Below are 66,007 nucleotides of genomic sequence, written 5' to 3' on the forward strand. Positions count from 1 at the left end.
TGTTTGCTAAGATTTGTTTTGTGTTCTATCATATAATCCATCATGAAGAATGTTCCATGTGCACTAGAGAAGAATGTGTATTCTGCTTCTGTTGGATACAATGTTCTACAAATGTCTATTAGGCCCAGTTTGTCTAGTACATGGTTCAAGTTCAACATTTTCATGTTGATTTTCTGTCTAGATGATCTATTGCTGAAAGTGGGTATTGAAATTCCCTGCTATTATTGTAGTCTTAGTGGATATTGAAATTCCCTGCTATTATTGTAGTCTTTAGCTATTACATATAAAACTGTTGTGAGTAATCACAGGCAGGTTTTTGTGTGGACATGTTTTCATTTCTCTGGGATATATGTCCAGAAAGTTGATTTCTAGATTGTGTAGGAAGTGTATATTTAGTTATTTTGAGAAACTGCCCAACTATTTGCCCGAGTGGCTGTACCATTTTACAATGCCACCAGCAATGGATGAAAGATTCTGTTTTTCCTCATCCTTGCTGGTATTGCAGGTTGTCACTATATTTCATTTTTACTGTTTTGATAGGCGTGTAAAGACATATTGTGATCTTAATTTGCATTTCCCTATTTGCTAATGAATTTGAAAATATTTTAATGTGCTTATTTGCTATCTGTATATCCTCTGGTATAATATCTCTTCGTGTCTTTTGCCTATTTTCTCATTGAATTTTTTTACTATTTTAATTTTTTAATTGAAATAATTTGACATACATTGTGTGAGTTTAAGGCATACAACATGTTGATTACTACATTTGTACACTGTAATATGATTGCCATTGTAGCATTATCTAGCATCTCTATCACATCACATAGTTATTATTCCTTTTTTGTGGTGGGAATAATTAAGATGTAGTCTCTTAGCGAGTTTGATATCTATAATATAATAATGTTGTCTATAATCACAATACTGTTTATTAGATATCCAGGATTTATTTGTTTATTAGTTGCACTAGTGAGTTTGTATTCTTATTTGGTCCCAATTCTATTATCTCTGACAATTCCTTTTTTTCCCCATCCATCCATTCTGTGCTTTTGATTGCTGAATTCAATCTACTTACACTTACAGTAATTGTTGATATTGTAAGGACTTACTATGGCTGTCTTATTGAATGCTTTCTGGTTGTTTTGTATCTCCATTGTTTATTTTTCTATTGTTTCTGCCTAACTTTGTGATGATCCTTCTGTGGTGGCGTGCTTTGTTTCCCTTAAGAAAAACTTTGATGAATCTACATTAGATTTTTGCTTTGTCATTATCACGAGGCTTACATAAAACATCTCACAGATAAAAACGTCCATTGTATGCTGATAGCAACTTATCTGCACTCACCTAGAAGTCTTCACATTTTTCTCCTCCCCTTTTATGTTTTTGATGTCAACACTTACCTCTTTTTATGCTGTGTATATATATTAACAAATTATAGTAGCTATAGTTATTTTTAATACTATTATCCTTTAACCTGTGTACTACAGTTAAGTGGTTAATTCACCATCTTATTATAGAATTAGAGTTTCCTAAATCTGACTACAGGCATACCTTAGAGATATTGGGGGTTTGGCTCCAGACCACCACAATAAAGCAAATGTCAATAAGGCAAGTCATATTAATTTTTTAGTTTCTCAGTGCATATAAAAGTTATCCTTTAAGATATACTGTGGCCTATTAAGTATGCAACAGCATTATGTCTAAAAAGACAAGGTACATACCTTAATTAAAAATACTTTATTGATAAGAAATGCTAACCATCATTTGAAAATGCAGGGTTGCTACAAACCTTCAATTGGTTAAAAAAAAAAATCCTTGAAGTGCAATAAAATGAAATGTGATAAAAAGAGATACGCGTGTATATATATTTCACCTTTACCAGTGTTGCACACTTTCATATGTTTTTATGTTATTGATTAGTGTCTTTTCATTTCAGCTTGAAGAACTCCCATCAGCATTTCTCGCAAGGCAGATCTAGTGGTAATGAACTCCCTCAGCTTTTGTTTGCCTGAGAAAGTCCTTATTTCTCCTTTATATCTGAAAGATAGCTTTGGTGGATAGAGTATTATTGGCTGGAAAATTTTATCTTTCAACACTTAATTCATTTCACTGACTCCTGGCCTGTAGGGTTTCTGCTGAGAAATTTGCTAATAGCTTAATGGGGATTCCTTTGTAGGTTATACTCTTTTATCCTTGGCTGCCATTAATTTTCTTTATTTATCTTTGATTTTTGGTTGTTTCATTATAATATATTATGGATAAGATCTTTTTCCATTGAGATAATAGGGCTACTTGTTAACTTCATGAACTTTGGATGTCCATGTCTCTCTCCAAGTTTGGGAATTCTCAGACATTTCTTTAAATAAACTTTCTGTTCCCTTTCTCTCTTTTCTCCTTCTGGAATCCATATTATTGTGCATGGTTTGCAGAGATCATTCTCGAAACTTAAATGGCTGTGGAAAATTTCAAGGTAAAGAAGTAGAAGTCAGCTTTGAGGACATCTTCAAGATTAGCATGAGATGGGTTAGAGACGTTCTGACCTTGAAAGCAGGCCAGAATGCCTTCAATTTGTGATTGTGTTGAATCTCAGATGTCTCATATTTTAAGTGGAGTAACATACCTCACTAAGCCTGTAAGTCTGAGAGCTTCACAGGAACCAGATACTGTGGAGTTCTACATATCTTAACCTATTTTAATTTTTAGATTGATTTTTGGAGGTGGGTATATTATTATGCCTGTCTTACCAATTAAAAGAAATTAGGTAGAGATCACATGATGAGTTAAAGCAGTGATGAGCAAACCTAGATGTGACCCTAAATATGTTTCACTCCAGTTTCCCCAGCTTTAATCACGTTATCATAGTTAATTCTTTTGTTTAGGGTGATTGTACATCAATTTGCTTGGCACATTGTGGGTTCTCATACAATGAAGATGCTTTTTCTCCTCCAGACCCTAAGCAGGGAAAGGTTATTTCCCACCTTAGTCTTAGCTTAAACTTAAGCGTGAGATGAAAAAGGAATGGATATAATGCAAGAAGACAGGAGGGTAAAGTTTCACGTCACAGCTCTAAGATTATATTCCTCATCCATAATCACAGTGATCACAGCTCTACTATGTTGTCAAGGTAGTGATCCAGGTGACGACTGAGGAGGAAGCACAGTGAGTTCCACCAGAAGCCTTTAAAACCCCATTTGGCTCTTCAAAGAGATCCTATGATCCTAACCTCTGTCACACTCCTCTCTGCATAGTAGTGAGCTTTCCCCCAGGTGAAACATGGCTTGTCATCACCCACACTCACGCAGAGCAGCCATGGCCCAGTGGGCTTGGCCCTCAGGAAACTTGCCTTTCTGTTCTTCATCCAGGAATCAACAACCTGCTACAGCCACTCCCTATGACATGAGTAATATGTCAGAAATGGTGTCACCCTTGAAAACAATTCCCAGCCCAGAGGCCCACAAATCTGCCCTAGCAGAGATGATCAAACTATAAACTGCATCAGAAACATCTGCAGTTCTGCTTAAAAAAAGCAGAATATACGACACTGGCCACTCGCAAAGTACCCTGAGTGGGAGTAAATGTTTTCTGTCTTCTTCAGGTTCATAAATGTAGGCTCAAAGATGGGAAATCAGTTGTCCATAGTGCAAGACTGAATACATGGTAGGACAATGAACGATCTCATATATGTCTGTATGACATATGTCTCTATGACTGTAAAGCTCATTTTTAAAGCTGATTTTTTTCTCCTATCCTCCTTTGCTGAAATGACCTGCCTCTGTCCTCCCACCTTCCTGTGTGAATTCATGAGTCCTACCCACAATGATAGGCAAGAGTATAAAAGGCAATGATGTCCTAGTAGTGGGGGCAATCCATCCCTCAAAGCTCTTCTACTAGATGTCATATCATAGCTGTGTCTCTTGAAGGAGGCAGAGGCCTGTCTCCTGGTGAAAATGAAATAAATGAAGGTGATACTTCATTCTGATTGCTTTCTCTGACTTGTGTGGGCAGAGTTTACAGGAGAAGTCCTGTGGCTAAACATGAGTGCCCATCCCAGTATTTAGATCACAGTACAGAGCTCTTGATCTTCCTTCTTTTCTTTCTAAGTTGGCAGTGTATATGAACGTAGACTTCCAGGGAGAGAAGAGAATTGGGTAATACCAAAGTATAGTAGCAGAGTGCTCTTAGTAGTCAGCTAAGGCTGTCTCAGTTCTAATACTACAAATCAGTATTTCTTGTCTCTGAAGTTAAGGTCTGCATCCTAAGTTTGTTGTAGGAAATCCAGTAAGAAAATAAATATGAAAGCACTCTGTAGAAATGCGTTTGTATTACTGCTTCAAAAGTACACAGCAAATGCCTTCACTCTGTAGGGAGAGGCTTCAGTCATTCCATATGACAGACCAGTGGTTCTCAAAATGCGGTTCTTTGATCAGCAACATCAGCATCTCCTGGGAACTTAGGAATAATGCTTATTTTCAGGCTCTACTACAAAATCAGAAACTAGAAGTGAGGACCAGAAATCTTTTTTTTTTTATTAAAAAAGCAGACCTGCAGATGTTTCTGATGCAGTTTATAGTTTGATCATCTCTGCCAGGGCAGATTTGTGGGCCTCTGGGCTGGGAATTGTTTTCAAGGGTGACATCATTTCTGTCCATCAGTCCTTAATGGGTGTTTTGGATTAACCCTCACTTGTGCCTCTATCTTATCTGCATCCTTACTCTGGAATTGCTGGTGCTATGGAGATGTGATGCCCTTCCACACATGGTTTAGTGGAGGGACAGTGAAAAGGAAGGGGAGTATAGTGACAAGACTGACCCCAGAATAAGCTCCTTTGCTTTAATGAACCAAGCATCCTAGATCAGGAGACAGAGGCTGGAATGTTTAGGCAGCCATGGATTTTGCTGAAGTTCCTGCTGTAGTTCTTGTTGTAGTTCTTGTTATAGTTCTTGCTGCAGTTCCTCCTGTAGTTCCTCCTGCAGTTTCTTCTGTAGTTGTCCCGGTGGTTGTCTCGGTAGTTGCCATGGTTGAGTATTCAGTACAGAGATTAGACAGAATACAGCACATTTTTTCTTTGCTACACATCCCAGTAGCTGGCTGTACTGATATCTCTCCATTTCTGCACATGCTCCTGCATTTTCCCATTTTGTTTGCACACCTTCTCACATACCAATTACCTGCACAAAGAAATTATATAGATCATTTAAGACAGAGATCACAAAATGATAAAAATAACAATAGTTTTTTGAAGACTGATTATTCAAGTCCCTCACCAGTTGTTTCGCTGTACTTTTCCTAACCATAAAGACCTGATCTGAACATTAAATGAGATTTTATAAATGTGTATACACACAGAAGTTTAAATATATATGTATGAGCCTTTCATAAATCAGAATTCTGCATATAAACACTCTCCAGATGTCTATTTCCCATTATTTCAAATTGGAAAATGTATAACACATTATTACTCATGAATACAAAACCCCTAACCAGTTTCATAAGTTGTAGCCAAAAAACACATAAACATCTAAATAGAAATTTTAAAACTATAGTTTTAAACTATGAAATGCTCAAATCATTGCTGTAAAGCTTCTTATCACTACCCAAACATACATGACTTTTGTTGATGCTTGGTGAGATTATTCAAAATATCTTTACATGTTTCTGAGGTTCTACAAACTATATTTGAAATATAACTCTAGATTTGTCTTATGTATTGTCTTCTTAAATATAAATACAAAATTTTCACATGTATCTATATGTGAAATGTATCTACAAAATTTTGTGAATAAAAAACCAAAACACATTCTACTAGGAATATATTCATTAGGGAGACATTATGTAAGGAGTGCCTATATATTTGCACATATTATATACATATATGAAAAATTCTCTCATCACATGGTATAACACGTAGAAGACCCTGAGGAGGTGTTTAAACTCTTTCTTTCCTTCCTCTGTTAGTTAACTCATTCCTCTATTCAAACAACAAATGTATAATAAATGCCTACCATGTCAAGAATTCTGCAAGATGATGAGAATAAAACAACGAACAGGAAGACAAAGTCTGAGAAGCTTTTACATTGGAGAGGGGAGAAAGAAAATAAACAAGTAAATGAATAAATAAAATAACTACAGTGAAAAATGCAACAAATGAAAAAAATAATGTGACGTAATAGAGAGTAAGTGACAAGAGCAATCGTTTTTAAGCGCTGTTGACGCTACTGCAATCTCTTAACTGCTGCTTAATCTTCCTCTGAGGATTAAATGAGATTTTACATACATAATAGTTGTGTATACACATTTGTATACCTAGATTTATAGATACATGTACAAGCCCCCCATTCCTAAAATCATAATTCTGCGTGGAGTTGTTGAGGAAACTATCCCCCAAGAAATGACATTCAAGCCCAGACAGAAGGATCCAGCTCTGTGAGGATCTAGAGGGCAAGTGTTCAAAGAAGAAGAAATAGCAAATGTGAAGGTCGTGAGCAGGGGAAGAACTTGATACTTCTGAGGAGCAGAAAGATTGCTTGACTGCTTTTGTTTTTGTGATTTTTTCTTACTTTGTCACTGCTTTTTCTTTTGTATCTGCAGTGGCTCTCCATAATGGTCCTTGGCCTTAAATTTCCTCTCCAGCCATTCCCTCCACGATCCCATTTTTCCTCACTATTCTAGACATCTCCATGGAAATAATACTCAGGTGTCTTCCTTTAGCTCTCTTCAGCTGGGATATGTGGATGGAAACCTCTGATCAAGTTTCCTTCCTTTCCATACCAATCTTCTTTGGGCCCTGGTGTTGTGTTGATTCTTCCTTCCAAATGTGCTTTCTAACAGTTGCATTTCTGATGCCTCCAGATCTTGGATTAGACTTAGATACTCTTACAGAATAAATCCTAAATTGCTTGTGTTTGTTTAGAAAGGGAACTGAGGAATTTTCTCAGAGCGGTTTGGTTTAGGAATAGGATATCACGTGAGTATGTGATGTATGTCATCAATGTCCCAGAGACGGAAGGAGAAATCATGCAATCTAAACTCATAGAATTTCAAGGATTCCATAATCTGAAACATCTTCTGAGAAACCCTCATCCTGTTATTAATTTCCTCTTATCCATCATCAGTTTGAACAGTTCTGCAAATTTTAAAGAACATAAAATACTATCTTTAGAAGCAGGCTGTAGAGTTATATCACTTTCTACATGTTAGGAAATTCTATCTCAAAAAATGAGTTTCTCTCTTTGTGTCATGTAAAAAAAATGGGATTGAGTCCAACGTAAAAAACAGAATTTTAAAAACCTAACGGTAAGCATGGGTGAATAAACTCTTCTCAACACGAAGAAACAATATTCTAAGCTAATGGGAGAATGTGAAAGAAGTACTAATAGATTTGACAACATGAAAATGAAAAATTTGTTCCTCAAATCAGTAAAAATTTTTAGAAGTAATCAATGTGTTGTAAAATATTTGCAGGAATTGCAAAATAGAAAGGCTGAAAATACTAATATACTAATAGTAATACTTGTCAACATATGCTGGTTTCCTTGAATGATACCTTTTGACCAAGCAACGGAACTTCTAAAATTTACCTATATAATTAGAGAATCTCACAATGGTACATTAACAAGGTTGTACATTATTTATAGTAGTGACGCATTGGAAAAATAATCCAAATGACACACAATAAAGGACTCTCCAAGTTAATATTGGTACCAAAATATGACAGAATAATAAGCTTCCACTACAAACTGTATTTTCAAGGAATATTTAAAGATCTGTGAAAATTTCCCTGACAAAATATTAAGTTAGAAAGGGCAGGTTATAAACTCATACATCAGTTGGTTACAATTTAAAAAATATAAGCAGTGAAGAAATGGTGGCTAATTTATTTCTCAAATGCTTTCAGTGTTCTTGTCTTAATTTTGTAAATATAAACTATAGAATTAATTAAAAAGGCATGCTTACACAAACAAAGCTGAAATCTGACATAGAACTTCCAGTAGTCTTGAATCTTTTCACCATGTTCACTCAGAATATTTTTCTTCCCTTTCCACCTTACAGTTCTATAGATATTTAGAAATAGCCTTCCCTGCCCTGTTAATCCCATTCAAGAACAACAAAAATTGGGAAATCTTCTTTATAAGACCAAGAAAATTAAGAGACGTATTACAGAGTTGTAGCTTCAGGAGGTAATAGCTGGTCCCATGCACGTGGAGTGAGGCAGGGCTGGACCGAACTGCTCTTACATGGTAGAGGGAAGTCTGGAATGTTCGGACCATCTCTGCCTTTGGAGGCAACTTCACAGTTTTCTCACTACCCACCTTCAGCTCCCATCACAGACACTGTTCTCTTGTGAGAGTCTTGATGTCTCTTTTGTTAGAGGTGTTCTGAAGAAGTAGGGCAAACCTCAGGCCCCCTCCCAGTGAGGGCCCTGCCCCAGTCCCATGGACGTTTGGTAATAGGGGCTCCATATGCAGGACCCTGTTTTAGGCCAAAATTTCTTCTTCCCCAAGATTCAAATGGAATCTATTTTACCTGAGACCAACTGGGCCAGGAGGATAAAGAATGTAAGAGTGAACAGTAGAGACTTCATGGCTCCTGAAAGACAGTAGGCAGTGGGTCCTGTGGAGTCCAGAACTCTCTATTCAGCGTGACTCTGAACACAGGTCTTTATTGTCCTCCCTCGGTGCAGTCGGCTCAGCCAGTGCACTGTGCCAAACATAACTGCAGCCCATTGGCCAGCAGCTGTAACTGAGGCATCACTATTCAAGAGCCCTGTTCTAGGCATGCCTTGGGGGAAAGAGAAAGGCTTAGAAGAGGAGGTGCAAGCGCTCTGAAGTGTATGGCAATTAGGAGACAAAGGCACAGGAAGAATTTATGCTGATCCCCTAAGGATACCCCTGGGTACCCCTGTGTATTTTTTCAGTCTCCTGTGTTGGTTCTATCAGAGTATTTATCTTACTGCATTATGGCAATCTCTTCATCTGTCTCTCCCCCTAAAAATACCATGTGTTTTTGAACATAGACTACATGCCATTTTCTGTTCAGGACATAGAGCAGTACCTAAGCAGTTGTTTGGTGATGGAAAAGTTAACATTTTGTTGATAATCTGGCAATTTAGAAACTATTTTTTAAAGAAATGAATCAGTGCTCAAAGATGTATGTACAAAGATTTCTTTGAATACTGACTTGAGTCCAGCAGTAGAGCATCGTAAAATGAAGTGCATCCCTATGATTTAAGGTTGTGCATCTGTTAACAAGAGTGAGATTTTATCTTTCTAAACATTTCTGGGTGAAAAAGCAACATTGTAGAACAAATGAATAGTAATGATCCTAATTTATGTGAAAAAGTTATATGTGTTGCATGTTAGTAAATGCATTAACTAAAAGAGTGCAGGGCAGTCTGATGCAGACGTTCAAAGAGGAGTTTATTTTGTATTAAAAAAAAATTTTTTTAGTTGCCCAGTGGATTGTGACTGGAAGCTGTAAGGTTCTAGAGATTTTATTCTTTGTTTTGTAGTTTTAGTTTTCCTTTTTTAAAAATTATTGAGATATAATCATTGTACATTGAACTGCATTATTTTAAGTGTACAATTTAATAAGTGTGACAAATTATCCACTCATGAAACCATCATCAGAATCATCATAATGCACACGATCGTCACCCTCCAAAAGTTCATTATGTCCCTTTGTCTCACTCTGTATCTCCACCCTTTTCTCTTTTCCATGATACCCAGGTAACCCAGATCTGCTGTTTGTCCCTATAGCTTTGTTTACATTTTCTAGAATATTATACATGAAGTCATCTTTTTCTACCTGGATTCTTTCATCCAGGGTAATTATTTTGAGTTTCATCCCTGTCGTGTGTATCAATATTTCTTTCCTTTTTATTGTTAATATTCCTCTTTATAGATATATAACTGTTTATCACTTCTTATTGTACATTTGACTGTTTCTAGATAATAGCTATTGCAGATAAAGCTGCTGTTTATCATTTTTTTGTGGACAAATGCTTTTATTTCTTTCTGGTAAACATCTAGGTGTAGAATGACTGAGTCACAGGGTAGGTGTATATTTTACTTGTTAAAAAACTACCACATTGTTTTCCAAATAGCTGTACTGTTTTATGTTCCAACCAGCAATGTATGAGAGTCTCTTTTCCTCCATATCTTCACAACACTTAGCATGTTTAGTTTCTTTTCTTTCTCTCTCTCTCTCTTTTTTAGTTTTAGCCATTTAGTGAGGGTGTAGTGGTATTTCATTGTGATTTTTATGTGCATTTTCCTAGTGATGAAAAATATTGACCAGCTTTTCATGTAATGTTTGCCATCCACATTTCTTCTTTGTCAAATTCTGTTTATATCTTTTCCCCATATTTTGCTTAGGTTTTTTTCTCATTGTTATTAAATTCTAAGTTTCCTTTCTATTTTAATTTTTTTGAGGGGGAAGGTAATTAGGTTTATTTATTAATTTTTTTTAATGGAGGTACTGGAAATAGAACCCAGGACCTTGTGTGTGCTAAGCACACACTCTACCACTGCACTGTTCCGTCCCCTCCTTTCTATTTTAGATAGAAGAACTTTGTTGGATATATAATTTACAAGCATTTTTTCCCAGACTTGTCTTATCATTTTCACAAGACTATATTTTAATGATTATTCTTTATTTTGATGAAATTTAATTTATTAATTTAAAATTTTATAGTTTGAGCCCTTTTTGTATCATAGTTATGAAATTGTTGCTAAACCCAAGGACACATACATTTATATTTTCAGAAAAAAACTCTTAGAAAGAAGCTTTATCTCTTTCATTTAAATCAGTGTTCAGTTTTTGAGTTAATTTTTAAATGGTGTGAAGTAGGAGCCAAGAATCATTTTCCTTCATGTATGGCTATCCAGTTGTCCCAGCACAATTGCTGATAATATTACCCTTTCTCTATTGAATGTGTGGGTCTGTTTCTGCACTCTCTATTCTGAGGTATAAATGTATCATAAACCAGCATCATAAGTTCTTTACTATTACAGCTTTTTTGAACCTAGCACTTCTATGATTTTATTTTTCACATTTAAATATTTAATCCAGTTGGACTTATTTGTATGTATGATGTGAGGTATGAGTCAAAATTTATTGATTTTCGATTAAGTGGTTAGTTTCCCAAACAAATAATCCGTTCACTTAATATATTATCTTAACCATTTATTAGATTCCAATGTATACTTGGTTCTGTTTCTTGACTCTCTCCTCTTATCTCATGGTTCTGTTTTTCTGTTTCTAAACCAATCTCAGCCTATTATTTATGATTTTTTTACATGTACAGCTTTTGAATTTTTAATTTAAACTTGTATTATTTGATTTCCTTATAAACATTTAACACCTTTTTATTTTTTACAAAAATTATTTTATTGTGGTAAGAAAGTATTCTTATATATTAACATAGATCTACTCTCTTAGCAACTCTTTATGTGTGTTTATTGTATTGTTTCAAAAGTGTACAGTATAACATACAGGGGCAATGTTGTACTGCAGATCTTTACAACTTATTCAGCTCGCTTAACTGAAACTTTCCGCCTGTTGATTAGCAACTCCCCATTTACCCTCTCCTCAGCTCTTGACAATGACCATTTCACTCTTTGATTCTATGAATTTGACTCTTTTGGATACCTCATATAAGTGGAATCATGCAGTGTTTGTCTTTTTGTGACTGGCTTATTTCACGTAGCTTAAAATCTTCAAGGTTCATCCATGTTGTCACATATTGTAGGATTTCCTCCTTTTATAAGTATAAATAGGGTTCCATTGTATGTGTATACCACATACATTTGTCCACTGATCTGTTGAAGGACACTTAGGTTGTTTTCAAATTTTGTTGTTGAGCATAGTGTTGAAACAAACATGGGAACACTAACATCTCTCTAAGATCCTGATTTCAGTTCTTTTGGATAAGTAGCTGGATGTGGGGTTGCTGGATCATATGGTAGTTTGGTTTCTGTTTTTTTTGAGGAACAGGCATGCTGTTTTCCACCGTGTCTGCACCACTTGGCATTCCCATCATTTTTGTGCAGGAGTTCTAATTCTGTTGTGCACATCCTTGCCAACACTTGTCTTTGATGATTTTCCGTAGTGGTATTCTCTGATTCCTTGCTCTTCGTATTTTGTATGTTTTTCTACTATAGGTTTTTACTTTGTGGTTATCGTGAGGCTTGGAGTCAAATTTTTGAATATCATACGAGGAGCAAATACCAATAAATATTGAAATCGAATTCTCATTTAATTTATTTAAGGCAAAGACTTATTCAAAGACACTACACCTGAATGCACACAGATATGAATGTGCCTTGCAGAGCTCATTCTTGAGGACTGTATGGCTATGCAAGATGAAAAGCTAACAAGTGTGAAGTCAGCTTTGACGGTATCTTCAGGATTTAGCAGGGGGTGGATCAGACGTATGTGGCCTTGGAGCAGGCAGAACTGCTTCCCAAATGTGGTTGTTCTTGTTCAAGATCCTTTCCTCCATGAACGCAGATCTTAAATATTTCAAATATAGGTAACATGCCAAATATAAGCGATAACCTATACCTCACATGTTTTTAAAACCTAGATTTCTAAGTGTTTCACAGGTGCTAAAGATTGTGCTCAGTGTTCGGTGTGCCTTATTTTACTTAATTTTTTGAATTATTCTAGGAGGTAGGTATGTGATTATATCTCTCTTACTGTTGAAGAAATTGAAGTAGAGACCACATGATAAATAAAAGTAGTAGAGGGAGAACCTAGATATGTTTTGCCCAGTTTCCTCAGTATTCATCATTTTATCATAATTGTTCTATAATGCTTTTGTTTAGGGAGATTGTACATTAATTTGCTTGGCACATTGTGGGCTCTCATACAATGAAGATGCTTTTTCTCCTCCAGACCCTAAGCAGGGAAAGGTTATTTCCCACCTTAGTCTTAGCTTAAACTTAAGCGTGAGATGAAAAAGGAATGGATATAATGCAAGAAGACAGGAGGGTAAAGTTTCACGTCGCAGCTCTAAGATTATATTCCTCATCCATAATCACAGTGATCACAGCTCTACTATGTTGTCAAGGTAGTGATCCAGGTGACTACTGAGGAGGAAGCACAGTGAGTTCCACCAGAAGCCTTTAAAACCCCATTTGGCTCTTCAAAGAGATCCTATGATCCTAACCTCTGTCACACTCCTCTCTGCATAGTAATGAGCTTTCCCCCCAGGTGAAACATGGCTTATCATCACCCACACTCACGCAGAGCAGCCATGGCCCAGTGGGCTTGGCCCTCAGGAAACTTGCCTTTCTGTTCTTCATCCAGGAATCAGCAACCTGCCATAGCCAAGTCCCTATGACATGACTAAATGTGAATATACTACACTGGCCGCTCGCAAAGTACCTTGAGTGGGAGTAAATATTTTCTGTCTTCTTCAAGTTCATAAACGTAGGCTCAAAGATGCGAAATCAGTTGTACCATAGTGCAAGACTGAATACATGGTAGGACAATGAACGATCTCATATATGTCTGTATGACATATGTCTCTATGACTGTAAAGCTCATTTTTAAAGCTGATTTTTTTCTCCTATCCTCCTTTGCTGAAATGACCCGCCTCTGTCCTCCCACCTTCCTGTATGAGTTCATGAGTCCGACCCACAATGATAGGCAAGAGTATAAAAGGCAATGATGTCCTAGTAGTGGGGGCAATCCATCCCTCAAAGCTCTTCTACTAGATGTCATATCACAGCTGTGTCTGTTGAAGGAGGCAGAGGCCTGTCTCCTGGTGAAAATGGAATAAATGAAGGTGATACTTCATTCTGATTACTTTCTCTGACTTGTGTGGGCAGAGTTTACAGGAGAAGTCCTGTGGCTAAGTATGAGTGCCCATCCCAGTATTTAGGTCACAGTACAGAGCTCTTGATCTGCTTTCTTTCCTCTCTAAGTTGGCAGTTTATATGAATGTACATACACATACACACACACACACACACACACACACACACACACACACACACACACACACACACACACACACACAGGAATACTACTCAGTCATAAAAAAGATTTGCCATTTGCCACAATGTGGATGGACTTGGAGGGCATTTTGCTTAGTGAAATAAATCAGACAGAGAAAGACAAATACTGTATGGTATCATTTATGTGTGGAATCTAAAAATCAAAACAAACTAGTGAATATGAATAAAAGAAACTGACTCCCAGATATAGAGAACAAACTAGTGGTTACCAGTGGACAGAGGAAATGGGGAGGGGTAATACAGGGGTAGAGGAGTAAGAGATATAGAGTACTATGTATAAAATAACTAAGCTACAAGAACATATTGTATAGCACAGAGAGTACAGCCAATGTTTTATAGTAAGAGTATAATCTAAAAAAATTTAATTACATTTTATACTGAAACTAATGTAATACTGTAAGTCAACTCTACTTCAATAAAAAAATCAGATTCGAAACATGCAGATGACTGGGTCAAAACTTAGAAAATATAAGAGATAATGAAATTGTAGCCAATTTTTCTATTTCCCAAATACTTGTAGTGTTCCCATCTTAACTTTGTAAGTATAAACTATAGAATTAATTAAAAAGAAGGAATGTGTCCACAGCTAGAGTTGAAATTTGACCTAGGATTTCCAGCAGTTCTGAATCTTTTCCCCATGTCTACTCAGAAGAATTTCCTTCCCTTTTTCACCTTGTGGTCCTACAGGTATTTAGAAATAGCCTTCCCTGTCCTGTTCATCATATCCATAAAACAAATAAACAAAAACCAGAAAAACAAACAAAAACAAAAAAAATGGGGAGGCCACCTTCTCTGTAGGATAAAGAAAGTTGGGGGAAGTAAAATTGAATTGTTGCTTCAGGAAGTTATATTTCCTGCCATACAAAGTAAAGTGCGGCAGGGCTGGACTGGTCTGGCCCCAAGTGAAAGGACAGGAGGAAGTTAGGGATGTCAGGATCTCTGTGTTCAGATTCTCATTATTCCCTTCAGCTCCACTCATAGACACTGCTCTTTTGTGAGAGCCTTGAGATCTCTTTGAAGAGAAGATTTCTGAAGAAGTAGGGCAAACCTCAACCTCCCCTCCTTTGAGAACACTTCCCCCACTCCCATGGACTGTTTGGTTATAGGGACTCCATGTGCAGGACCCTGTTCTAGGCTGATGTTTCTTCTTCCCCAAGATTCTGTTTACCTGTGACCAACTGGACCAGGAGCAAAGTAATGGCGAGAGTGAATAATAGGGATTTCATTGGCGCCTGAAATACAGTAAGTAGTGGGTCCCATGGAGTCCCGAACTTTCTGTTTAGTGTGACTCTAAACACAGGTCTTTATTATCCTCCCTAGCTGAGGTTGGGCTCAACCATTGGACCATAAGTAAAAGGATACTGTGTCAGACAACTTCAGTCCATTGGCCAGCAGCTCTAATTGAAGTACCACTGTTCAGAGGCCTGTAATAAGCCTGCCTTGAAGGAATCTAAAAGATAGTAGAAAGGATGCAAAAATGGTATGGTAATTTGGAGAGGAAGGATGCTTTCACGAGTAGTTTATTCTGAAGCCCCAAGGCTGGGTCCTCCTACCTTTTTTTGTGTGTGTGTCTGTCTCTTCCCCTAACATGAGTTGTCTTTCAGGACACTAACTGCATGATTCTTTTCTTTTTATCAGTTCTGGACACAGAGAAGTATCTCCATAATTCTCTGTTGAATGAACAAATTAATACTTTTTGATAATAGGTATTTTAAGATTTTTTAAAAAAGGAACTAGTGCTCAGAGATACGTTGTACAAAGATGTCTTCATATCCCCATTTGAGTCCATCAATGGAATATCAAATGAAGTGCATCCAAATGATTTAATATTCTGCATCTGTTTAAAAGAATGCAACAGATTTTGTCTTTCTAAACTTATTTTGGGGTGAAAAGCAATGTTGTGGAACAATATGTATAGTAGTGATCCTAAGTTGTGTAAAAAGTTTTATGTCTATGTATGTCAGTAAAGGCTAACTAACTAAGAAGAGTAGAAGGATACCCCATCATTTTAACAATAGTTGTTCCCTCTGAATGGGACTGGTTTCGAGACCCCCGTATAGGTGGGTCCCTGTCTGTGATTGTCAGAAAAAGAACAGGTGAAGGTAGATTTTCTTTCAAGAGTGAGAAAAGAGAAATTTAGAAATTGGAGGTAGAAAAGAAAAGCCTGTCAAGAATGCTCTGAGTATCCCGAGACATTCAGAAATTGAGGGTCAAAAAATTGTTTCCCTGAATTTATCAACATGCATGTCTTAAAAAAATGTTGTAACCAGTATCCCAGTTTGAAGACTACTACTTTATATTATCAGACCTTCTTCTTTTATTGAGATGATTTCATGGCAACAAGTTCTCCAATTTTTATTGAGCATTGACCATGTGCAAGGCACTGATCTAGCATCTTGGGACACAGCCATGAAGAAGATCACAGTGTAAGGACTCTATGTACATTATATGTACATTATGGTAGTGAGGACAGGCCATAGTAAGTAAATAATTAACATAATTCTGAAGGAGACCAGAGAAATCTACAAAACAATTTCAAAGAGTTTAAGTGATAGGAAGAGAATAATACAAAATATCGTGAGGAGTGGTTTCATGGCCAAGGATTGTTTCCCAGGAGATGACATTTGAGGCAAAGATACAGATGAAGAGTACTCTAGGCTGAGGCAGACCAGTGGCCTAGGGATGTCTTTTGGGGAAAAAAAAACCTCTGTGAAGAGTTGACTTGTGACCTGTGTGACGAGGTGTCAGCCATGCAAAGAAATGGAGAAGAGCAATTTAGGCCGAGTACACTAGAAAGAAGGCAATCAGCTTGTCTAGGTTGGCTAAAGACCTTCTTGGTATTAGCACTCCAATTCCCGTGTTCTGAGAAGAGCCTCAGTCCCAGACAAAGTAGGATGGTTTGTCAGCTTAACAGGAGGCCCAAGATCTAGTGGAATAAGAGGTCTACTTAAAGGTCAGTGACTTGATGACCAATATCCAAACTATAGTCAGGGTCACTGGCAGCTCAACCTACACAAAACACAAAGAATTAGAGAAATAAACCTTCTTGATTCTGAGACATTTAGGTGTCTTAGACTGTGGCTCTCAGTAGCACCCCAGCCTTAGTGCAGCATATTAATAATTAATAAACCACATAGTGAATATCTACTTCTCTGAGTTATCAGCGAATAAAGTCACTGACCCATCAGTTGCCATACAAACCACACTGACATTCACAGAGGCACACAAACCATGGATACCTCTACACAACTAGTATTCATGGACAAAATGAAGATCTGGAGAGGCATGCAATGAGACCACCATAGTTGGAAGTTGTGAGTAGACTTTTAAGTGGAAAGCATTGGAAAGATAAGTAGACTTTGTGATGTAACTCTTAATTTAATACAGTTAAATTAATTAACTTAATTAATACTCTCAAGACAAGTCCCATTTGCACCTTTGAATAGTTAATTCAGTGTTTGTGGTGAATGAGGTAGTTTCTAACCATAACTGGCTTTGTTTTGGGTTGTGTATTTTGGGTTAAGAGGTATTAAATATAATTTGACCTCATAATACAAACAGGGATTTAAAGCCAGAGCTTACAATAAGAATTGGTGGGGACAGAGGGAGAGGAAAGGGACGACTTGTTTGGAATTTTTTATGTGCCTTCATAGGTTCTTCCATATATGATAATAGTGCTTCAAGTATTACTAAAATTAAAATCTTTGTCTTAAATATAGAGGCAAGTCCAAACTGAGGTATTTATTTATTTATTTAGGAAAAATACACAGACACACAAATATCACCTGAGACAAAATATTAGTAAATATATATTTGTATATTGAGGATGACAGAAAAAAAGTTTAAGCCCAATATGAAGAATCCCTGTATCTTCTGTACACGTCTCTCTACCCATTTCTAATTGTAAAGTAACTCTCTTGGTTCTTGCTTTGGTAGTAGCTTTATGCCCATCTCCATGCCCCCAAACTCCCAATAGAATTGTCCCCAGTGAAATAACATGAGTAGAATTGGCTCCCTGGATTTTATTCCCAGTGCTTATGTGGATCTCGTGTCTCACGCTCCTCAGAAAATATACGCTGGGGGAGCCGAATAGGAGTTGTCACGTGTTCAGTGGTCTCAGTTACTGGATTCTCAGTTGTTTGAACTGTTACTGCATCATCCATCCCAGAAATGGGAGAAAAAGGAACAACATCCTGAGTACTAAATCTAACAGTTATGCCTTCAGGGAATAAGACATGTAGTGGCCACTGAGTGACTGGATCGTCACTGCTTAGGGGAATGCAGCATGATTGCTTGTTCGTACAAAGAAGTTTGTACCTTTCAAGATGAAAACATTTCTTTCTGCAGTGTCCTATGTTATTCTTCCAGCACCTTTGAACTGTCCAGCCAGCTGCAGGGAATAAGCAAGCAGTCAATTTTTAAACTCTACCAACAGCATGATAAACATTAATTCAAAAATTTGACAACTACTACTACTGCCATCTAAAGTAACATGGTAACAAATACTGCAAGCCATTTGGAGAGACTAAGAAGAAAACTAAAAGTGTATATTAAAAACTATGACATCTGCCATCAAAGAAATTGCCTAGGGTAGAAGAGGGAGAGACAGAGATCGAGAGGAGAAGGAAAGAGGAGGAGGAGAAAGAAAAAGAAACAGAGAGGTTAGACATACTTAAAGTTGATATTTAAGCCAAGGCAAGGCAAGAAGGATTAAAGGAGCCAACTGGGTACACAGGAGGCAAAGATTAATTCAGGAAAGGACCAGCAGATGCTCAGTCCTCGTATTGAGAAACAGCATAGTGTCTTTAAGATACTTGGAGAAGGGTGAAGAGTCTGCAATATAATGTACAAAGAGCCAAGGAGCTTGAGATAAAATGAGCTGGAAGTACCAATGCCATCACCTAGTCGCTTTAGGCCATTATTAAGCGTTTTTATGTATTTCAAAACGTCACTGATTTCCTATGTTTTAGACAGTTAACTGGCATTTCACATGGAGATTAGATAAGGGGAAAGGAAGAACGGGATCCCGGGAAGCACGTGGGAGGCTGTGAGGCTTTGGCCAGGAGAAACATAATGGCGGCTGGAACTGGGGCTGCGAGAGTTGTGGAAAGAAGAGGACAGACTTAAGACATCGATTGCTTGAGTCTAAGATCAGAGGAAGATGGAGAAATCCAAGTGCATTACTACATTTCTGTGTTGAGACGGGAGATTAGTGATACTTGCCATTCATAGAACAGTAATCTGAGGAAAGAGCAATACTTGGAGGAAGGAGGAAGAGTGGCTTGCAAGTATTTGTTTTGGGGTGTGTAACTTACAGGACACCTCAGATGTCAAGAGGCGAGGTGGTATACCTGTAGGAACTCAGTACACAAGTTTGGACTCTAGATGTAAATTGAGGAATCATTGTTTATAGATAGTATTTACAACTACAGTTGTAAAGTACAGTGAGAGTTGGAATAATATGAGATAAAAGGGGGCCATAATTAAATTCGGGTGAGTGTCAATATAGAAGGAAAAGGCTCAGAAGGAACAAGCAGATATGTTGGAGCAAAACAGGAGAATGAGACACTAGAGAGTTAGTTTAATTTTCCCAAAAGCAGACCTTAGGAAAAATTTTCAGTACTGCATAAAAAATGAGTTGAGAGGCATTCCTTATCCCCACCCCCAAAGTCAGTTTGGAAACTCGGAAGATAGGGAAGTAAGACAGCCCAAGAGAGGTGAATTGTGCAGTTATTTACCACTGTGGTTGACTAGAACACGGTTCCATGGGGAAATTCTGGCAGTCAGTGTGTGACTTGGACAAGTGTCTGAGTTATCCTTATTGGGGGTCAGAGGAGCTGGAATATTTATCCACTTTCCTGCCAGCCAGTATGTGATAGATGATCCTAGAGTGAGCTGATAATTCCCTGTTGCTTCTGGATTGCCCTGTACAGGGTTGATTTGCAAGCAGTCAGCCATGCTTGGGGTATACTACCAGGTGCATGTCAGGCTCACGTGCATGCAAATGGCAAATGCCAAAGGGATACAAGGAAGGTTGTATCAGGTACGACTCGATTATGCAAGAGAGGAAAACGTTTCTTAAAGGAACACGTGGATATTTGTAGTCAAATACTGCCAAGAGGCTGAGCAAGATAAGGGCAGAAGCATCCATTGTTTTTAACGTGATGAGTGTCATGGTAATCTTGAGACAGCTTCAGAGTGCTAGAAAGAAAAGTGAAGCCGTTAAAATGTGTATGAGCGAGGAAGTGGAAGTAGCACCTGGAGACAAAAGTCTTAGGAGGTTTAGCTGTGAGGAAGAGCAGAGACACAGAGAAGTTCTTGGAGGACAGGATGGTGTCAAGGGAGGGTTTTCCAGGTTTGTTTGGAAGAATGGGAAAAAAGAGTGGGTTTACAAACAATTAAGAAGAAATAAGTTAGGAAGAGAGAGAGATAACGTAGAAGAGGGAAATAAGACAAAAGAAGGGCACAGTCCTTGAGAAGGTGACGAGGATCAAGATCACCAGTGACATTTGACTGAGATGGAGAAGGCAGGCTTCCTCAGCTTGGTCAAGAGGGAAAGAGAAGATGGGTGCAAAGCCATATTGGGATGAGTGTTGGCTGTGGTAAAAAGAAAAAGTTCTGTTTCAGTTTTTAAAATCTTGCAGACTGGGGTAAAGTCATAGACTAGGGTAAAGTCATAGGCTGGGAAGGAGAGTCACACGGAGGAGTGAAGCAGGAGGACTGAAGAGAAAAGAAAGGTCAGTGCTAAATAGTGGTCTAGGGAAGAGGGAAGAGGCGCTCACACGAGAAGTACAGTAGCATCTCTGAGCAGCGTGATGATTCATTGGTGGGGTGAGGATATGAATCGACAGTGAAACTAGTCTCTTCCCCTGTATGGTCATTTATCAAGCAACCACATGAGCACCTTTCTCAGCAAACTGCCCGCGCCAAGGTGGGTCTATTCTAGGCAGCTAGTCAAAGGCTCTATGTTGGAGGAGGCCCAGTATATATGAGGAAGGGCAAGTAATTCTCAAAACAACCTTTTAAGGTTTAATTTGATAAAGTATGAAAAGCACCTTGTATGGGTTCACACACACATATACACACACACACGCACGCACCTACAAAGAACAATGAGAAATTGGCTCCTATTTCCTCCCGACATGTTGGCTTTATCCCACTTCTCCAGTGATTCAGTCTCTTTTTCTTTTACTGGCTCTAATTTCTTTTGCCCATGATAGAATTTTCCATAGGTTTCAAGTGTAGACATTCCACTTCTTTCATCCTGGACAAACCCAAACATTGCTTCTTCATTCCTCACTTGTACAAAGATTGCCTTTCCCTCCAGGGAGTCCATACTAGAAATCCGAGTACCCCCAGCTTTTCTCTTTCATTTCTAAACTCTTTAGGTCATCTTGTTCTGTCAGTTCTTCTTTAAAATTGGCTTTCACTTGCATTGCTCACTACTCCTTTTCAACTATTCCCTCCAGAGTTAAAATTTCGGGTACAGCCCCTCATTCAACAGAGTTTTGAGCCCCTACCTATGATGCACGCTCTGTTCTAGGCTGTTAGGGTACATTTGTGAACTAAGCAGGCAAAGTCGCGTGGAGCTTACTTCCTAGCAGGAAAAGACAGACAATGAAAACCAAGTAAAGCATCCTGTGTGTGAGAGGATGATAAGGGGTTTGCAGAAATAGGAGAGAATAGATTTAAGTGAAATCTATTTGGAGTATCATGGGAGCAGATGACAGTTTCCCAGCCAGCAATTCACATTGGTCTTGAGAGAAGTTGACAATTAAACAATGACTTGAAGGTGCTAAAATAATTAGCCATGCTGGTATGTGGGGAAAGTGCATTCTGAGCAGAGAAAACAAACAGAATGCTGTGGGTTGAGCAACCTGGCATGCTTGAGTAAGGGCACTGAGGCCAGTGTGACTCTGGGGAAGTGAACAAGGACTAGAGCAGTGGGTGATGAGGTGGGAGAGGCCATAAGGGCCAGGTCATGGAGGGCCCACCTGGTGGGCCACTGTAAAGACCCTGCTTATTGTTCTGAGCGAAGAGGGGGCCATTGCAGAGATCTGAGCAGAAGAGGTACATGGTCTGACTTCCAGTGTGAGAGGATCACACTCTGTGCTGTCGTGATCGTAGACTGCAGGAGGCCAGGGTAGAAGGACAGAGACCTGTGAGGAGGCTATGGCAGTAAGAGGTGAGAGATGATAGTGACTTGAGTCAGAGTGGCAGCAGTGGAGGGGGTGAGGTTGGTTGCTTCTGAATATAATTTGCAGGTAGATGTAATAGACTTCCTGATAGATGGGATGTCACAGCTTAGACTATTAAGGATAATTCCAAGAATATGGCTTAAGCAATGCAATGATGACAACAGGGAATGATCTATAATTAATGCTTTTTTTTAAGAGTGAGAGCAGTCATTTATTTCAAAGTTCCTCAATCTAGAACTTTTATGTTGTTAGGGCATGTGACCTCCAACACCAATATCTCAAAACCAGAAATCTAAAAACTATGAATAATAGTAGTATTATTTCAGGCACGTAAGCCATCTAGCCAAAAAATTATCCCTTGTGTGAATTCTCTCTGAAACAAACCAGGTATGGAATCAGATTGCATCAACTTCAATACAGCTATTGACAGCAATTCACTGATGGGCAGCTTTGCTTGGTAAAAAGTATCTTTACCAAACCATTAGATGCTGCCTCACTTGAAAACACAAAAATACCCTCAAAACATTAAAGAGTTAAATTTCAAAATGGAACCTATAAGTGAAGATCTATAAATCAGCAGGAAAAAACTGACTGCTGTCAAAATAAAAGGGAAAAATAGGCAGAACCACATACTTTGTAGAAAAATTAAAATACACAATACATATATATTTGAAGTTTGACTTCCCCATAGTCAAAGAAATAGAAGCTATTATATATTTAGGTATTTTCCCTCATTTTAAAATTTGCAATGTTCAGAAATTGATGGTACACTGAGTAGACAGGAATAAGGTGCATTTCTAGAATTGTTATGTTGAATGGTTTATGTCTATGAGTGGTTACATAGAATATACTTGTACCTGAAACATACTTATTAGCAAAAAGAATAAGGACATAAAATGCCCAGTTATGAAATTGGATAAAAAATGTACAGGGCACCAATTCCATGAAATTTTATGCAAGTATTAAAAATTTGGTTTTTGGAGAATATTTAACACATGGGAAAATACTCATGATGTAATAGAAACTTTTGAAGGAGGATACACATTTTTTTTCACATGGTGTTCAGGAATCTGAGGGAGAGCAACAGAACAAAACCACATTGTCACTTCTTTATTATTTAAGAACTTCCCACGATTTCAGCAAATAGTTCATGAGCAGGATTGAGTGTAAATAATAATTCTTTACCTCACTTACTAAATCAACATGTCTCCATATGAATCAGGATATAGACTCATAGGCATATTTACATCCATTTCATGGAAGAGAATACCTTTCTAAGAAAGATAAATGTCTCCAAATTTTGAGTCCATTTTCTTAGTGCATAAGGAACTCTTAAAAAATCAGTAAGAAAGTTCAGGAATCCAATGGAATAGATGTTCAAATGCATTCGTAATTAAAATGTGATGAATGCAAACAAAAATGTGACAACATTATCACACATTGGAATGTAATACTGGAAAGAATGTGATTTAAAAATGTAGTGATCAGTGTGTGGGAAGCTGACATTCTCGCACACTAGTGATAAGAATGAAGAGTAGTGTAGCCCATTTGGTGGATTTTTTGACAATTGTGTTTGTGTGTGTGTGTGTGTGTGTGTGAGTGTGTGCGCGTCTGTGTGTAATCATAAGTGGAAAGACATACTCTTTTTGAAACTAAATTTCCTTGCTGAATTATTTCTGATAAAGACTGGTTTTCCAGGGTAGGACCAATTAAATTACAGAAGGAAATTCACCACTCCCCCCATACATTCTATGTATACATTAAAAATAATGAAGTATTTTCAGGTATTCATAAAAAGTCTTTGAGACATATTGCTAGTATATTGTAGAAGAATCCCTATGATTAATTTACATTGGATTTTTAAAAATCTAAGATACACAAATATTTGGATCTGCTAGGTTATACTACCAATTGGTAAGATTACTTGATTGAATGATTCAGAGATTCTGAAGGGAAGACTGAAGAACTGTTATTCCAGGGTGGGAGAGTACTTTTCCTTAAACTAGTATAAACCTATCAATTGTTTGATACTTTGTAATCAACTGCAAGTATTATTTTTCAATAGAAGTAGATAAGTTTCAAAAGTAACATTATTAAAAAGAGGGAGTAAGCTCATTCGTTATTGATCTGTTATCAAAACCTCCCTATTGGTCACTTGTCTTTTTACTCTGTCTTAATTTATCCCCACTTCTAACTCAGACTCGTGTTGTCTCTTTCTAATGACAACTCTGCAGAACCTACAAATAGTATGATGAATTTATTCACCATACCTCAGAACGTAAAAACGAGGGTCTCCCTTGAAAGTACTTTAATGACAAAGGAGAATTCAAGATGGTAGTAAGAGCTGGACTAATAGGACACAACGATAAAATAGGTGCAACAATGAAATCATTAAAATAGAAGCAAAGTGAGGCTGAGTTAACACTGGTTGGTTATAGAAGAGACAGAAAGGGCCACTCAGAAGACTGAAGAAATTATTGCCTTTGGAGAAATGTTGCATAAGACACCCCAGTTTGATAGGTGCCTCTAACAGATTCTTAGAGAGTAGGGACAAGGAGCTGCCATTGTAAGCACACCTCTGCTGCTCTTTATTGGCCCAAGGCTTTTCCTGTGGCTTCTTTTTCCCCCCTCAAGACACCTGGGAGCCCCAGGTCAACAACTCATCTTAGTTCCATCATCCCTTCATTGTAGGGTTCCATTACCTTTGGTCACCAGAGTTAGTAACCCGCATATTGTGAAAGTCAGCATCAGGAGATTCATGGCTTCTGGGAGAGAGGAAGCTCCGTGTCCTGAGAGATGCAGAACTCTTGGCACAGCTAGGACTCGAAGTGGTCACCTTTACAGGCCTATCATGGGTGATGAACCAGAGAGGGGGAGAATGCTATGCCACCCAGAACACAGGACCATTAACTTGCACCATCGAGTGTGCATGACAAAATATTGCTCTGTTCTAGAAACTTTTAAAGAAAACTGAGGCCTTACGAAATGAGTTATAATCCTGAGAATGTGTAGGGTCTGATGGAAAGAAACAACATCCCCCAAAAGTCATCCTTCATCCTGGATGGGGCCAGTTACTTCTCTCTCTTATGCCAGCGTATATACCTTATATACCTTATACATATCAATGATAGCAGAATGCTGTATCAAGAGCCCATTTTTTTTCAGACCAGTAGTTTACAACACCCAGTAGAGTATCCTTCTTTCCATCCGAGTGATTGCCCCAATCCATTTTGTATTAATATTTCTATAAGGTGTGATGTTTATAGTTTGAATAGATTTTTTTTTAACTGTGGATATCTCATTTTTGCAGTAACCATTTGTTTGAAGTACTGCCTTCTTCCATTGAATTGCTTTGGCAGGTTTGCCAAAATGAGTTGGCTGGGGGGAGGGTATAGCTCAAGTGGTAGAGCGCATGCTTAACATGCAAGGTCCTGGATTCAATTCCCAGTACCTCCTCTGAAAATAAATAAACCTAATTACCCCCTGCCAAAATGAAATCATTAAATAATACAATAATAAATAAATAAAGTATTTTTAAAAATTAGTTGGCTGTACTTGGTTCTCTATTATGTTCCGTTGATTATGTACCTGTTCCTCTGCCGGTGCCGCACACTCTTGGTTACCGTAGCTGTATAACGTGTCTTGAGATAGTATAGTGGTTCCTTTATTCTTCTTTCTAGAAATTATTGTAGCTATACCTGTTCCTTTGCCTTCCAGTAAAAATGTTGGAGTAGTCTTGTGTGTATCTACAAAAGATCTTGCTGGGATTATGATAGCAGCTGAGTTAAACCTGTGTTTCAGTTTGGGGAGAAATGACTTCTTTACTATGTTGAGTCTTCCAATCCAGGGACGTGGTGCCTATGCCACTTCATTTAAGTCTTTTTTATATTTCTTTCATCGGCATTTTCTAGTTTTAAGAATACAAGCACTAAAATGTTTTTTCAATTTACACCTAAGTATTTTAATTTATGAGTGATTTTAATGATTTTATACTTTTAATTTCAGTATCCACCTACCCTTACTAGTTAGTAATACAGCAGTACAATTCATTTTTATGTGTTGGTCTTGTATCCTGGAACTTGTTAAATGACTTAGTAGTTTTAGGGAATTTTTATAGATTCCTTGGTCTTTTTTATGTAGACTATTGTGTCAACTGCAAATTTTCTTTCTTCTTTTCCAATCTGTATGCCTTTTCATTCCTCCTCTTATCTTACTGTGCTGGGCAGAATTTTCAGAGTATTTTAATTGAGAATGGTGAGAGTGAATATCCTTGCATTTTTGTGATCTTTGAGGTAAAGCACTCATTCTTTTACCAGTAAGTATGAAATTATCTATAGGTATTTTGTAGATGCTTTTTTATGATTTTGAGAAAGTTTTCTCCCATTCTTAGTGTTCTGAGAGTTTTTGTCATGAATTATACAGAGCTTATTCAGATGCTATTTATGCATCAATTGTTATGATCATGTGATTTTTCTCCTTTACCCTGTTAATTTGATGGGTGATGTTGATGATTTTCAAATATTTAACTACCTTTCATCCTGCAGCAAATCCCACCTGGTCTTGGTTTTAATTCTTTTCACATATTGCCAAATTCCACCTGCTAATAGCTTTTCTAATGGAATTTTTAATTGAAATAATTGTAGATTCACATGTAGTTGTAAGAAATAACTTAGAGTGGTCCTGTGGTACCCTTTGTCTGGTGTCCCCCAATGGGAGCATCTTGCAAACTTACGGCACAATATCAACAACCAGGATGTTGACGTTGATACATTTCACCAATCTTATTCTAGTTCCCCAGTTTTACTTGTAATCATTTGTATGTGCATGTGTGTGTTGTGACTGTGTGTGTGTGTAGTGCTATACAATTTTATCACATGTGTAGGCTCACATATTCACAACCACAGTCAAGATACAGAACAGTTCCATCACTACAAGGATCCCTCCTTTAATTTAATTTGGATCTTGTCAAAATTCAATTAGGCATACCTGTATGGTCCATTTATAGGTTCCCTAATTTGTACCACTGATATGTCTTTTTCCCTCCACTAATATCACACTGCCTTCACTACTCTACCTAAGCCTTGATATTGGATAGAACAATACCTCCTACTTTCTTCTCTGTCAGGATGGTTTTCTTTCTTCCTTTTCAATCTGTATGTTTTTAATTTCTTGCTTTATTGCAACAACAATGATTTCTAGAGGTGTTAAAGTGAAAGCATTTCATCTTTGACCATTAAATATAACGGATTTGTTTCATAGATGCTCTTTATCAAGTTGATGCAATTCCCTTTTCTTCGAACTTTCTGAGAATTTTTATCATGAATTGGTGTTGGATTTTAAATAAATTGCCTTTTATGCAACAGTTGGTATTCTCATATTATTTTTATTATTTCCCTATTGATATGATGGGGTTATAGTGACTGATTTTGGAATATTAAACCAGTTTTGCATACCTGAAATGAATTCCTCCTGGTCCTGGTGTATAATTATTTTCATACATTGTTGGATTCTACTTGCAAATATTTTGCTTAGATATTTACAAATAAATTCATGAGAGCTATTGGTCTGTAGTTTTTTCCTTTCCCGTAATGTCTGTCTCTGGTTTTAGTATTGGGTAATGCTGACATCATAAAATGAGTTAGAAAATGTTCCCTCCTCTTCTACTTTCTGTAGTAAATCATGTAATATTGGCATTAAATCTTCTAAATTATTTGGTAGAATTCTCCTGTGAAACCATTCTGAGTCTGGAGATTTCTTCTTGAAAACTTTTAAATTACCAATTCAGTTTCTTTAATGGTTATAAAACTCTTCAGTTTGTCTGTTTCATCAAGGGTGAGTTGAAGTAGCTTTTGGTCTTCAAAAAACTGTTCTACTTCTTCTAAGTTGTAAATTATGAGTGAAAAGTTTCTTGTAGTGTTCCCTTATTATCTTTTTTAATGGCTATAGGATCATAATGTTATCCATTGCTTCATTACTGATACTGGTGATTTGGAAGTCCCTTCTTTTTATTTTTATCAATTTTGAAATTAGATATAACAATTTTATAGTTTTTTTTTTAAGAACCAGCTTTTGGGTTTTTTTCCCCCTGATCTTTTTTCCTGATTTTTTCCTTTCTTCTCCTTGCTTTGGGTTTAGTTTGCTCTTCTTTTTCTAGCTTGAGGTAGTCTTAGATTATTGAGATGTTTCCTCTTTTGTCACTTTAGATGCAGCCCACATGTTTTGGGCTGTCACACTCTTAGTGGACACCTTCAATTACAGAACCCAGTTTTCTGTATATATCTTCAGATCTCTCCCTCTTTCTCTCTCTCTTTAGTATATTCTTCTTTCATATTTCTTCCACTGACTTAGATCAGCAGTAGTGACACTGGTCACCTGTCAACCGAGCTCGTCTGACCTCCACATCTCTACCCTGCTCTTTTCATGGATGAAGGTCTGAACGCGCAGTTCCTCCCCCAACCCTCTGTGGTGTTCCGCAAAACTCAGGGTATGCCTGCAGGCTGTCAGCACAATTAGATCTTGATGTTCAAAGAAAGGGATCATTAGTTTGGCCCTGCAGAGGGGGCCACCTTTCTTGGAGAACTCAGTGTGCTACTTGAGATCTGCTGAGGACTGAGTGTGCTCTGGGCATTTCCATTATTTGCTCCTTATTACATCATATTGTGTCTGAATGATAGTTTGGGTGCAGCAGTGTGCCCATGTAAACAACTTTTCATAAATTTGCAAACATACAGTGGTGGAATGTGATGCAATTATGACCAATGATATTAAGCAGAATATTTTTGGTAGGATATCTCATAAGATACTTAAAAAAAAAGAAGGGGCAAAGATTCAAGTGGCATGCCCTCATTAGCTTTTGCCCTGCCACTTCCTTCTTCATGAAACACAGTCATAATGCTGGAGGCAATGCAGCCATCTTATAACTGTGAGGCAAGAGCACATAATAGGAATGTGTGAAAACAGAGGAAGACATTGCCTGGTGCCTGATGTCATTCTGAAGCTCTTATAGCATCCCTTGACTTTATGTCATATGAGAAGAATAAGACCCTAATTTGTATAAGACACATTTTTGCATGATTTTGTGTTTCACATTATAACCTATTGTACCTCCTAACTAATAGGTCCTGTATTAGAAATTGAATGTGATTGAAGAATATAGTCCTTTCCTACAGTTACAGAGATGCAATTTTCTTCCTTATTTTTCATTCTCTTTACTCTCTCTAGTTAGATATGAGGGGCAATTAATTAGATTAGGGCACTTTTATTTTGTAGTTACACCATATTGACTGGAGAAAAAGTAGCTTACTAACTCAAGAAGGGTACCATTCCTACTTGGAAAACAAACCAACCAACCAACAAAACCCTATAAAACACAAATTAGATCTCTAGAGTCTATACTGAGTTTATTTCTTGAGGTCATGCATTTGGATTTGAATACACTTATATTTAAAGTTCATGAGACGTGGACTATTTCTACTTTTCTCACTGATCTGTATCTAGCTCCTTCACCAGTACAGGCAGAGAGTAGGTGATCAATGAATATTTGTTGCAAGAAGAAATACATGGATGTATCCATTATTATCTACACAAACACCCACGCGTACACATACACACATCCAAAAAGCTCTACATTAAAGTGAAAACAATGCCTTGGAGGAAGTTAATAATTTCTTTTACCTTGCCTACCTTTTCTGATTTTTCTTCATGGAAAAGAAAAAGGATCTCATTGGAGATGTATTTTTGAGAATAAAATGTTGATGAGATTAGATTGAAAAAAAATTCTGAAGCCCAGGAAGTGTATGTGCTACTGTAGACATTAGGAAGAGAGTTCTATCCACAGAGATGATTCGTACCTAAAGGAGAAGATGCCCTGGGACAGCCAATGAAAAAAATTGACCAGAGTATTTCAGTCGGAGCATTTTGTGATTTAGTTTAGCATGTGACACCTTCTTTATTAGATCCTACAATTGATAGTGAGAAGGATCTGTCTCTAAGAAACAGTTAGTGTTGGACTTTGGATGGTTGATATGCCCTGAAAAATAGGATCCAAGGAACTTCACCAGACAGGTTTTATCTCTGAGTCCCTCTTACTGAAAACATTGCAGGATACAAGACTCAAAAATAGCTCCCACTCTGTCCCTCAAGGACATAATAAATATAATCAGAAGGGTAAGAGGATATAGCATGTCCATGAAATTAAATGGGTGTTTAAAAAAGGAACAGTTGCAGAAATGAATGATGAAAAACATAACTGTTGATATGAAGCTTTAATATTTATATTAATATAGTATGAATGTTGAGTTAGTGAGGTAAAGAATTATTATCTACATTCAATACTGCTCATGAACTATTCGCTGAAATTGTGGAAAGTTCTTAAATAATAAGGAAGTAACGATACTGTTTTGCTCTGTTGCTCTCCCTCGGATTCCTGGACACCATGTGAAAAAAAATGTGTATCCTCCTTTAAAATTTTCTATTACATCATGACTATTTTCCCGTATATTAAATATTCTCCAAAAACTGAATTTTTAATAATTGCATAAAATTTCATGGATTGGGTGCCCTGTACATTTTTTTTATCCAGTTTCGTAATTGGGCATTTTATGTCCTTTTTCTTTTTGCTAATAAGTATATGTATGTTTCATGTACAAGTATATTCTATGTAACTATTCACAGACATAAACCATTCAACATAATAATTCTATAAATGCACCTTATTCCTGTCTGCTTAGTGTATCATCAATTTCTGAACACTGCAAATTTTAAAATGAGGGAAAATACCTAAATATATAATAGCTTCTATTTCTTTGACTATGGGGAAGTTAAACTTCAGATATATATGTATTGTGTATTTTAGTTTTTCTACAAAGTATGTGGTTCTGCCTATTTTTCCCTTTTATTTTGACAGCAGTCGGTTTTTTCCTGCTGATTTATAGATTTTCGCTTATAGGCTCCATTTTGAAATTTAACTCTTTAATGTTTTGAGGTTATTTTTGTTTTCCAGATAATTAGGTCAACAAAGGCTAGGGATAATTTTCAACTTTAGGACCTTATTGGCATTGGCTTCTGAACTAAGACTGTCGGCTAAATGGGAACAACTTCCTCCTTAACTGCAACAAGACAAATTTCTATTGGTGCCTAGATATACCATTCAGGGCTGGGTTTATTACACATCTTAACCACAAGGAGGCTCACAAAGCTTTCCCTTTCACCACACCTTCCACATTGAGGAAGTTGGTTCTGGTGGGGACGAGTAAAGGGAAGCTTTTTTGCTGCAACAATCATTTTCCACTATGAGGAAACGTAATGTCTGAGCTCAGGCATCGTGGGTTCAAAGTCCTACTACTGAGCTAGATCTTTGTGCCGGCTGGGGCAAGTCACTTAATCTCTCTGTAACTTAGTTTCCCCTTCGGGCCAAAGGACATAATACTATTTTCTACTGCGTGGAGCTATTGTTAGGGCAAAATGAGGTATATATGTAAGTGCTTAGGACAAGGCTTTGCACACAGTAAGTTCTCAGTAAATTTTCAAGGTCTTTGTTTGTTTAGTTAGTTAGTTAGTTTTACTATTCCTCCCTCCTCCGCCATTTGATTGGGGCAGGAAGGGTTGCCTCTTGGTCAGAGGGCATGCCAATACTTGAAAAGCCAGGTGTGATTAGGGGTTTGGGTAAGGGATCAATTCCCAGAGTGATACAATGAGACAGAGCCTTGGGCTATACCCTAAACTAAACAGGCAAGAAGACTTCTGGACCACAGTGGCCTATCTCAGCAGAGATAAGAACGTGTGACCAAGGTGGAATTTGTATTAACCTGGAAAACTTCTACATTCAGAGACCTAGAAGCACCTAGTCAGAGGCTTGAGAATTCAGGATCCAGAATCTATAAAACTGTCTTACTGTAAGAACTGATATCCCAGTCATATCCTGGGACAGCCTAGACATGTTAGGCTACAGAGGCCTAGAGAGACAAGAAAGAACAGTAGCTGGAAAGAGCACATATTTTTTAATGGATCATGTGAGGACCCGGCAGATGTCTAAGGATCTAAAAACCATGTAGGCGACCTGAGAGCAATCTCACTGACGCACTACAGTGGCTGCCAAAATTGTCTCATCACAAGTCTTAGATGGATACTTGGTCATACTTGTCGTAGTCCAAAATGTCATCTCTTCTTTCTTGGCAGATTCTATTGGTTTATGCTTTACTACAGGGATGCAGCAAACCTTTCTTGCCCCACATTTTTCTTTCTTCTTCTCATTTGCTTTGCAAGATTTTCTGCATCTGCCAGTTCCATAACCACACTTTCTGGCCCATCCATCTATCAAAATAAAGAGATGATGAAACAAATGTGACAGTGAATGTATGTATTTCATGTATAACTGAAAAATTGTGCTCTACCCTGGAATATGACACAACATTGTAAAATGACTATAACTCAATAAAAAGTGTTTAAAAAAAGATGATGAAACAAATACATGAACGAGTAAAGGCTATTACACTAAAGATGTTGGTAACTGTAGTCATAATGCTTAGAATGAACTGTTGAAATGTAATGGCATTCTTGGGAATATTAAATAAAGTTGTGCATGTAGAATGCTTGCTGCTGGTCTTGACACATATTAGATATGAGCAGTTATCTTCCTGCCTCCAACCAGCTCTAATTTGACTTTATCTTTATGCTTAGCATCTTTCCATCTTCATCATTTTTCACAGTCTCACCAACACCAGTTCCTCCTTGCCCCCAAATCTAGGTGCTTGTCAAGGAATGGGACAGTGCCTTCAATTATCTGGTATTTTCCCCCCTCTTCATTCCTGCACTTGTGATTTGTTGAGCACCTACCATGTGCCAGCCACTGGTCTAGGCTGATGCCCAGAGGATGTCTAGAGCAGTACTTTGAACACTGAAAGATCAGTTTATATTGCCGATCAGCAGGCAGATGTTCTCAGCCCTACATAGGTCAATGGAACACAGAGCGTTCATTGACCCAGCTTCCCAAGCACAGTGGGTTCAGTTGAGAGATCATAGTATGTTGGTTTAAATTACAAACTTGCTCTATTCCCCACCACCAACTCCCTTCTTGGGAAATAATTCCCAATTCTCTTTCTTCCTAGGACATTTGGACTGGAAAAAAATCAGAGTCAAGATGATGGCACTCCCTCCTCTATTCCAACTGCCCTCACCAGAGTTTACAGTAGGCTGAAACCAACTCAGGGTTAGCCCATAATTACCTTCTTTTGCTTTTCAAACAACTGAGTGATGGACAAATGCTTTCAGCTTGAAAAGCTGATCCAAGGGAGGATGCAACTTTCAACAGCACAAACCCGAAAGGAAATCATGAAATTAAAAGTCAAACTTTAGAATTCCTGGGAATCCCAAGTGGAAAACATTTCTGTTAGAAAGTTATTCCACCACTCGGCCAAGAAGTCCGTTATATTTTTAGAGTGCTTTGGCCATGTTCAGTCTGGAATCCAGAATCTTCTGTCCTAGCCTCAGCTCTACACTTTGAGGCTATTTAAAAACCTGTGGCTATCCAACATCAACCTACATTTTCACTATAAATACTAAGACAAGAGCAAGATGCTTTTCTGATTGATTTTAAGGAGCATTCAAAACCAAACGGGAAAGGCAGAGTAATGGGACTGGTTACCGCAGGAGGCGGTGTAGAAGTGGTATCAGTTGGAAGTGAGAGGTGTCTGGGATGAGACCCTGTTGACATTCAGGACAAGGATATTAAGGACACTAGGGGTTTGGGGTTGTTTCTGCATATGGAAGGGGCTTCATACAAGAAACCCTGGCCTCTGCTGATATTTTTCGGGTTCCCTAATGAAAAGCACCACCACGGTCGGGGTGACAGACCACCCTTATCATGGGGCATATTCATGATAAGGCTTTTCACCAGATCTGAGCCATCCCTGTGAGCAGTCCTCACTCCCACACATGGTGGGTCTTCCAATGATTCTACGATTTGGACCCCATTCCTACTCCCTTTTCCCTCCTCTCCATGGTCTGGTTACCTGGGGAAGCCTCAGCCAGGACCACAAGGACAGCTAAGGCCAGGAACAAGAGTTGAATATATCCTGAGAGGGGTGAGGAGTGATCCAGCAGCATACTGAATGTGCTAGGGAGGGTAGGTTTTCACTCTGTGTTTTATTGACCTGGGTAGGGCTGAGTCATGGACAATAAGTCAGAGAAGGGCGGAATGTTCCACCACCCAGGACATCAGGCTACAAGTCAGCAATGTGAATAGACCATCCAGTGTTCAGAATCCTTTTCTAGATTAGACTTCAGCTGGGAAAGTGGAAGGCATTAGGAGAGGACATATGAGTCCTACAAAAGTCTGTGGCATTGCGGAGAGAATGGGCCCACATTCCAAGAAGCCTTTCCCGCTCCTGTCCTTGGGAAGTTTAGCCCCCTTCTCTTAGGTTCTCACAGCCTCTCTGCTTCCTTCTTTCTATCATAATGTCTATCGCGAGAAGCTGGAACTAAGTCTTTTTCTAGTTCATCTCCTCTATCAGACTGACACTGTCAAGAGCAATGTGTAACAGACAGTGAGACCCCTGAAATCAGGGACTGGCTTTGATTTCTGTGTGTCCGGACTGTGCAGTGAACATCTGTTGAAAACAATGAATGAATGAATGAATGAATGAATGAATGAATGAATGGATACATGGATGGTATTCACTTATATCCTCAGAATTGGCATTTGTCAGCTGAGAAAATGCAGGCCCACCGGGTGGAAGAGAAGGGTCTTGCCTAGGGTCACACTGTGGGCAAGAAAGAAAAGACTGAGAGCACTTATAACCCAACTCTTAGTCCAGCTCTTTTTAACTCTGCATTTTTCTCCTTAATTCCTACTCCAAATCTTTTTTTTTTAACATTTTTATTGATTTATAATCATTTTACAATGTTCTGTCAAATTCCAGTGTAGAGCACAATTTTTCAGTTATACATGAACATATATATGTTCATTGCCTACTCCAAATCTTTGATATTAGCTGCTTCTGGGCCTTTCTTGGACTCTAGTCCTGAAGAACAGAGCAGCAAAGAGGGTGTAGAAGGGGCGCTGCCTTGACTCCATCAGGAAGTCTGTCTGTGAGTCCACTGGATTTTCTTTTTGGGGGTCGTTGGTCTGTTTTATGGTTATTTTTCACCTTTTGATGGATCCAGTGTTCTTCTATTACACTGTCTTCTTTGTGCAGTTGGCAGATACTAGAGACAGCCTGATGGGGTTCAGGAGGTCTGTTTTGCCCTTAATATCCAGGTAATGTGTTCTCCAGGAAAGCAGTGAGCTTGAAGCCATCCACTGAACTCTCACTGTCTCTCAGTAACTATGACATAAACTTTACACACATGGTCCCTTCGAATCTTCATAGATCCTTGATCTGTCCCAGGTAGATATGAATTGCTCAGGGTTACACAGTGTGTAGGGTGAGGGGTGGACTCAGATCTGGTTTACCTGTCCCCAGAGCCCATGTTCTTTCTGTCATCCCAGAGGATCAAGGCCTGAGTAATGAAGGAAGAAGAAGCCTGCTTCACCTGAAAAACAGTCATGGCCTGAAGAGAGTTACGGTTGTTATCTTCTGAAGGACATGTTCTGTGCAGGCCTAGAGGGCAGAACTAAAAGTCTTGGGTGGAAATTGCAGGGCAGCAGGTTTAAACTAATTGGAAAAACCTCCGATGATTGGAAACATCTGGAAATAGCTAGACAGTCTGGGAGAAGCCCAGTGTCCAAATGCTGCCAACCGAGTCTGCGTGATCCAGCTCTCAGATTCTGCAGGGACGACTGCTGAGTTGCTGGATGTGGATCTGTTGACAAGGCACAGTGCTGGGCGCTGGGTCTAGGAGGGGAAGAAAGCAGCATCCTGGCACTCCGACTGGGGACAGAGACAACAGACATATAAGGCCAGGTGGGGACAAGTACTATAAAGAAAAATAAAGCAGGATAAGGGATAGAGAATAATATGGTGTATGGTGTGTGTGTATGTGTGCCTGTTTTGAACAGGTTATTCAGGAAGGACTCTCTGAGGAAGTGACGTTGAGTAGAAAACTACAGGGACTGAGGAAGTGGGCCACGTGGCTATCTAGAATCTTCCAGGCAGAGAAGAGCAAGGGTGAAGACTCTGAGGAAGAAGAGTGCTCGGTGTCTTAGGAAGAGCAAAAAGTCAAGTGTGTCTGGAGTAGAGTGAGGGAGGGAGTGAATAAAGGAAACTAAAATCATAGAGGCAGGCAGAGCAATAGTATGGAGCATTGCCAGGGGATTGTTCCTAAAACCCAAATCTGAGCTTTTTGTTTTTCCTTCCAAACCTTTCAAAAGCTGTACGGCGAGTACAGGAATCAGTTCTAAACTCCCTTTACGATAATTCCCTGCTCACCTCCATCGTCTCCCTGTCAGTCACCACCAGTGGACCTCACAAGCAACTTGTGTTCTTGACAATTAATCTGTTTCTTGACCTTTTTTATAGGCTTCGCATTTTGCTGAGAAGCTTCTTGCAAACCAGACTTATGTTTCTCTCTAAGCGACACCTAAGCAGTACTTGTGCCCTGTCTCAGCCTGTGTATTCATTTCTTCCCCGCCCGCAGGGGAATCTTATTTACTTTTAATTTTTTACAAATAAAAATTGTATATATTTGAGATAACAGTGTGATGATTTGATATATGTGTACATAATCAAGTTAATTAACACACCCACTGCCTCATATAGTTGTCTTTTTCTTTTTTAAAAAGGTGAGAACACTTAAGATCTACCTTCTTAGCAAATTTCAGATATACAGTTAAGTGTTAGTGATTATAGTTACCATGTTGCACACCAGGTTCCCAGTGCTTATTCATCTCCTAACTGAAATTTTGTGCCCTTTGACCTGCATGTCTCCATTTCATCTGCCCTCTCCCAAGCCCTAGCAACCACCTTTCTGCTCTCTTCTTCCATGAGTTCAACTAATTTAGATTCACCATGTAAGTGAAATTATACCTTATTTGTTTTCTGTATCTGACTTATTTCACTTAGCATAATGTTCTCCGTGTCCATCTATCAACATATTGTCCAAGCTGGCAGGATTTCCTCCTTTTTAATACTGAACAATACTCCAATGTGTATATGTGTACTTGTAGTATATGTGTACATATGTATATATCACATTTTCTTTATCCATTCATCCATCAACAGACACGTAGATTGTTTCCATATCTTGGCTTATTGTGAATAATGCTGCAGTGATCAAGGGAGTGTACATACCTCTTCAAGATAATGTTTTCAAAAACCGTTTTCATTTCCTTCAGGTATTAACCCAGAATTGTGTTTGCCATCTTAACAGGTTGGGTATCTCACTGTGGTTTTGACTTAGATTTCCCTGACAATTAGTGATGTTGAGTGCTTCTTCACATGCTTGTGGACCCTTTAGCTGTCTTCTTTGGGAAAATGTCAGTTCAGCCCCCTTGCCCTTTTTTTAATAGGATGACTTGACTTTTTTTTGCTACTGAATTGTATGAGCTTTTTATATGTTTTGGATATTAACTACTTATCAGATGTATGTTTTCAAATATTTTCTCCCATTCTGGAGATTGCATTTTCAGTTGGTTGATTATTTCCTTTGCTATGCAGAGAGCTTTTTTGGTTTGATGTAGTCACACTTGCTTGTTTTTGCATCAGTTGCCTATGTTTTTAGAGTCAAATCCACAAAATTTATTGCAAGACTAATTTCACGTAACTTTCCATTGTGTTTTCTCCTAATAGTTTTATGGTTTCAGATGTTACATTTAAATCATTAATCAATTTTCAGTTGAGTTTTGTGTATGGTGTAATATATCTTCTCTCTTTTTACTTGGTTAAGCCTAACTAAAGCTTTGTTATTTTGTTTATGTCTTGAAAAAACCAATTCTTAGTTTCATTAATCTTTTCAATTGTCTTGCTAGTCTCTTTATTTCTGCTGTAATCTTTACTATAAATCTTGGGGAACCTCTTGGAGAGGCAGGAGGCAACTTGGACTCCCCCTGGGGACATAGATGGTGGTGGCAGCAGCCATTTTGGGGGAGTCATTTTACCACAAGAGGTAGAAATAAGCTTGTGAATGTTCTGCTCTCTCCAGACACCAAAATAACTCATCTCATAACTAGGTTGTGTTCCTTGGATACGAATTGTCAATAGATAAGGTAGTTCTTGGTCTTAGAATAAGCTTAAGTTCAGAAATGTCTGGCCACGTTTGATGACTCAGATGTTGATATGCACAAACTTATTTTACTGTTTTGGTTGAAGAAGAAAGAATAGGTTTAATACCTAGTCAAGGGATTATAAGCACAACAGTGATCTTAATGTTGGTCTTTTGACCAGCCCATAAGAACCCAATGATAGCCCTCCACAGGCAGAAGCTGAGGGAGCAGCCTCCTCCCAGGGTTAGGGTTAGGGTTAGGGTTAGGGTTAGAAAATGGAGGATATTCCCAGTGTCGGTCAGTCAGTCAGTCAGTCAGTCAGTCATCCTTGAATTAGTTCAGTCTGGCAATCTGAATTGGGAAATGCGGGGAAATGAAAGATCTCCCTCTCTTGCTGTCTCTCTCTCCTTCTTCCTCTTTCTCTGTCTCATTCCCTCCCTCTCTCTTACACACATGCACGTATGCTACACACACACATTCTACTTGCTGAACAGGTAGAGAGGTTTGAAAAGAGAAATAGAAGCAGAGGTGAGAGAGTTTATGGCAGATGCACATGGTAGTGGCAAGTTATTTTATGTTATATACTCTTTAGTAAAGTCTCACTAAACATCCCAGGCAGATTCTGCTGGGCTGTGGAGAACCAAAGAGCAGCTCTGTCCCACACTTAGGATGGGATGGAAAATGGGAATGCCACAGCATTGAGTTGTCAACACCATTCAGCACCAAAGAATCATTTTCTTAAGCATCCACTCTGTGCTAGGATCAGTGACACAGTCTGAGGATAGAGCAACAAATTAGACCAATGTGGTCCCTGCCTGAACAGGGGCTTCTAATCCATTAAAGAACATGAGGGCTGTGCTCCTGAGGACTTAGAAGAGGCACTGAAGATTGGTGATTAGAAATGCAGGCTGAAGAACCAAACAGCCTTGGATGTTGGGCAAGTCATTTAATTTTTATGGCCCCCATTTATAAAGTTATAACAATAATAGTGCTTTTTAAAGTAGAATTAAAGGGTTAAAATAAGTGCTGTGAAGAGTGCCCAGCACATATGTCCTCAGTAAGTGCCACATCGCACCATTATCATCTTTACTGTAACTTTGGGAGGGTCAGCTGTAACTATGTAACTTTGCGCATTTTGAGAAAATCTAATATCTAGCAATAAAGTCTCTGAGATGTATGCTATCATAGCATGAGTTAACTTACATTTAATAGAATGCATGTTGTTATTTGTCCCTAGTTTCCAGTCTTCTCTTCTACAAGGAACTGAGAAAAATTTCTTAACCAGTCTGGCCAAGGGAAAAGATTTTGTCCAGTTTCACCCAAAGTGAGGTTTTGTATCTGACATGTTTACTGCTGCTAAAGGAACATTACTAATGAGTATACAGAGTTCCAAGATAGCCTATGCTTCTTGTATCCACAAACACATAGAAAAGATCTCACTCCTTCTCAATGACTCTCTGGTCACGTTTGTCACTTAATAGATGTAATACAGCTTGAACTGGGGGAGTTCAGGTTATAATCACATTTAGCATCTTCTGTGGTACAGCTTATTGGAGGATGGCAGACGTATAGAGAGAAGTGAATTTTGTCATCAATGGTTTGAAGTGGGAAGAACGTGGGATAGAGTGTCACAGGCATGCATTCCCATCTCACCCCCATTTCTTTCTAACATGTGACTTGAGGTGCATCATTTAATGTTTCTGGACCTCAGTTTCCCATTCTGTAAATGAAGATGAAGGAGAAGCAGATTATTAACTTCCTTGCAGGAATCTGATTCCAATATGTATCCCCATGTTGCTCAAAATATTAACAATGTGTTTGTTCCTCATCAGAGCTTACATATGAGACAGGTAGTGGTCCTGGATTTCAAAAAGGAGAGGCATCATCTTTTTACTGTATATGTCCTGTTGACGTGAAACAAATAGATTGCCTGATAGTTCTCAGGCAAAAATGGATTTATTTGGGATCAGCAGAGAATTGCAGTTCAGAGCCTGCAACCAAAATGAGTCATGTGCAAGTCCTCCTTACAGGACAAGGGGAGGAGAACTTTTATAAAGAGGAAAAGGAAGTTGAGAGGGTTCTAGTAAACGAAGAGTCTATGGCTTTTCAGAGGCTAAGTCCTTCCCAGGAAAGAAGAGGAGTGTTTCTTCCTCCTTCCTCCCATGCTAGCGGTGTGTGAGAACTCCCTTTTCTGGTCTCCCAACTCCATTTAACTGAAGTTTCTGTTATTAATTTTTTTATAGTCCTATGGTTTTTTTTTTAAAGGTGGTGGAAATACATAAATTTAACAGATGTCAATTTAGAATAACAAATTCTGCTACGGAAAAGATGGCTAATTGTGGGAAAATATTGTAAGGTCCATAGTGCAGCTGGTGGGGGTGGAGAAGGAGTAACAGAAAAAAGCTTCTTTGTATGAGTAGATCTCTTTCCATAACTCAGTACACTTCTGCTAGGGGGATAACTTCTCTTTCAAGGCTTCAGCCTCCGCTGAGAGAATCTGAGCCTGTTGACTCTAAAGAGTGAATATCTAGTGCTGCCGGCAAATGAAGTCCTGTCCCAGGTAACACAATATTCTTTGCCTCTCCACCTCATTACCTATCCCCAGACTCCTAGAGAAGTCAATAAAATCCAGAAGCAGAGATGCACACAGTTCTGTACTTAATTTGTCCTACTGACTCCTCTGCCTTCAGTATCAAGAAACTCCTATTTCAGAACTACTGAAGAGCTGTAGAATCAGGCCATAAGACCATAAATAACCATAAATCTGGGGAAATAGCAAAAAGAAACTAGGAAGAAATGTTACGTGTGGAATGTTTAGGATTTGGCCCTCTGTTGTACGTGTGGAATGTCATGCTGAAGAGGAAACACACATTCCAGGTAGCCTCAAATATATAACTAAGACCAGTGGACTGGAGGGTTAGAGTTAAATCATGAAATAAGGAAGAAAAATCATTTTTGTTCACTGAAATCATTTAGAAAATACACAAAGGAACAAATAGGAAAAAAAATACAAATCATCCCTTCAAACTGAAAGAACTTAGCATTTTTGCATAATTACATGCAGTTTTGGCTCTCTCGTATTTTGGTTAACACTTATTGAAACATTTTAAATACTGGATTTAATTTGTTGAGAATTTTTGCATCTATGTTCATCAAAGATATTGGCCTGTAATTTTGTTTTTTGTGGTGTTTTTGTCTGGTTTTGGTATCAGGGTGATAGAGGCTTCATAGAATGACTTTGGGAGTGTTCCCTCCTCTTCAAACTTTTGGAAAAGTTTGAGAAAGCTCCACATAAGTTTTTTTTTTGTATTTTTTTTTTGTAGACTTCCCCAGTGAAGCTATCTTGTCCTGGCCTTTTGTTTGCAGGGAGATTTTTATTATTATTATTATTACGGATTCTATTTCATCTCTAGTGACTAGTCTGTTCAAATGATCTGTTTCTTCTTGACTAGTTTTGGCAGGTTGAATGTTTACAGACACTTGTCCGTTTCTTCTAGGTTGTCCAATTTGTTGGCATATAACTTCATCGTATTTTTGTTATGATTTTTTGTGTTACTGTGGTTTTGGTTGTTATTTCTCCTTTTTCATTTCTTATTTTGTTTATTTGGGTTCTTCTCTTTTCTTCTTGGTGACCCTGGCTAGAGGTTTGCACAAAGCAGTGCAAAAGGATTAAGTCTGATGAATTATCACAAAACTGACAAGCCTGTGTAACGAATATTCAGGTCAAGAAATAAACTTTACCAGCATTATGGAAGTTCACTTCTTTTTCCTTTGCAGAGGTTATCACTATCTTGATTTCTAACGCCATATTACTATTTTTCTTAGTTTTAAACTCCATGTAAAAGGGAGTCATGGATTTCTTTACTCATCATTGTGTTATTGAGATTGACCCATGTTATTGTGTGGAGAAACAGTCTATTCATTTTCATTGTAATGTAGTGTATTTATTTTCCTGTTGATGTACTTTAGGGATAAGAAGATGCTTTTATGAATGTTCTTCTACATGTGTACTCTTTTGATGAACATGTGTACTCATTTCAGTTATGTATGTGCTTAAAGTGGGTATAGTGAAGCATATGAACTTTATGTGTCCAATTTTTCATTTATATACTTACCAGCAATTTATGAAGGTTCCAGTTCCTCCACATTCTTAGCAACATATGGAATCATCACATGTTCAGCCATTTGGCATATGCTAAATAACATCTCACTGATGCTTTGACTTTTACTTGATAGCTAATGAGTTTTGACACCCTATCATATGTTTAGTGGCCATTTAGATACCCAGTTTTTTGAAGTGCCTCCTTATGTCTTTTTCACTCTCTGTGGTAAGCAAGCAAGGTAAAATATAATCTCCTTCCTCTGTACCCTCTACATCTACTGAACAATCCCAGCATTTTATTTGCTTTTTAGACTAGAGTCTTTTACCAAATTCTATGGCTCCCACCCGACCTCCCTCCCCTAATCATGAATATTCATAGTGTAAAAGACAGACAGAGGAGGCTGGAATGAAATTTTATAGTGAAAAAAATTGACAGGAAGATTTTAATAAAGGGAAAAGGTTGAGAATCTTCAGTAAGTAGGTTGACTAGTGGTGATCCAAAATTTTGACCAGTCAATGTTATTCTCTACTACATTAGAAAGAATGGTTGCATATGATTTCACACAGCACTTTTTGCCATTTGCACAGTAGTGTATTTCAGCTTCATTTGCTCTGCATTTCCTTCTGCATAATCCTTCACCTCCCTCACACGTACTTCCAAAATCCTCTGTCTTCTGTTGTTTGGGTAATGTCTTCATGCTTCCTGGGGAAAATATGGCTATGGTTAGTCTCTATGTGATCATGATAACGGAAGATATAAAATTTTAAGTGCATGGGAGCTGTAATAAAAATAATCTATTTAAAATACACCCAAAGTAATAAAATACCTAGGAATAAATCTAACCAAGGAGGTGAAAGACTTATACATGGAAAACTATAAAACACTGATTAAGGAAATTAAAGAAGACTTTAAAAAATGGAAAGATATCCCATGCTCTTGGATTGGAAGAATCAATATTGTTAAAATGGTCACACTGCCCAAGGCAATCTACAGATTTAATGCAATCCCTATCAAATTACCCATACGTACTTCACAGAACTAGAACAAATCATAATAATATAACAAATATAACAAATCATTTATATGGAACCATCAAAGACCTAGAATTGCCAAAGCATTACTGAAGAGAAAGAAAGAGACTGGAGGAATAACTCTCCCAGACTTCAGACAATACTATAGAGCTACAGTCATCAAGACAGCATGGTATTGGTACCAAAACAGACATAGAGACCAATGGAACAGAACCGAGAGCCCAGAAATGAACCCACAAATTTTGGTCAACTAATCTTCGACAAAGGAGGCAAGAATATACAATGGAATAAAGACAGTCTATTCAGCAAATGGTGCTGGGAAAACTGGACAGCAGCATGCAAAGCAATGAAGCTAGAGCACTCCCTTACACCATGCACAACAATAAACTCAAAATGGATCAAAGACTTAAATATAAGACAAGATACAATAAACCTCCTAGAAGAAAATATAGGCAAAACATTATCTGACAGACATCTCAAAAATGTTCGCCTAGAAGAAATAAAAACAAGAATAAACAAATGGAACCTAATGAAACTTACAAGCTTCTGCACAGCAAAGGAACCATAAGTAAAACAAAAAGACAACCTACGGAATGGGAAAAAAAATTTGCAAGTGAAACCGACAAATGATCTCCAGAACATATAAGCAGCTCATACGACTCAATAAGAAACAACCATACAACCCAATCCAAAAATGGGCAAAAGACCTAAACAGGCAATTCTCCAAGGAAGACATACAAATGATCAGTAGGCACATGAAAAAATGCTCAATATCACTAATTATCAGAGAAATGCAAATCAAAACTACAATGAGGTATCACACACCAGTCAGAATGGCCATCATTCAAAAATACACAAATGACAAATGCTGAAGAGGCTGTGGAGAAAAGGGAACCCTCCTACACTGCTGGTGGGAATGCAGTTTGGTGCAGCCACGGTGGAAAACAGTATGGAGATTCCTCAAAAGACTAGGAATAGACTTACCGTATGACCCAGGAATTCCGCTCCTGGGCATATATCCAGAAGGAACCCTACTCCAAAATGACATCTGCACCCCAATGTTCATAGCAGCACTATTTACAATAGCCAAGACATGGAAACAGCCTAAATGTCCATCAACGGATGACTGGATAAAGAAGAGGTGGTATATTTATACGATGGAATACTATTCAGCCATAAAAACCAACAACATAACGCCATTTGCAGCAACATGGATGCTCCTGGAGAATGTCATTCTAAGTGAAGTAAGCCAGAAAGAGAAAGAAAAATACCATATGAGATCGCTCATATGTGGAATCTAAAAAAACAAAAACAAACAAAGCATAAATACAAAACAGAAACAGACTCATAGACGTAGAATACAAACTTGTGGTTGCCAAGGGGGCGGAGGGTGGGAAGGGATAGATGGGATTTCAAAATTGTAGAATAGATAAACAAGATTATACTGTATAGCACAGGGAAATATATACAAGATCTTATGGTAGCTCACAGAGAAAAAAAATGTGACAATGAATATATACATGTTCATGTATAACTGAAAAATTGTGCTCTACACTGGAATTTGACACAACATTGTAAAATGATTATAAATTAATAAAAAAAAAATCTAGATTCAAACCTGGGCTCTGTCGTTTATTAGATCTTGTCTTTGGACAAGTAGCTTAAGCTCTCTGTCTCTCCATTGTTCTCATCTTTACAATGGCAGTAATAATAGACCACTTATTTTTTAGCATTTTTTTATTGATAAATCTATACTACACTTGAAACCATTTGGGCATTGCCACCCAACCCAGAAACAGCTACAGTGTATCAGAGGTCACATTGGCATGGATACATATGTACAACTCAGTTTATTCACAGATCCACAATCACGTGCAAACTGAGTATGGACATATGGGCTTACTGTACACACCTATTGGTGTGAGTTCAACAACTATGTATCAATGGACATGACAACGAAACAGTCACTCAGATATATACATGTGTATAAAAGACTTTTGTCTGAAAATCCTTTAGTGATACAGTCCCTAACATATTCTATAAGCATTAATTATTAGAAATATATGGGTTTCTCAAAAGAAAAAGAGGTCTTTAGAAAGAAAATAAAAACTATTATCAAACGTTTAACACTACTAGTGCCAAGAGTTTTTATATGTTGCTTCAGTGAAAACTTACAACAACCGGTAATTATCTCCAGTTTTCAAATCAGAAAACTGAAGTACAAAAAGAGACCATGTTCCTGCTAAGGTCACCAGATTGGTAAAGGTGAGAGCCAAGATTTAAGTTCTGGTCTACATGACTCAAAGCTTCTGGAGTTAGTTACATCAGCAAGATGGTGGACTAGGAAGCTGCAGGCCCTCATTTCCCCCACAGAAACATCAAATAAATATTTTGAGGACCAAAGTAGCTTTGTGGGAACTCTAGTAACCAGTTAAGAAGCTTCAGCAATCAAGCAAACACCTAACCAAGGAAAAGCCACACTCAGAATGCTAGAAACATTTGTAGCAATTTTGCTCACCCTTGCTCCGCCCACTCCTTGGTGCAGCATAGCATGGTCAGGAGGAAGTTACTCAACTCCCATCTCCTCCCTCAGGATGGAAGAAAAAAAGTGGAATTTGCTTACAATATTCTGGCCTGTGTGTCGGCTGCCTGAGGGACTTGTTTCTGCCTTGCTTGACTAAGAGCATTGATGGAAATGATGGCATAGTTTGGATATCGAGTTAGAGGCTGCTGAAGGCAGTGGTGTGCACTGAAGCTTGTGAAACTTTCAGGGGACTATAGTCCCATAGGTGCCTTAGAACAAGAGATTATGGAAAGAGGAATACAATAGAACACCTAAGGCCTTAAGAATAAACAAATGAGAGTAAGGGAAATTAAGACATTTAAAAGCAGCCATATATATGGGAAAATTGGGATAAGAGGAAACACACGCACAGGCTTAGGGAAAACACATTCTCAGAAAATACCAGAGAGGAACTTGAGCTTTCACAGTGGACTGATTAATGAAGATCTACCCCTAAATAGAGCCTGTATCAAACACTGGAAGAGAGAACTGTGGTTTTTTGGTTTTTTTAAATACCCAGTTTTCAGTAAAAGATCTCAAGGCATGCAAAGTACAGGAAACATGGTCCATTCAAAGAAACAAAATAAATCTCCAGAAACTTACCCTAAAGAAACACAGGTCTCAAACTTATTTTACAGACTTAAAACAACTGTCTCAAATATTCTTAATGAGCTAAAGAGGAACAAAAACAGACATCTAGCAAAATCAGGGAAAAAAATAAACAAAATGAAAATACAACAGAGAAAAAAATTAAAAGAATTAAACAGAAAATCTGGAGCTGCAAAAGAATAACTGAAATGAATGTCACTAGAAAGGTTTAACAACAGACTCAAAGAGGCAGATAAAAGAATCAGCAAACCTGAAGAAGGACATCTGAAATTATCAAGTTCAAAGAGCAAAAAGAAACAAAATGAACAGATCCTAAGAGTCTATGGACAACTATTGAGAATCCCTTGTACGTGGCAATTTGCTTTTCTCTTGCTTATTTCAAGATTGTCTTTTTGGCTTTGACTTTTGTAGTTTTATTATAATCTGTTTCAGTGGATCTCTTTGAGTTTATCCTACTTGGATTTTCTTTTTGCTTCTTATATTTGTATACCCATGTCTTTCCTCAAATTTGGGAAGTTTACAGCCATTATTTCTTCAAGTAAACTCTCTGCTCCTTTCTTCTCCTAGAACTCTCAATATACATTTATTAGTTCATGATGTTGTCCTTCTCCGGAGATTCAGTAGGCTTGGGGAAGGATACTTTGCAAGAGTTGCCCCCGCTGTGCCCAATTATAATATACCTCTACGTGATGTGAATTCCTCAACTCTTCCTAATCCTGACCTCCTAATACTCACATCTAGGTATTTCCCATACCACATCCCCTGAAGATGCATTTTATGATCTTTACTTCAAGATCAATTTAAGAGATGTTAAATCAAGTACCGACTACATCAGCAAACAAGAACTTTCCCAGCTCCACCCAGAGCCCAAACATATCTAATGCATTTATATCCTGCACACTGGACACCCCAAAATTTATCCTCTCCAAACTTCAAAGATTTTGCCCACTCATCTACATTTCTATGGCCCACTATTTTTATTTATTTAGTCATAAATCATTCATATATTAATTAATTCAATAGACATTTACTAAGGAAGTAAATAAAGCATTTAGATTAAATGAGAGATACAGATATTTATGACAGTCTTGGCTTTCAAGAAGATCAAGTAGGCTTTGATTTTCTTATTGGAGTAGATTGGTCAAAATAGTTCCTGGAAATGAATTGTTGCAGATGTATATATTAAATAATCATTAAGGAAGCAAAACTTTTTATAGTTCTTGAAGAATGAAGTTCTGCCTTCCTTTTATTTGTAAACCCACTTCTGTGACCAATACTATTTGACTGTTTTACTGCACATGGGAACAAGTATACCTCAAGGAAGAAGGTAAAATAGGTCAAGAAATAGGGGGACAGGAGGCTAGAGAGTAAGAAGAAAGGGAGTGATGGAGCAGGAGAGGAGGAAGGAGGCGAAAGAAGAGAAAAGGCTAAACATAGTAACTCTGAGCTCAGGCCCAAGAAAGAAGTAACAATTCTGGTTGTCTACAGGGTTAGTTAAAGCTTCTCCTATGTTTCTGTCGTATTCTGGGGTGCAAGGTGAGAGCATATTTACTTGACAAGCCAAGGTTTTAAGGGATCTGGAAACATTAGAGACTCCCAGTTTTATTTACCTTCACTGCCCTCTCCTGCATCTAAGGCTATTTATGGTTAATGATAGCCACATTCAAGGACGTTTTTGAAGAATGGGGAAAGATCATTGGATATATTTAATCCAGAGATGATTGACTGCCCAGCTGTGATCATCTCAGGGGATCTCATTCAAATCCAACCAACCTGTACCCTAGACTAACCCAAATTCTATCTATAGCAACCTCACAGTCAACCTCCTTGAAACAAACACCTGAAAAAACTAACTCCAAATCCCAGCTTTACCTCTATCCTATGCCCGCCCAAGCCCCAAGCCCAGGACAAACACAATACTAATCAAGCCAACCAACACCAATATCCAGCTTCAATCTAACAAACAGCCCATATGGAAATCCCATCTACTCCCAGCTTCTCACAACTTCACTGCAAGATCCATTGAGTCACAAATAGCAGTTCCATCTCTTCCTATTTCAAACCACCAGCCCCCCTGATTCCATAAATACAATCCCTCACTTCCAATAAATCACTATTTATTTTTCTACCATCACTCCAACCAAAAGGTTTTATCTTCTTTGCACCACAATTCATTTCCCAATCTCCAAAGTAACCCCTTGATTGATTTTATAAATTCTCAACTTGGACTCAATTCCTCACACCTAACACATGTCCCAACTTGTCATTTCAATGACATTACCATCTTAATATACTCTTATGTCCAATTCTCTCCACCATTACTTCACCCAGAAGCACAAAACTCTTAAATGGATCATAACATTACAAAGCCAGTAAGACTCTGGCGTGACATGAACCTGGGGTTAACACCCTAAGTTGCCTACTCAAGGTTACCAGAATTACCAAACCACATGCAGGACTCCAGAACCTTTGAGAGTAGCTTAAGTTACCTGATGTCTTATGAACCAGGATCAGAAGGATGACAATGGTCATTAAATAAGGCTTCATAACTGCCAAGTCCTGAGAGAATAAAGAGCACCCAAGGAGGACAGAATAGAAGTCTTTGCAGCAGGACAGTGTCTTGCTTTATTAGTTTCAGAAGTAGGCCAAGTTTGTGGGCAGTGAACTAATAAGGATGGGACATACCTGAAGTCAGTGAGGCAAAAAGATAACATGTATTCCATACTTTATCCTGGACACTCTGTGTGAGTGTAGGAGCTTTGCCAGCACCCACAATGAGGTGGGCCTTCCTTCCCAGTAAGAGACAAAGTAAAAGTAGAGCCAGTTTGCATTTTGTGTAAGACAAATTGGAATGAATGAGAGAATCACTCAATCAACTAAACAAAAAAATGAATATGTAGTTATAAGAATTAAATAAACTTAATATATATATATATATATATATATATATATATATATATATATATATATATTTATTGATACTCCTGTCAAGAGTATATCACACTAATCAGTAGCATTTACTGCATATCCAGCACTATACTAGCCATCAAGATAAAAGAAAAAAGATGAAAGGAAACTTGAGGGAAGGAGGATGGAAAAGGGAGGAAAATGGAAGGTAAAAAACATTATGCATTGGCTTCAAGATGGCAGAATAGAAGAATGTGGAAGCTCACCCTCTCCTGTGAATGTATCAAAAATACATCAACATGTAAAACAATTCTCACAGAATACCTACTGAACTTTGGCAGAAGATCTTGTACAATTGAAAGCACAAGGTAAATCTTCATAAAACCAGGTAGGAGAAAAAAGGAAATGGGGTGGGACAGAGCAGCGAAGGAGGAAAAGCGCCCTCACCTGGGGAAGCCCCCTCTCCAGTGGGGCAGAAGGGGAGCTTCATTTCTGCCAGCAACTCTACACTACAATCCTAATTATTCTTCTATTCCTTCTAGTTATTGCCCCCATGCTAATCTAGTGTAGTGGCCACTTGACCTTGCAATGCATTATTGTCCACCTGAATTTCATCCCATGTAAACAGGTGGAAGTTTTAGTAATAGTGATGCTACTATGTGCCAAGGGTAATTAGCACCCTGCTTACCACTAATAATAAGATCCCTATTCCTTTCAAACAAGTGGAAAATCCAATTCCAAATACCATTCAAAACTCTGCTTTCTAGGACCACTCGACGTCAACTGTCTTACCCTGGGTTCCCAAGGATGGGTTCTCAAAGTGTGCTTTGTGAACCACCAGTATCAGTACTACTCGGGAAGTAAGAAAATAAAAAGGTCAAAAATTGCCAAGAAACTTCTGAAGAAAAATCATCGGGATGATGACTTAACCTACCATATATTAGAACTACTTACATGACTATATAGTTGTTAAAATAGAGAAATCTTGATGCAGAGATAAACGTAATGACCAATGGAACAAAATAGGGAGCCTAGAAATAGATCATGCATATAAAGAATTTTGATGTATGATCAACATAGGTGGGAAATCAGTAGAAAAAAGAGACTAGTCAATTAGCGGAGCTATAAAATTTGGTCATACTTAGGAAGATGCAGTTATATTCCTGCCTCTTACAAAAAAATAAGAAAAATATGTCCCAGTAAAAAAAACTCCATTTAAAAAGTAAATTTTTAAAAACTTTATAGGTGTCAAAAGCAAGGCTGAAATGTGTTAATTTCTTTCATTTATCCGCTAATATTTACTGAGTGCCAACTGTATCCCAGACCATCTGGGAACAGCTGGAGCTATAAGGATGAACAAGACAAACTTGAGTATTCAGAAAATACAGGTTAATATGTTCTTGACCCTATTGTAGGAAAGAATTTCTTTTCAAAAACCCAGAAAATGCTACCATTAAATAAAAAACTAATAAATTGGACTGTATCAACAACAGAGTGGTCCATCTACTGGGGGGACTTTGATCTGAGATCCAAATACCTTGCCAGTTACTGATCTACAGATTGGTTCATCAGGCAAAATTAAATTTCTCTTTAAGATTTTACAACTCTACTGGAAAAAATGTATTATTAATTTAAAAATAATTTGACATAATTATTTCATACTGAGACATTCAGTATTACTGTTTTTCTCTCAAAAAATCACCAAAGCACAAATACAAATTTTACATGTTTAATACTTTCATCCTGTATGTCTTTATTGTCATAAAGGATAGGGTGCAATATAAAGTTTGTAAAGTTAAAAACCTGACACATATGAGTATAAAATGAGCAAATGTCAATGATTTCATTTGACTAATGAATAATGAAGAAACCAGTAAGATGTTAAGACTGGTTTAGAGGAACAATGATGAATATAATCAATCGAAAGGATTCTGAAATAAATTTGCAAATAGATATAGACCTGTTTAATATCCTAAAGAGCAGTAAAGTATAACATTCAGTATAAACTTTCCCACCAAACAGAAATCATGTTCATCCAATTGCATCAAGACTCTTTGCATTGTTACGTATGGGAATAGTTGGCGTGACTTTCGAAAAAGAATTTTTGCAATATCAGTTTTCTGAAAATTGGCCTTTACCCATACAAAGTTTTAAAATAGCCTAGTCATGTGACAATGAATATATACATGTTCATGTATAACTGAAAAATTGTGCTCTACACTGGAATTTGACACAACATTGTAAAATGATTATAAATCAATAAAGAAATTTTAAAAATAAAAATAAATAAATAAATAAATAAAATAGCCTTGTCATTGGAAAGTCATTCAAAGGACCACACCCTTAATAGAATTCTAATCCCAGGAGGATCCACAAAATAATTTCTAGCTCTGCACAGAAAGGACACCCAGTAATCTCTTTTACTTATTTCCAAACGTCTGATAATTTTTCTTAACAATTTTTTGGTATAACAGTGCCTTTCTGAATATAGTTTTATTTCAAAAAGCTTAAATGCATGTGTAATGCTCCAAAATGCTTTTGTTTGGGGGTGGTGTTTGGTTTTATTTTGTTTTATCTTTGAAAGGAATAGATCTATTTATCTATAAATTAGAAATTACCTTACATGTTAACATACAGCTTTGTTGCCTATATTTAAGGTTAGCATCTATTCAAGTGCCTCCTTCTAGATTCAGTTTTGTTGTTTAAAATACAATCAATTCCTCCATGCCTTTGTATTCCCAAACATACTCTGAGAAGAGAGTTCTTTCTTTTCATCTATTATGTTTTGAGCAACAAGTGATTCAATTTCCCTAAAATAGAGTGAATCTGGTGAAAAGCCTTTGGTGTATTTAATCTAAGTGGAATAACACCTATTTACTATTATTTAGGATGTATTCTTTTGAACACTAGGAAATTATAGTAAGAATGCTTTGAGGGCTTAACTTATAGTGAGGCAATACTGTAGAGTTTCTGAAACCTTTCTGTACAAAATCTGGAGGTATATGAAAACTCTGGTAATGGGTTGGCTTTTAAGTCAGCAATACAAATGAGTTTTTTGAAGGGGGGAGTTTGACCTATATGTGCCTGAAAAGGCTTTTTTCCCCATTTTGGGTTTCATTAATGATATTTTTCAGCCTCTCTTAGACATATCTGTAAAACAGAGAATTTCGAATTTTGATTTCTTTTTGTAAGCCTCTTCTTCCCACAAATACCATGACTATCTTGTTGGCCAGAATGGAAGGTTTCTAGATTTTTCTCTTAGATATTTTGGAACATCTTGCCCTCAGAATAAAGCAAAAAAAAAAAAAAAAATACTAGTTTGGAGGTAATCTCTAATCACCAATTCCAAATTATACTAAGTGATATTATACCAGTTTAAAATAAGCTAAACAGAGATGGAACTGTCTTCTTGACCATTTGATTGAGGACCATTCAGAGCAGAGTCTGCCCTGAAAAACAGTAGACCTGATTTTTCTCAGGTACAGACAATAAGAGTTAACAGAGGTGACAAAAAATATAGTCAAACTCAGTTGATGGTTCCTACCTGAAGTACAAAGCATTTCTGAGCTCAAGTGTGGAACCGTGGAATCCCTGGACCACAGGAGGGAAATACAGAGGAGGATCTGAAAGTAAGGCCATATGGGAATTCGGTCCGCATTCTGTATTCCACCTCCACTTTCCTTAGGATCTTACAAACTATGCCAAATGGTTGCACAAGAATGGCCAGATTCAAAAATCTTAAGTGTTTGCCATTTATTAGAAATCTTTTTTAGTAATGTAGGTCTTGATGATTTATTACTAATTTGGGTGGTATCTATTATTTTCAGTTATTCAGATACAGTCATATTGAATTAGCATTTCATATCTGATACTGATAAATTGACATATTTCAAATTTGAGTAAAATATAAATTCCATATTTAAAAAAAATCTTTTTCAAGAAGTAAGGAGGTAAATGTTTATCAGCCAGGGGCTGAAATTCACTTCACACCTGTTGATTAACACATCAAAATTACAGGCTTTCTTTTATAACGTAATATAGCTTAACATCCCTATAAGATCTTTGTTGATGAGCAATGGAGAGAGTGAAACTCGAGAAGGAAGAATGACAGGAACTGATGCTATGCTAGGGAGAATGAGGTGGACCTTATAAAATGACAGACTTCAAAGACACCATTTGATGGGCAGACTGATAACCATCAAAAACAAAGGTAGACAAAGATACACTTGAAAACAAAGGAAAGCACATTACTTTTGAGAAGAGCAAAGGGGAATATGATACTGAAGATCCCTAAATGAGTAAAAATGTACATTCTCGGGAATAAAACATTAAGGACCTCTTAATTGGTTGAGTTTTTTCACTTTCAAAATAGTGAATCCTCTACTTTTGATTTTGCAAAGCTGATCTCATCATTAAATTGAGATCAGTCTGAGAGTTGGAACTAAAAGCACATCTTAATGGTTTGAACATGGTGACTTGAGATGAACTGGGGGGATCAAGAATGACTCTCAAGTTTCTAAACTGAGCAACAGAACGAATTGTAGATGCTGATTATCAAAAAGGAAAAACAAAGGAAAAGCCAGGCAAACAGGTTTGGAATTCAGTTTAGGACATTTGAGTCTCAGATGGCTGAGAAGTCCAAGAGGACATAACAAATATGTAATATAAAATGTAAGTCTAGACTTCAGAGATGTTGTCTGGGTTGAACATGTAAATACAGAACTTGTCCAAAATCTCACAACTTCTGAGCAGTGATGGGGAACAGGGGACAAACCCTTCTGTCTTTATATTCATGTTTCTTTCTCTGAGACATGTAGAAACCAGGGAAATGAGAATCTGTTCTTTAAACCTAGAATCCCACAACAGTTTTCCCTCTACAAATACTATAGAAAGTAGAAAGTCTAGAAATGTTATATTTCAACTACAATGCTGAACCCAGAACCAACACTTTCTTCCAAACACTAAAATTTGGGTCTAATCATGCTACTTCTGCCAAAAATGTCTGCATCCCTTTTTGAAACCGGGTTCTGCCAAGCCTCTAATCTCTGTCAAACATGTCTGAATGTCACTGAATCTCAAACCTCTCAACATTATCGAATTTTTCTATTAAGCTTCTAAGTCCCATAAAAATTAAAATCCAACTATATAAATTGGTCATTTAATGAGTGCATGGACTTTGACCCATTGGTTTGGGCTGGGATTGTCATTTGTCTAATAATGAGAAATACAGGTAAAGTGTCTATGATGAAAAAGAGAGAAGACAGGAAAGATGGCAAAGAAATATTATGGGGCAGGTGACAGAAGAAGAACGCCCCCCCCCCCCCAAATGGCTAAAAAAGTAGCACGCAGAGACCAGGAGCCAAGGCAAACAAGAATTTCAAGGAAGGATTAAGGGCAGTGCAGTGAATGGGTAGCTAGAGGCAAAGTAAATGGTAAAAACATAGAAACGCTAAAGTTTTTCAACAAGGAAGGCATTGGTGAGTAAAATCTGTGCCCTTTCAGTGATGTGATAAGCATAAAAGCCAGATTTCTCTTAGTTGAGGTGGAGTTAGGAAACTGGAACTTAGGGAACTTAGTTGAGAACACTAGTTTTAGAAGTTTGGGTTCAAAAAAGGAAAGAGATGAGACAGCCGTGGAAAAGGAGGATACATAACACAATGAAAATTCCATAGCATGTCAAATACTAGTTGTGACTGAGTTTGCAGTGGGAAAACAATATTCCTCGGTCCTCAAGAATGAAGGGATCGTAAAGTTCATCAGGTAAAGTGTTCATTCCAAATCCTTCTCAAGCACGATAATCACCACCATCTCTGCCCCATACCCAGAAATTTTCCTCCAGCCTCAAAACTGGCCAAGTCCCCAGGGACAAGCCTGCTTATTCTACTTTCCAACAGCTCTATCATTTAGACTTAGAAAACTTTGTTCTAATTTGTTCAGTAGATTCCTACACTCCATTCCAGCCATCCTTCTGTCTGGTTCTGGCTTTTCCTGAAGACACCATGTCATATCAAATATATCAGGATAGTTTTCTGAATGTAAAAGCCAACCTTATCGTCCCTGTCCCGATCCTTCAATGTTTACTCAGGGGACTCAGTGATCTCCCCTACATGTTCACTGGATGATCCAGACTCAATCCAGTTTTCACCTTCCCTCTGCAGCCTCCAGAACAAATCACAGCCCTCTTCGTGGTACCAAAGCAGAGCAGAAACATGATCTCCTCCCTTTCTTCAACATCTACGGAGCTATCCTAGCATCTTACTTGCTTTTTCGTTCAGTGCCCTTTCCTGTACTCCGTGGCTCCCCAGCTCCCAGGCTAACTTACCCCTGTCTAGTAATGACTGCTAACAGATGAAAGACACACACGTGAAAAGGAATGCATTTTTATGGGAAGAGTGTTCCAGCTGGGAGAGGAGTTACCCCAGGAGGGGGGAAGGTTGATGATACTCAAATTTACGAGTGGCTTGAAGGGTTTCTAAGTGATAAGTTGGAGTTGGAGTCATAACCATTCTTTACATTGTTAGAACTGGCTATTTTCATAGAAAATTTCAGGCAGCACTTTTGATCGTTCAGACAGCCTAAGTATTGGATTTCATATTTTCTGCAGGCATTTCGGCACATGCCGTCATATAGCTGGCATGGATTCCAAGGCTCTTCTTGGCTCTTGCCGTAGAAGGATCTGAACAGGCCACCTGGGAAAAACATAGCTATATTTAGTTTCTGTGCGGCAGTGGTAATAGGAGTGGGAAGGCATGATTTAAAGACGAGCCCTAAGAATATTAAGAGCACAGATCTGGAATCAAAAGCACCTCAGTTCAAATCGGAGCTGTGTCATTAGAGCTTTTTATCCTTGAACAAGTTACCTCAGTTCTCTGGTCCACCATTACATCATCTTCACAACAGGCATAATAATAACGCCAACTTCTTAACGATTTTATGATGACGAAATTAACACAGATACTAGGCTTAGAAAAGTATCTGGCACGTAATAAGAAGTAATTAAATATTGGGCAGTGGGGCTGATATGACAGTTTTTTCCTGAAAGTCCAGCACTTCAAGGGCTGCCACCGTGAGCACATATTGGACATGTCCTCAAGTGCCCGCACAGGTGCCTACTCCTCACCCAGCTCTCATCAGAGATTGCCAGGATCTACTCCGAGGTGGGACACACTTATTTGAGTGCCTACATGCCTTTGTAGTTTGAAACATTTGAGCAAATATGTACCATACATACTTCTCTTTGTACATTGGCTCTGCAAAAACAGACACTGTATGTACATGCGTAGAGCAACAGCAACACACACACAGGCACACGTGTGCAATAAGTTGAGCCTATACACATATACCCACATATGGCTAAAGCCCATTTGTGAATACTGATGGCTACGCATCAGTCATTTAGATAAGTGCACGTGTATACAGGCCCTTCAGCTGAAAATACCCCAGTGACAAAGTTTGTGACACTTAGCATTCTATAACTATTAGTCATGGGTAGTATTAGTTATCTGTTGGGTCTTTCAAAGACAAAGGAGCCATTAGAAAGAAAATAATGCTAACGATCACTACCATGCGTCCAGCATCTACCATATGCCAGGTATTTTGCAAATGACATTTCACTGAACCCTCATAAAATCCTTCTGGTATCTCCATCCTTTAGATGAAAACACTGAGACTCAAAGAGAGACCTTGTCGATCCACATTCCCCTAGTTGGTACTTGACCAAGCTAAAATTAAATTTCTGGTCTACATAAGAGACCATGCTCTTTCTTCTCAGTGTCACGTTGCCCCTCTGTGTGGTAGAATTTCTAGGGGAGGGTGGCACCTTCCTGCATGATGTCTGCAGGCATAAGGCCTTCTACAGCTTTCAACAGATAGCTCAAAACCCATCGTTCAGTACTCAAGGACCTTTTCAATCATCTACCCATCCCTTTATTCCACATCGATTTATCCACACTCACTCTGTGCCAGGCCATGTATCCAGTGCTATGCATGAAGGGGCCTCCAGTGCCCACCCACATTAATAAAAATTGGAAAAAGCATGTTTAATGTTATTTCCTACATGGAAAAAACCCCTTTATTAATTTTTTTTGACAAGAGGAAATAAAATTTTCAAAGTTTAGGTAAAGTCAGAGAATGAGACTAATGTAGGAAACGGAGTGAGACCGTGATGTTGGAGCATGGATGAAGGGCTGCCATTTTTTACCTCTTTCCTCTGGTTAACCAGAAAACTGGCTGAGGTAGCAGCAACTGAGTGCCTGCTCTGGATCTGAGTGCCAGTTTCTGGGGCAGTTTATATACACACCAGTACCAAAGTGCTATGGGGCGTATGCTACTGAGGCATTTTTTTCCCCTCTCATTCTCTGACTTTACCTAAACCCCATCGTGGAATCTAGATCTCTTTTGGCACCATCTTAGTTATAGGAGGTGCAAGGGGGCTCCCCAGAGTTACACACGCACTCTTCTGGCTAGCATCTGAACTGGAGGACTTCCCTTCTCTCCCAAACACACTGCATGGAAACTGGGACACCCAGGAGCTCCTCTTAGTGGTCACCAGAGGATGGATGGGAACATGGATAGCAAGAGTGAGGATCAGGCAAGTTGACTTTTCCTCTCCACATGGAAGCAGGTCAAGACAGCCCCAGGAGAATTCTGCTAATAGTGGCTTTAAAAATGAAGGTTTGTCATAGATATTTATAGTTTCTCACTCCTGCAACTGTTCTGACTCTATATTGCCCGGTGTCATAAGTTGTAACACCCAAGTTAATGTAACACATCAAGTTAACACCTTTGATGATCCTTCCATCTTCAAATTGAAGTAAGAAGAGACTGGGTCTTGAATCCCAGCATTGCTCCTGACCTCTGGACCTCTGGACCTGGTCTCCCCAAGAGAGAAATGGGAATGAGAGAGCTTGTACCAGATCAGAAAATCTCAACTGTGTTTGTGAAGAAGGAGATTAATAAGATACGTCATACTTTGTAGTAACCTGGGAAGTTTTTAAGTATATTCACATCAAATCTCTAGAGATTCTGATTTAATCAGTCTAGGGAGAAGCCAGAGCAAGGGTGCTTTGCAAGAGTTTCGCAGAAAATACTTCTAAGCTTTTGCTTGAATTGAGAGCCACAACCCTGCCTGACCTTCTCACGTTCACCCATGGATATTGTCCAGCTCATTTTTCCACACTGTTTTAAGAGCAAATTAAAATATCTTAAATCAAAAACCAAAACATAATGTTTTTGACTCTTCCTAAGAGCTCCATCCAGAGTCAAAATCAATGTGACACATGATTGCTCTGCCACATGTGTGCCCCAAACATGATCCTCTTCCGTCCACCTTCTACTGTTTTTCCTACTTATATACATCAATAAACATTTACCAAAATCTATCCTTTGCAAAGCACTCAGCTCAGTACCAGTAATACATAAATTTAAAAGACTGAGTCTTGGCTTTCAAAAAGTTTAATTTCCTATGTATATGTCTGGGATGATGAAAGGAAAAAATGGCTTTGATTGTCCCAGAAAAGTTTGTCCAGAACTGTTCCTGCCCATAAATTCCACCTGGTGAAACTATTAAATAGTTATTAAGGAAGCAGCACCGTGTGCCACTTTTGAAGCATTGAGTCCTGTCTTCCTTTTTTGTTGTGTGTTTTGCAAACCTACCTGTGGTTTCTACGGTTCCCACGTGGGAACTGAGCTTTCCTGAACATGAGAACAAGAGTATCTCAAGTAAATAGGATGAAACAGGGTGAGAAATAAGGGATAGGTGAATGTGAAGTAGGAAGAAGACGAGGAAGGGAAGGAGAGGGGGAGGAGAAGAAGGAGGGGGAGGAGAAGAAGGAGAGGGAGGAGAAAGAGGAAGGAGAGGGAGGAGAAAGAGGAAGAGGAGAAAATGCTAGACACGAAGACTGTGAACTCAATCCCAAGAAAGGAGAAGCAACCTTGGTTTTTTGCAGGGTTGTGCTGAGACTACCCTCATGGCCCTCTGTACATTCTGAGGTTTTATGGAACACCCTTGTGGATATTCCAGCTCCCTGATTTCATTTATCCTCACTGCCTACAGTTATATCTGCTGCTCTTCAGTGCCCCTGAAAATCACAATCAAGAAGCTTTTTTTAAGAATTTGAAAATATGAGTGAATATTTTTCATCCAGCATCCATTCTCCTCATTTCAACAGACACAGCTCTGTCTGATGAATTTGACTGTCCTACTCAACTTTATTTACCCCCAAACTCAGGCTAAGCCAACCCCTGCCTACATAACCTCCACACATGCCCTGCTTGAATACACACTGGTGTGAACCAAACACTTATCTGCAACTCCCAGCCCTATCTCTTCGGATAACCACATAAGTCTCAATTATAAAACTTAACACAAACATAACACTAGACAAGCCACCCAACCCCAGTTCATAGCATCTATCCAAAATACAGCCCAACAACATACTTTGCTCTACACTCACTCTCAGTTCTACTCAATTCCACCCCCAGCTCAGTTCAATGATAAGTACCATTGTCTCTCCAGGCTCCAACAAAACATTAGTCCAGCCCAATTCTGTACATAGAATTGCTCACCCCCTCCTGATCCCCACTCATTTTTTCAAATTACTCCGTCTCTAAGGTCACATACCATCCCCACAACAACTCACTCTCCAAACTCCAAACTACCATTGATTCCTCCTATAACTCCCCAACTTGGATCTAATCTCTCACAAACAATCCATGAATCAAGTTTCCATCTCAATTGCAGCATTACCTGAAATGTGTCATGCTTCAACATGCCACTACCCCAGGAATAACAGGAACAACAGCCTCTTAAATTTGACTTGACAGAGCAAAACCAGGGGAGATATCTTGACATGAGATGAACCTTGGGGGTAACATCCGAAATCTGAGACCAGATAAGCTTTAGGTTGTGCCTACTATATGTGAGTAGGAGTTATCTGAGAGGTTACCAAGATACCAATACCACAAGCGAGACCCCAGAACATTTGAGGGAGGCCTGAGTTACCTGGAGTCTTATGAACCAGGATCAGAAGGATGGAAATGGTCATTAAATAAGGCTTCATGACTGACCTGTCCAGGGAGAATGGAGGGCTGTGTTGCAGGGGACTGAACAGATGTCATTGCAGCAGGACAGTGCCCTCCCTTTATTAGTTTTGGAAATGGGCCAAGGTTGTGTTCAGTGAACTAAAAGGGATGAGACATACTTGGGTCAGCCAGGCAGAAGGATTACATGTATCACACAGCTGAGCTGGGCACTCTGTGTAAGTGTGGAAGGTTTGCCAGCAGCACTCATGTCAAGGTGGGCTTTTCTTTCCAGTAAGAAACAAAGGCAAATGAGAGCCAGTTGGCATTTTGTGTGAGATAAATTTAAATGAATGAATGAATCAATCGCTCAAACAAGCAAGCAATGGAAAAACTAATACATAATTACAAGAAATAAAGAATCCTTTTTTAAACATTTGTATTTATTCTCTTGATGGTGGAATGCCCTGCTCTATCAGCTATACTTACTGTATATCCAGTCTTTTACTAGGCATCATGGACAAAAAAGGAGGAGACTAAGGAGGAAGGGGCAGGGGAGGAAGAGAAGGAGAAGGGGAAGGAAGGGTAGGGAAGGAACGGGGGAAATGAAAGGAAAGAAGAAGAAAGAAAAGATGGGGAAGAAGAATGGAAGGGAAAGTATAAATGGAGGAACAGAGGAAGAGACATGAGGCAAAAATAATGGCAATTCATATTTACCTTGAATCTATCATATGCCAGTTTCTGTCCCAAATACCGTGGTATAGATATGAACACTTACTACAATGCTATAAAGTTAAATAGTAATTTCCACTTCATAGATGAGGACAAGAAAGTTTGTAGAGATGTTGTAACATTTCAAGACACACATCTAATGAGGCATAGAGTCTAAAATAGAAATGTTATCCGTCTGACAGTATATACCTTTGAAATTTCTCATTCTTTCTATAACGGAAGGGCAGAAAATGAGAAGTAAGGCAAAAACATATCCAAGTTGCTAAAAATCAGAGGCTAATCACTGTTTAAGGCAATAACTTTAGCTGGAGGAATTCAGTGCTCATCCCTTGAGAAGTGGGAATGAAAGAATATTCTAGAGGAGGCCACGCTGACTTTTTATTCTAATGACTCATATGGGAGGTGGGGTCTAGTCTTTTGAATGACAGTCTAGAAATGAGTGAAAATGCTCTTTCAAAAGTCTAGGATAGGATTTTCACAACTTAACATGACAAGGCAAATGGAACTGGATTAACCCTCCCCAAAGTAAATGGAATTGTACTAGCCATCCCACTGCAAGAAACTATAACACTGGAAAAAAATAAAGAATAACTGTTTCAGATGTTGAATTAAACATAGAGCAGGAATGAAAAAGAAACCTACGAAATGTGAGAAAATATTTGCTAGTCATGTATTTGATAAAGGGCTAATATGCAAAATATATGAACTTACCAACAACAACAACAACAACAAAAACCAAATCATATAATTTTAAAAATGGACAAAGGACCTGAATATATATTTTTCCAAGGAGATTTTCAAATGGCCAGCAGGTACAGGAAAATGTGCTCAAAGTCACTGATCATCAGGGAAATGCAAATCAAAACCACAATGAGATATCACCCCACACCTGTTCGAATGACTGTTTTTAAAAAGATAAGAGAGAACAAGTGCTGACCAGGATGTGGAGGAAAGGGAAACTTTGTTCACTGTTAGTGGGAATGTAAATTGGTTCAGATACTATGAAAAACAATATGAAAGTTCTTTATAAAATTAAAGGTAGAACTACCATGTGATCCAGCAGTTTCACTTCTGGGTGTATATCTGAAGGAAATGAAATCACTGTCTCGAAGAGATAGTTGCACCTCCATGTTAATTGCAGCCTTATTTCCAATAGCCAGACAGAAGCAACCAAAGTGTCCATCAACTGATGAATGAATGAAGAAAATGTGGTGAATATACATAAAGGCAGAACGGGACTATAATTTCTGAAAAAAGGGAAACAAAAAAGGTTATCTATGGTTGCTCCAGATTTCTTCCTAGAGACACGTTATGAACTGTGGTGTAAGGAAGGGGAGCTCAAACAGACCTGAAGATCTCACTCAACTGAAGAGATAAAGATCAGAATTCAGGTGTACTGAAGTGGCTGGAATTCGTGAAGACACAGCAAGAAGACGACTGGGCAGAGAAGAAAATCCAGAAATCTGCATTGAGGTCTCCTTGAATCTTTGACTAAATATTAAGTTGCTTATGCACAAAGCAGGACTCCATGAGGCCTGGCAAAGAACAACTAACAGGGAAAGAGAAAGTTCCAGTACAAGAAGATTTCCAACTCAAAAGCTCAAAAATGGAAGATTTTTAAGCTCCGAGTATTCAGTGTGGATTTACCTGGTGGAGCATTCCAAATATAAAACAGAAGTACCCAAAATACTACATATTGGGATAGAACTAATCTAGCACCAGAGGAAAGTCTACTCTAGTCCAGTCCTAACAAATAAACCTTAAAAATATATACCTTGAAAGGATCAAATTTATCTACTAGTAAGCTTATTGCTGTAACAAAACACAACATTGCTTTCTGGTAGGCAGCAGAATCCGGGTGCTCAATAACAAAGCATCAGTAATAGGTAACACACAGTCAAAATTTACTAGACACTTAGAGAGGCAGGAAAAAAAGGAAGAGAAAACCAGTCAATATATACAAAGCCAGAAATGACAAAAATAATGGAATTAGCAAAATCTTTTAAAGAGCTGTTAAAAGTATGTTTAAGAGAGACTACTTCCAGTTATAGTAGCTGAGGCTAGATGATTCTCCATTGCAGAAAACAAGTTTAAAACTGGACAATATTATTTTAAACAAATAGTTCAGTTCACTTGAAAATGGCCAGTGATAAGCAACAACTTGATAAGTGTTTAATCATGAAAAACTGCTAGTGCAGGAGGTACCAACAATGATTTGTGCCCTTTCTGCCTAAGAATGTTCCCATCCCTCCAAGTGTGGGCAGTAAAAACAACTTAGCTTTATTGGCTAGAGGAAAAAGGCTGGGGAGTGTGGTGTCCATATGGGCTTTGAAAAGCTCTGACACATTCACGCATGCAAAGAAACAAAAAAGTATGACTCATACACGGGAAAAAAACAGAAAGTGTTCCAAAAGGAGCCCATACTGTGGACCTTCTAGACAATGACTTTAAATAAACTGTTTAAAATAAGTCCAAACAGGAAGAGGAAACCATGTCTGAAGAACTAAATGAGACACAAATAAAAGAAAAGACATTCTGTGTTCATGGATTGGAATACTTAATATTTTTATTATTTCTTTTTTTATTGAAGGATAGTCGGTTTACAATGTTGTGTTAATTTTGGGTGTATAGCATAGTGACTTGTATATATACTCCTTTTCATCATTATAGGCCATTACAAGGTATTGAGTATTGTTCCCTGTGCTATACAGTAGGATATTGTTGCATAGGCACATGAAAAAATGCTCAATAGCACTAATTATCAGAGAAATGCAAATCAAAACTACAGTGAGGTATCACCTCACACCAGTCAGAATGGCCATCATTCAAAAATACACAAATGACAAATGCTGGAGAGGCTGTGGAGAAAAGGGAACCCTCTTACACTGCTGGTGGGAATGCAGTTTGGTGCAGCCACTGTGGAAAATAGTATAGAGATTCCTCAAAAGACTAGGAGTAGACGTACCATATGACCCAGGAATCCCACTTCTGGGCATATATCCAGGAGGAACTCTACTTCAAAATGACACCTGCACCCCAATGTTCATAGCAGCACTATTTACAATAGCCAAGACATGGAAACAGCCTAAATGTCCATCAACAGATGACTGGATAAAGAAGATGTGGTGTATTTATACAATGGAATACTATTCAGCCATAAAAACTGACAACATAACGCCATTTGCGGCAACATAGGCTCCTGGAGAATGTCATTCTAAGTGAAGTAAGCCAGAAAGAGAAAGAAAAATACCATATGCAATTGCTCATATGTGGAATCTAAAAAACAAACAAACAAACAAACAAAGCATAAATACAAAACAGAAATAGACTCACAGACATAGAATACAAACTTGTGGTTGCCAAGGGGGCGGGAGGTGGGAAGGGATAGACTGGGATTTCAAAATTGTAGAACAGATAAATAAGATTATACTGTATAGCACAGGGAAATATATACAAGATCTTATCGTAGCTCACAGAGAAAAAAATGTGACAATGAATATATATATATGTTCATGTATAACTGAAAAATTGTGCTCTACGTTGGAATTTGACACAACATTGTAAAATGATTATAAATCAATAAAAAATGTTTTTAAAAATATTATATATATAATACTTAGTATCTACAAACACCAAACTCCCAACTTAACTGGTCTCCACCCCTTTCACCCCTGGTAGCCATAAGTTTGCTTTCTATGTTTGTGAGTCTTTATTTTGTAAATAAGTTCATTTGTGTCCTTTTTTTTGAAAAAAAAAAAAAAGATTCCACATATAAGTGATATCATATGATAGTTTTCTTTCTCTTTCTGGCTTATTTCACTTAGCAGAATGATCTCCAGGTCCATCCATGTTGCTGCAAATAGCATTATTTAATACTTAATATTTTTAAGATATCAGTACTACCCAAAGCAACCTACAAATTCAGTGCAATCTCTCTCAAAATCCTAGCAATTTGGGGTGCAAGAACAGAAAAAAATCCATCCTAAAATTCATATGGAATCTCAAGGGGCCCTGGATAGCCAAAATAATCTCAAAAAAGAACAAAATTAGAAGCCTCATACTTTGTGATTTTAGAACTTACTACAAAGCTACAGTAATCAAAGCAGTGTGTGACTAGCATAAAGGCAGACATACAGACCAGTTGAATAGAACAGAGAGCCCAGACATATATCCTCATGTACATGCTCAAATGATTTCCAGCAAGGTTGTCAAGAGCATTCAATGGGTTTTAAAAAAAGTTTTCAATAAATAGAACTGGGAAAACTAGATATCCACATGTAAGAAAAAAAATCAGAAGGGGAGAATGAAGAGTTAGTGTTTAATAGATTCAGAGCTTGTCTAATACTAACGTTATTCTAGTCAAGTGTAACTTTTTGAGCCCAGCTGTTTAATCACCAGATCCTAAACAAGCATGATTGCTTCCCACTTCTAAAATATACTCACCCTCAGTCTTCTACATCTGATAGTTTTATTCCCAATGCTAACTTAATATAGTTCACTAATGGATCTTGTATGAGAGACACACAGGGAAACATAAAGGCATATTATGCAATAGTCAGTCCTCATAAGGTTTTTAGAGGCTTATGTTCTCACAAACATATAATCAGTCAAGTAGCAGCACTCTTGGCTATTACTTGAGCTTTCAAATTAACCATCAGTCTTAAAGTGAATATTTATAAAGATAGG

At 38.1% G+C, this 66,007-nt stretch overlaps 3 protein-coding genes across 3 annotated transcripts; all 3 read right to left on the reverse strand.

The window, feature by feature from the left end:
- Window positions 1-4,872: 4,872 nt before the first annotated feature.
- Window positions 4,873-8,578, reverse strand: DEFB126 (defensin beta 126). Its single transcript, XM_010960962.1, has 2 exons — window positions 8,521-8,578; window positions 4,873-5,165 (listed from the first exon to the last, which is right to left on the reverse strand). Exons 1-2 carry the CDS (start codon window positions 8,576-8,578, stop codon window positions 4,873-4,875), a joined length of 351 nt encoding a protein of 116 aa, XP_010959264.1.
- A 23,710-nt stretch (window positions 8,579-32,288) lies between these two features.
- DEFB115 (defensin beta 115) lies at window positions 32,289-34,321 on the reverse strand. The gene is made up of 2 exons (XM_045521093.1): window positions 34,228-34,321; window positions 32,289-32,530 (listed from the first exon to the last, which is right to left on the reverse strand). Exons 1-2 carry the CDS (start codon window positions 34,319-34,321, stop codon window positions 32,289-32,291), a joined length of 336 nt encoding a protein of 111 aa, XP_045377049.1.
- A 21,699-nt stretch (window positions 34,322-56,020) lies between these two features.
- DEFB116 (defensin beta 116) lies at window positions 56,021-60,630 on the reverse strand. The gene is made up of 2 exons (XM_010960908.1): window positions 60,573-60,630; window positions 56,021-56,259 (listed from the first exon to the last, which is right to left on the reverse strand). Exons 1-2 carry the CDS (start codon window positions 60,628-60,630, stop codon window positions 56,021-56,023), a joined length of 297 nt encoding a protein of 98 aa, XP_010959210.1.
- Window positions 60,631-66,007: the final 5,377 nt, after the last annotated feature.

This window comes from Camelus bactrianus, chromosome 19, assembly GCF_048773025.1.
Source record: "Camelus bactrianus isolate YW-2024 breed Bactrian camel chromosome 19, ASM4877302v1, whole genome shotgun sequence".
Lineage (NCBI taxonomy): Eukaryota > Metazoa > Chordata > Mammalia > Artiodactyla > Camelidae > Camelus > Camelus bactrianus.

Bases quoted from the DNA above. Each gene is read 5' to 3' on its own strand.
- DEFB126 (XM_010960962.1), bottom strand. From the start codon at position 8,578: ATGAAGTCTCTACTGTTCACTCTTACATTCTTTATCCTCCTGGCCCAG. The intron at 5,166-8,520 runs GTAAAATAGATT...TTCTTTGTGCAG, and splicing joins CCTGGCCCAGTTGGTCTCAG to GTAATTGGTATGTGAGAAGG.
- DEFB115 (XM_045521093.1), bottom strand. From the start codon at position 34,321: ATGCTGCTGGATCACTCCTCACCCCTCTCAGGATATATTCAACTCTTG. The intron at 32,531-34,227 runs GTAACCAGACCA...TTATTTTGATAG, and splicing joins CCTGGCTGAGGCTTCCCCAG to ATGGATGGGCCAGAAAGTGT.
- DEFB116 (XM_010960908.1), bottom strand. From the start codon at position 60,630: ATGAAGCCTTATTTAATGACCATTTCCATCCTTCTGATCCTGGTTCAT. The intron at 56,260-60,572 runs GTAACTCAGGCC...TGTTTTTCCCAG, and splicing joins CCTGGTTCATAAGACTCCAG to GTGGCCTGTTCAGATCCTTC.